The sequence below is a fragment of the Capra hircus genome, chromosome 18 (assembly GCF_001704415.2).
Source record: "Capra hircus breed San Clemente chromosome 18, ASM170441v1, whole genome shotgun sequence".
Lineage (NCBI taxonomy): Eukaryota > Metazoa > Chordata > Mammalia > Artiodactyla > Bovidae > Capra > Capra hircus.
In genome coordinates, this window is record NC_030825.1 from 35463316 (window position 1) to 35521217 (window position 57902).

Genomic DNA, 57902 nt, shown 5'->3' on the forward strand with positions numbered 1-57902 from the left:
AAAGAAATTCACTTGCATCACAGGGACCACAATAGTTTTCATCACAATCAGTTTTCTACTATTTCCAAAATAACAAAACAGCTCAGAGACCATGAAAGCTACAAACTCCTACAGAAACAGATAAACATGTGACGGGTTAACACCCAACAGTCAATGAGAAGGACATCTGGCAATCTTTTCTGCCTATTTCAAAGTGTCTCATCATCTGACCTAGCATGGCTTAACCAGGTGTGCATCTCTGGAAAACCACTTCATTTCAGAGGGCCTCAGTCTCCTCATCAGCAAAGTGGGATGAAAGCACAAACCCCTCCATGCTTTTAGCAGAGAACAGCTTCAGAAGGTCTTGCTGTAGGTTTAATAGATATTTCTCCACCTTCTGAGCTTCCTCCCTCTACTTCAGCACCGCCTCTGAGCCTGTTGGCCTTAGGAGGGCCCTGCCACTGTCCCCACACCTCAACAAGCATGAACCAAGGCCACTTTCTTCATCTCTCCTTAACATTACCAAGACATGTTCAGGGGATGGATGGGTAGATGGACTGGAAGACAGGAGTCAGGAGAGGTGGAACAGTGAGAGGGCAGATGGGCAAATGAGTGCATCAACAGATGACCGCAGGATGGGAGAAAGAACACATGAACTCACGGGAGGATAGATGAGTGGATGGATAGACGGATGAATCAATCAATTCTAATGCCTGCACATCTAAGTCCTTAGGGTATCTTTCCACCTGGACTCCCCTCAGAGTTCTGCTGCATGCCAGCAACTCCTGAAATTCAACATGTATAAAATCAAACTCATATTATTCTTCCCCAAACTTGATTCCCTTCCAGTGTTCCACTCCTAGTGAATCTATCTACCCCGCTGCACCAAACAGAAATCTAGGCATCATCCTGACTCCACCTGCTCCCTCAACCCCCACACCCAAGACAGCACCAAGCCTTACTGATTTTACCTTCCACATCTATCTCTCTCCACCTCCCGGGGCACCATCACTCCTCTCCTGGGATAGTGCGACCACCGCTTCTCAGCCTCCTTGCCTCCATTCTGGCTTGCCCTCAACCATCTCAGCACTATCAGCAAAACTCTTTTCAAACGCAGGTCTGATTATGCTACCACCACTCATCCAAGCAGAGACATCACTTCGCTGACAAAGGTCTGCCTAATAAAAGCTATGGTTTTTCCAGCAGTCATGTACAGATGTGAGAAAGCTGGACCATAAAAAACCCTGAGCGCCAAAGACTGACCTTTTTGAATTGTGGCACTAGAGAAGAATCTTGAGAGCCCCTCAGACTGCAAGGAGATCAAAACAGTCAGTCTTAAAGGAAATCATTAAATATTCATTAAAGGACTGATGCTGAAGCTGAAGCTTCAATACTTTGCCCACCTGATGCAAAGAGCCAACTCACTGGAAAAGATCTTTATGCTAGAAAAGACTGAGGGCGGGAGCAGAAGGGCCCAACATAGAATGAGATGGTTAGATGGCATCACCAACTCAATGGACATGAGTTTTAGCAAACTCCAGAATGCAGGGAAGGACAGAGAAGGGAAGCCTGGCATGCTACAGTCCACAGGGTCGCGAAGCGTCAGACACGATTTAGGGACTGAACAACCACAACAATAAGTCCAATGTTGTTTAAAACACTCTTATGCCCTCCACAGTTCTCAAGATCAAAAGCAGTCCTGGCCCCGGCCCACTTCTCCTGTCTCCTGACAAGGTCAGACCTCCTATAACACTCACTCACATGCTTCCCAAACTTGCGGCATGTCTCATCATGGCAAGTTTACATTTATCTGCCACTCCTTGGTTAATGTCTGACACCTCCTCTACACAGTGAGCCCCACAAAGGAGAGACCATGACTATTCTGGCTTTGTCTTGGGATCAAGCAGGACCATGTGTAAATCTGGGTTCTGCCTCTAATTAGCCATGTGACAATGAGCAAGTTATTCAGCCTCCATAAACTCCTTGCTGCACAAAGGAAAATGGAGAAAGTATCACCCCCTCTACAGGATGCCATGAGGATGGAAATAAACAATGCACGTAGAGTGGTTGACAGAGGCTCTGGTCACTGGGAGGACATGTCATGACTGGTTGGAGCAGAAAGGTTTGCATACAGACCCTGCTCACCTCTCAACCAGCTGACCCTGAAATAAGCCCTGTCCCAAATACAGATCTTCAAGCAGGCCCAGAAGTAGGCTCCCCGAGATAGGCCTCTAGGGACCTCTCCCAGGGTCCTGAAAGGGTGGGCTCCCTGCTAACAGGGGCCAGTGAGGGGCAGCTGGCCCCAGCCCTCCACCTGGGAGAAAGGGTGTGGGGGCCGGAAGGGTTTAGGACCCCTGAGGCTGGCCCTCTTAATGGGTCCATTTCATCAAGTCCCCTCCTCCCTCAAGAGTTACAGTGGCTCCCTGCTGCCTAGAGCATCAGAGGCAGCCTCCTTTACCCGGAATCTCATCTCCATTCTCCATCGGGCACCTGGCTCCCCAGAGCCCACCCTTCATCCAGAAAGGCCTCCTCACCAAGACTCCATACCCCTTCCCGACTGCAGGCCCTGCCGCCCTCCATTCTGGAAAGCCTTCAGTCTTTGGGTGTTCCTCTCTAAATCCTTGCCTACCCCTATACTCCCGTCCTCGGTCTTCCAGAAAGCCCTCTAGGACTCACCCAGCCTACACTAACCTCCTTCTCTTCTGAGGGCCTTGGGTCTGAAATCTCCAAAGAAAGGCTAAGCTCTGATGTAAAACAGACCCATCTGGATACAGTTGCAAGCTTACTACTGTTTGCATTTCTTCAAAAATAAAATCACGACTGTTATACAAATATAAAATGAACTGCACATGTCAAAGATTTCATTTTTAACTCATTAATAAATGAGGGAAAAATAAGACATTTTACACAATTTAAAGGAAAATCTGAAGCACAGCACAAGCATCTCTCTTAGCCTCCTCTCACAAGATCTCCATTGACCTCACCTGATAAAATGTATTTGCATCTCAAGAGACAGGAACAGTTTCCCATCAGAGTCAGGTTCCTACAACTTCCAAGTAATTAAACAGCTCAGAGACCATGAAAGCTACAAATTCCTATTGCTGTTTGTTGTTTAGTCGCTAAGTATTTGTGATCCCATGGACTAGCCCACCAGGCTCCTCTGTCCATGGGATTTTCCAGGGAAGAATACAGGAGCAGGTTGCCATTTCCTTCTCCAGGGGACCTTCCCAAGCCAGGGTCAAACCCACGTTTCCCCCTCAGCCGGCGGATTCTTCACCGCTGAGCCGCCAGGGAAGCCCTAGAGAGACAATCATGCGCCAGGTAACACCTAAGAGTCAATTAGAAGGACACCTGGTGATCTTTTCTGCTGTTTCAAAGTGTCTCATCATCTTACCTGGCACAGCTTAACCAAGTGTGCATCTCTGGAAAATCACTTACATTTGGTGGTTCTCAGTCTCCTCACCGGTAACGTGGGGTGTGAGCACAAAATCCTCCACACTCTCAGCAGAGAGCAGCTCCAGGGAGCGCTGCCTAGGGCTCCACAGATGTTTCTGTGCCCGTCTGCCCCACCCCAGCTTCCACCCTCTGCTTTAGCACTTCTGAGCTAGTCAGCCTTGGGGGCGCTGCACTCCTGGGTCCCATACCCCACCAAGCAAGAACGAAGCCCTCTTCTTTTCCTTCATCTCCCTTAACATGTTCAAGGAGACTATTAGCAAAATCAGAGGGAGAGAAAAAGGTCTTTTTAAAGCTGGTGGCAGGGGTGGCGGGGGAGGAGGCTGCTTCCCTAGTGGCTCAGTAGTAAAGAATCTGCCTGCCAATGCAAGAGACACGGGTTCCATCCATGATCCAGCAAGATCCCACATGCCTCGAAGCAACTAAGCCTGTGTGCCACAACTACTGAGCCTGTGACTTCGGGAGTTGGTGATGGACAGGGAGGCCTAGTGTGCTGCAGTCCACGGGGTTGCAAAGAGTTGGACGTGACTGAGGGGCTGAACTGAACTGACCCTTAGTACAAATATCAGAAGACTCCTCCCAACATTAGAATTGATAAGTTGACCAAACCTAGGAGTGACAGGGATAAGAGAGCACACCCTAAGGCAGGTCCCCACAGCCTGGCACTGGACTCTCGGGGCACCTCACTGTCCTGAGATGGAACTACATGACCCCTCCCAGCTCCTTCCTCCAGCCTTGCTACTCCGCCTTTGGTGTAACAGACACTGAACATCAGTGTGCTTCCCTGGTGTCCAGAAGATGTCCCTCCTATGACTCTGACCCCATACGGAAGAAAGCCTCAAGAATATATGGACATACCCACTGAAGTCAAGAATAATCACAGACTCTCACAAACTTACCCACAAGGATCTTCACTGCGGTGTTGCATGGAAGTGTGAAAATCTCAAAACTGAACACCAGCAGTAGAGAACTGATTAAATACTGGATTGGTACTTCCGTAACATCCTATAGGAAAACCCAAGTGAACCTTTTGGACAACCCAATAAAATACAGTAAAGCCATCTGACACAGCGCTAGGCAGCCATGGAAACCGTGATGTCGGACAAGAGGGTGAGCAAGCTCACTCCATTAAGGACACTTGTAGAGTTGTGAGATTAAAAAGGAAGAAAAAGAAACCTCAACATTAATAGTGATCAGTATTTGTGTTCTTTTTTCACTTTTTCGACTAATATGTGTGTGGATTGATACATAGGCAGATAAACATAAGCCTGAATCTAAACCCCAACACCACATGCCCAGTGGAAACCATTCTGCGTTCCAGCGCAAAGAACAAGTCAGATCTGTCAGTTCAGCAACGTTCAAATTGGGTGGAAAGGGGTGAACTCTTTTCCAGCTAGGGCCTTCCACAAGGACCCCACAAAATACACATAGACACAGTCTTGCCAACGGGAGAAAGAAATGACAACCCACTCCAGTATTCTTGCCTAGAGAATCCGTGGACAGAGGAGCCTGGTGGGCTGCTGTCCATAGGGTCGCACAAAGTCGGAAACAACTGAAGTGACTTAGCATGCATGCATGCATGCATACATTGGAAAAGGAAATGGCAACCCACTCCAGTATTCTTGCCTGGAGAATCCCAGGGACAGAGGAGCCTGGTGGGCTGCCATCTATGGGGTCGCACAGAATCGGACACGACTGAAGCGACTTAGCAGCAGCAGCAGCAGCACAGTCTCGCCAAAGGGGACAGATTAAAGGTAAAACCACTCAACAACCAGAATATCCATCCTGCATGGATCGGCAGGTGTCTGCTGAAGAAGGTCAAGGTCACCTTTAGCAGGGTGGTACAGGGGGCAGAGCCCTGGCCTGGGAACCCTAGAAAAACCAACCCTAACTGGTCTGTCCCCTCCTTTCTCTAGTCCTTTAATTGTTCATCCATAAAATAAATGTGTGAGCTTGGACAAAAGACCTCTCAGGTTCCATTTCTTAGGACTGGGAGATGTTTCCCTATATTCTGGCTCCATCCCCGACACAGTTCACGTGCCCCACCTCCCCAACAGTTCTGGATGGAGGTGGAATCCTCCAGCTGGGGTCCCTTCATCTCCTTCAGTCTTGGGCAATAAGGTAGACAGTGCAGGAGGCAGAGCCCAGAATAAACAGCTAGCAAAGAGAGCTGGGAAGAGCCTCACTCACCAAGGCTGTAGACCATGCAGGTCCCTCTGCCTCCACCCAGGGAAGCCCAAGATACAGTGACTGGCAGAGCTGGGGTGGACGGAGGTTTGTTTTCTCAACCAGAGCCTGCTCTGCCCCTACCCTCCACTCAGTGCCAATGGCTGCCTGGCCTCTCCTCCACCCCATCCCTCTGGCTCCTCTCCTTCCCCACATTTTATCATCAACATGTGCAGCTCCTTATCCTCATGTTTTATTTTTAGTAACATGACCATCAAGGAAATGGGGGTTAGGAGAACTGTCAATAAAGTATTTCATCAATTAATTCATCAAATCTAGAGTACATGCTCTGGGCAGGCCCCAAGGGTCTCCCTCCTGAGGCTCCCAGTTAACTGTATGAGTGCTGTCACTGCAGTCATGTCCAGGACTTTGCGACCCCATGGACTGTAGCCCACCAGGCTTTTGTGTCCATGGGATTCTACAGGCAAGAATACTGGGTTGCCATGCCCTCCTCCAGGGGATCTTCCTGACCCAAGGATCGAACCCGTATCTCCTGCATCTCCTGCACTGCAGGCAGGTTCTTTACCCACTGAACCACCTGGGAAGCCCTCCCAGCTAAGTAGAGGAGATTAAATGATTCCACAAATAACTGGGAAGCACCAAGACTAGCAGGGGTGCAATAATCAGGAGATCTATTGCAATAAAGAAAGGGAGGTCTGGCGGACACGGCTGGTCCACGGCCCCTAAGTAGAGTTGGGACAGAGCAGGAAAGACAGGAGCCGCTCCCTGAGTCAAGCACCAGGGCCCGGGTCAAGCTCTATGCCAAGGTTTGGGTACGGCGGAGTGAGAGGGCACAGGGTTGGGCGAGGGGAATAGGCAATAGGCAAGCTGGTCGCTAATGAGAGAAACGCTTCAGCCAGGCCTAGCCGACATTCCAGAACACCCAAGAATCACCGGCGGGCAGTTGGGAGCAGGCGGCTCTGCCAGGCTTGTCTGCTTCGCCCAGCGGCCATGACAGGGGTCCCCTTGCCCGGTGCCCAGGCCGGCCTCTGAGAAGCCTGTCTGATGTTCTCTGCTCATATTGGTTGTCTGCTCTCTTCTGCAGGTTTGTATGTCTGCGCCTCTGCTCCCGCCTGTCTGTATGTCACACTCTACACACGCCTGTCCGTCTGTCCTCACACGTCTGGCTGGCGCGCTGGCCTCCCAGCTTCTCTCGGCCTCCTGGCCGTGCGCCCCGCCTGCCGCTGTGTGGGTGTCGGGCTGGCAGTGCGCAGAGGGGCGCGGCTCGGCCCTCCCCCTCCGCCGCTTCCCGCCAGCTCAGGAATGACCCGGGCGGCGGCCAGGCGCTGTTGAGGCCCCGGAGTCGCGGCGCCGGGCGGCGGGAGCGGGCGGCCGTGGCGTGGGCGGCTGCGAGGGGCCGGCGGAGGGCCGGGCGGGGCTGCGGCAGGGCAGGGCCGGGCCGGCACCGGGAAGCCGCTGCCGCCGCCGCCGCCTCGGCCGGGGATCGCGGGCCCCGGGTCGGCTCGGCCGGGCCCCGCCCCGCCCCGCCCCTGCACGCCGAGCAGGCCGTGGCGGAAAGGAGCGCCCCCCGCGACGCCCGAGCCAGAGCGCAGCGGCATCCGAGCGGGAACCGGAACGCGAGCGGGAGCGGAGCCAGAGCGGGAACCCGAGCTGGAGCCGAAACTGGAGCCGGCAGTGCGGCGCACGGAGTGGAGCGAGGCAGCCAAGCCGAGTAAGGGGCGTGGGGCTGGGGGCGGCCCTGGGAGGGGCGGGGAGGGGGTCCCGGCCCCCTCCCCCGCGCTCTGCGGCGGCCCCAGCGCACGCACACACCCCGGGGGCGCTCAACGCTGTCCCGGGGCGGAACCGCAGCGCGCTTCGAACGGGATCCCCGCTCTCCCGCGGATCCCTGCCCCGACCCCCGCGCCCCCGGGCGGGCCACCGGGACCCGCGCGGACCGTGGCTGCCCCTAAACATGCCATAGGGCCCCGGGATGGAGAGCACTCCCCGATTCTTGCCTGACTGGAGTCCCACACGAATATCCACCCTATGTAGAGGGCATGTCCACGACCCCGCGCTCTTGGTTTCCCGGACCCCTAAACAACCCACCCAAGAAGGGGGAACCAGGACGCACTTATCGCTGGGGTGGAAGAGGAAAGGGGCCCCAGACTTGAAGAGTTTGAAGCTAGAAGCCACCCTCGACCCTCGAGCAGGGAAGTTTGACCCTCCAACGGGCGGGTCACCTGGGCCATGCCCCCGCTTCAGTGCCCGCCTGCCGCGCTGGTCTATCTCAGTACCATCGGTGGGAGAGGAGGTGTCCACACTGCACCTTCTCCAGCTCTGGGTCAGACTTTCCCTGGCGCGGTAAGTGAGGCTGAGTCCGAGGCGGCTGCTCTGGCCGGCTGCGCAGCGCCGAGCGGTATAGCCGCCCCTCCCCACGCGCCATCGGAAGTTGGTTAGTGCCCACCTGCTCCACGGCTGACTCGCACAGCCCTTCCCCTCTCCCCATCGGCCAGGCGGTCCTGAGGCTGGCTCGAAGAGGATCCAGGCTGCCCTCCTGATCCCACGCGCCGTGCCGAGGTGGGTGGGGGTGGGGATAGCCAGGCCCAGGCTGGGAAGGGGAGGGGGAGGGCACGAGTGACAGGTGTCAGCCGCGGGGGCTCCAGGAGCTTGGTCCTTGGTCTTGATTTCACACAGTCCCACAGGCGCCTGCATTTGAGGAAGCCCCTCCTGACTCTCCTCAAACATCCTGACTGCTCACTGGAACAAGTGGCTTCACTTCTTTGTGCCTCAGTTGCTACTACTGACACGTAGGTAGGATTCTGTTGTGAGCAACGTGTTAAAGGGCTTCGGAACCAGAGGGTGGGCTTGGCTGACTTTCTAGCTGCGCGGCGTTAGGCGAGATACTTAACAGCTCTGAGCCTCAGTTTCCCTATCTGAAACATGGGAAAGGTGGATGGGTTGGAGGGAATAAAATGAGGTGATGCCTGGGGACGGGGGCAGGGCTAGCCTGGTGCTTGGCACACAGCTAGCACTCAGTTCAGGCTGACTACAGGTGACATTCTGTGAAGTGTCCAGCACGAGTGGATGCTAAGGCAAAGCAAGGTCCTCTGAGGTGGGAGGGACCCCACCCCTTCTAAACCCCACTCTGAGGAAGTCTTGAATCCCCTAAGGTCTTGTTGACACATACTGCAATGGCTGAACCCTCTCCTTAGGGCCAGCCCTTTCTCTCTGTTCCCTCCTCCCTGGGCATTCTGCTTCCCAGCAGCGCTGGCCTCCCCCTACCTATCATCTCCATCCCCGTTGAGAAAGACTATCTAACCCACTCTTTCTTTGGCCCTAGATTGATGTCTGTTCCCCAGGCAGAGGGCTCCCCACATCCTTCTCACACTCTGTACAAGGGAATTCACACCTCCCTCCACTCCTGGGTTTGGGCCTAGGGAAGATTGCTTTCCCTGAGGAGCAATCAGTCAGTCAGGTGGCTTGGATGTTCCAGTGGTGACAGTTCAGACAGGCAGCGAAGAGCAGCAGAGGGAGCAGCTACTAGGGCAAGGAGACAGCAGAAAGTTGGAAGGGGTCCCAACCCTGAAGCTATGTGGACTGTATGTTCATCCAGGCGACTGAGCCACGAGGCACCAGAAATGATGAGTCTTGGGGAGGAAGTGGGGCCCGTGAATGACTTTGAGCGGTTAGAAGTTCAGAGCTGGAAGGTTCCCCAGGAAGAGATCTGCCCAGTCTGTGCAGTGGAGGCTTCAGACCCAGAGCAGAACCCAGGAGGGCCAGGAGCTAGGGGAGGATGTTGGAATCCTTGGGGTGGCATGGCAGCTTGAAGGTGTCCCAGGTGTTGGGAAGAAAACAAATTCCACCACTTGTGGACACCTGTATTAGTCCTACTCACCTGTGCCCCAGCTGCCACAACAGAAGGGAATGTTGGGGGTTGGGGGGCAGTCTGTCCACATGTTGCCTGGTGGGACACACAGAATGGGCTGCCTCCTCGAAGCTCTTTCTACACAGAAACCCCCTCTGTCCTCTTCTTCCTCTGCAGCCTACTTCCCTCCCCCATTCACCCACCAGGGTGTCACACCCTTGCATCTTCCATAACTCTCACCTCTTCTTCCCAAAGGAGTTAATCAGAAACTCATTAGGAGGTTTGTGTCTCCTAGTTCACACAGTATTTGGAGCACAGCCAGGCATCAATGTGATGGGGATACAGGCACCTCCTTCAGTCTTGGGGAATCGTTAGTTAGACACATTCAGACGCCTGTTACCTGAAGCCTGTGCCCTGGAAGTGCTCAGAGCACAAGGTGTGGGAAGGTGGCAGTTGGCTCTCAGCCTCCTAAAGGGAGAGGGCTTTCACCCTCCTGAAGCTTCCTGGAAACCAAAAGAGCTGTGTCAAGGGGCTTCAGAGCTGTGTCTGAGAGCACAGCTTCTTGCAGCTGGACTACCTGGGTTTATGGCATGTGATTCTAGGCAGGAGATTCACCCTTTAGAGCCTCCATTTCCTCTTGAAAATGGGAACAAATACTCCTCACCTCCCAGTATAGTTGTGAGGACTGAAGAAAAATATATAGGAATCACACAGCAGTGTCGAATAGACCCCTTGCAATGGCCTTGCTATGTCTGCATTAAGAACGTGCATTGAACACATGCTGTTTCCCAAGCATAAGTATTTTCTCTCTGGATTCTGACAATAGCCCTCTGATCTAGGTACTATAATTGTCCCTATTTTATAGATGAGAACACTGAGGCTTAGAAAGGTTAAAGACTAACTTTGCTAGCTTCAGGAAACTTCAAACATCACTGTGACTCATCATAATTTTATGAGTTTGTAAAATTGGTAATTAGCACACTGTATTTTAGATGATATGTAATTAGTTACTGGAATGTTTCCTCCATGGGTATCTCCAATCATTGGACATCTGTGTTAATTGCCCATGGGCAATTTTTTGAGACACCTTCATGTTTTTCTATTCAAACAGTATCAAACTGATTTAAAAGAGCAGCTTTCCCCATTTATTCCCTATCCTTCCTCTCCATTTTTCTCCATAGCCCTATCACCCCCAACATTTATATATCTTATTCATCTGTTTATTGTCTGCCCTCATCCATATAATGTAAACTCCCCAAAGGCAGGGACTTTTAACCATTTTGCTTACTCTTGTATCCCCAGAGACAAAAACAACAACCAGCACTTCATATGCTTTGCAAATTGTAAAGTGTTTTACAAACATAAGGTCTGTTATTGTTATTATTTTTGCCAAGTGTATAGCTTGCCTGAAAATAAAACCTTAAGGTTCATGGCAGAAACTTCCCTCAAAATTCTGGCAAATAGGACCTGCTCAAGTGCCAGGGAAACTGTGATGAAGGTTAAAACCAGTTGGAGATTACTTTCCTAACATGTTAATAAAGCTCCTTATCAGTTAAGTTGAAAGACAAGTTAATTTTTTTTTAATTTTTGCAACAACAAATGGCATGCTCAAAAGCAATTAAATTAGCATTTAAAATTTCCAATGAGTTAACTATCATTAATTTATTCACTTACTCTTTATTTTGTTACAGAAAATTTGTCAAAAAACAAAAGAACATAACAAGCCTCCTCAATCCCACCACTGCCCAGAGTGTGGATACCCACATGCCTGGATACTTCAGTCTATTGCCTTTTCATCTTTTTCTGTGTGTGAATATTTTCTCTCATTTTTTTCCTTAGAAAATAAGGGATCATGTTGTCAGCAGAGTTATATAACCAGCTTACTTGGTGACATCCCCCCACCATTGACATTAAAGTGAAAGTCTTTATATTATTAAAATTTCTTTAAAACATGACTCCATGGCTATATAATATTCCATTATAAGCATATGCCAAAATTTTCTCAGCCTGTCCTCTCTTATTGGACACTGGGATCTCTGCTGTAATGTTTTCTATATCCTTACTGGTGTTGTCTAGGCCTTGAATGAGTCTTCTCTACATCCTCAGTCATGACCTACTTGCTGGTTTGCAAATGGACTGGTTTATGTAGTTAGTAAATCCATTCTTAGAAGTTGGGTGCTGGTGGCAGTGGGGACAGCAGCTGATCTAACAGAGCGCTGCTTCCAAGTAAACTAAGGCAACGTGGAGACCCAGTAAGCTTCAGGCCATTTCCTGAACAACCCAGGATAGCACACATGTGGCCAGATGCTGCATGGGGGCAGAAGGCCTCTTTGCTGCTGGGGCTACCAAACAACCTGCATTCCTTTTCTAAAATCAGTACCAAGTTACTTGCTTGCAAATCTATGTGTCCTCTGCCAGCCTCTCTGCTATCATCCTCTCACTCTTTCTGTCCTCCGCTCATGAGTTCATCTGTTTCTTCATTTGATCACACGACAAATGTTTACAGGCACACCTTGTTTTATGGCTCTTCACAGATATTGCTTATTTTTACCAACTGAAGGTTTGGGACAGTCTTGAACCAAGCAAGTCTATCAGCGCCATTTTTCCAACTGCATTTGCTCACTTCATGTTTCTTGTGTCACATTATGGTAATTCTCACATTTCAAATTTTTTTTCTTATTGTTATATTTGCTATAGTGACCTGTGATCAGTGATTTTTGATGTTGCTATTGCAATAAGGGGCTTCCCAGGTGGCGCAGTGGTAAAGAATCTGTCGACCAACGCAGGAAACACAAGGGACATGGATTCGATCTCTGGGTGGGGAAGATGCCCTGGAGGAGGAAATGGCAACCCACTCCAGTATTCTTGCCTGGAAGATTCCATAGACAAAGGAGCCTGGCGAGCTACAATCCCTGTTGCAAACAGACAGACATCACTGAGTAAGTGAGCACACATCACAGTGAGATTCCTACTCACTGAAGGCTCAATGGATGGCTACCGCCGCTGAGCAATAAGGTATTTTTTAAGTAAGATATGTACACTGCATTTTACACAAACGGCTACTGCAGACTTCATAGAGTGCAGGATAATGTAAACCTAATTTTGATATGCACTAGAACACCAAGAAAATTGAATGACTCGCTTTACTGTGGTGGTCTGGAATCTCGCGGACCACCAAACCACTGTTATCTCTGAGGTATTACCTGTAATGACATCTATCTGCACTTGCCATGGGATTTTTTTCTCCATTAGAGGGACCATCAGCTGGTTCTCACACTTCAAGACCAGCCTCCCTCATTTCTGAGGCTCCCTTCTGTGTAAAATGGGGATTTGTTTTGAGATGCCGTGGTTTGAGCACGCATCGCAAAGACGTGGCCCATCCCCCAGGCCAGCCACTGTGCGGCCCTGCCCAGTTCGCCACGGACCCTGGTGAAGCGCAACCCTCCAGTATGGCTGCCTCTGCTGCGCATGCGCGAACCATCCCGTCTCGCGCAGTTACCCGGCTGCTTCTGCCCGGGATACGGAGCCGGTCCCCTTAACCACAAGCTCACTGATCGAGATCGGAGTGTCACGGTGAGCCACGGAGCGGAGGGATTCTGGGAGCAGGGACGCGAAGCGAAGTGGGAGTGACGTGGACTTACCGCCCACCATTCAGCCACTTCAGAACCTGGAAAACTGCAGTCTGCCGGCCGCCCGTCTGCCCGCGATCCAGTCGGAGATGAGTCACAGGGAGGGATGCGCCTCGCCTCAGATGCTGGGCGCTGAGTGAGACGGGCGTGAGGGAAGACGTGACCTGGGTGTCAGATCTGTGGTGTGGGGTGTCCCTGGCAGTAACCGCGAGGTAACAAGGTCCCTCTCTGCATTTCTCTCTCTCCATCTCTTTTCTGGGACTTTGGGTGGGTTATGTCATGAGCCTGTGAGTTTTTCTTATTTGCAATATGAAAATGTTACCTACTTCAGGAGACCTGTTGCTTTAATTTCGGTGATATTAACTGGCACATGGAGGTGCCTGGTGAACATGAGCCACCCTGAAAGCTGGAGTGCCCAGATTATCTCCATTTACAGAAATGTCTACTTGACCGGTGGCCAAACCTGCCAGCCCCTTGCCAATCTCCTAGCCACCTGGGAACTTACACAATCTCCACTACCCACCCAAACTGACCGTGGAAAACCATATGTAATGCAGGGATTCTCTGTGGCCCCTGCCCTGGGAGTTCATCTCCCACCTCCCCGTGCCCTGCGAAAACCCATCTTAATCTCAGAGTCACAATGCCCAGTGAGAGGAAAGAGGGGGTACAAGGGACCTCTAATAGTGTGACCTTGGGGACGATTCCTTGAAGCATTGGGGGTGGCCAGCACCCTTTGTGGCATCATATAGGGTAGCCATATAGGATGTATACATTCACTGTGCATTTACTAACTGCCTACTCTATGCCAGCTCACTAGAAAAGGAAATGGAGGCTGGACCTGTGGAGGTTGGGGCAGAAGCTTGGGCATTTTCCTGAGGGTACTGGGAGCTACCAAAGACATTTCAGCAGATGCCCTGATCCATTCTGCCTCTCTGGAAGTGGCACAAGAGATGGCCTGTCAGAGCACTGTATCCTCCTCCCAACTCACACGCAGCCACACTGCACACCCGCAGAAACGAACACAGACACACGTACACACATGTATTTTTAGAAAGCACAGATCCCAGGCCCTGAGATGCTCTGTGAATTTTCTGGTGTGAAATCACAGTTCCCCAAGCAGCCTGCCATGCCAGTTCTAGAGGCCTGGGGATCTACCTTCACTTCCCCCATCAGAACTCTTGACTTGGTTTCTATGGGGACTGGGAGTGGGTGTCAGGCCAGCATGGGGTTCACACCAGGACAGGCTGAGCTGGAAGAAGTCACCTGGAGAGGGATTCCGAGGTCAGCAGCAGTGATGGCCCCTCCCTTCCACCTGCCTCAGGCAGCAGAATGAACATTTTGCAGCCACATACCTCATGCCAGGGACTATCTGTACATAACCCCAGTCCTCATGGCAGGTAAAGTGTTCTTACTCTGCTTTCCCCAGGAAGACACTGAAGTTCAGAGAGGTGAAGTGCTTTGCCCAAAGCTACACTGCCAGGAAGTGGGAGAGTCAATATTAGCACTCAGGAACTGGATTTCTGAGCTTGGGCTCTCCAAAGATAGGTGTTTATTTACGAAGTAAAAAAAATGAATTCTTAGTGTAGTTTAGCCAATTGGCTCCATCAAAACATAGAACCCATTTAGAGGATATATACATATATATAATAAAAAGGATCCCTGGAGAAGACAAAAGTGGGAACCTTGGAACTGCCTCTTACGGAAAAGCTCTGTCCACAATGATATCATCCCCAGGATCAAGGAAGCCTGCTCCCCCTGGGATGTAGAGAGGCCAGGCGCTCTGCCCACTGGCTTGCGACTGGCAGCTTCCCCTTCAAATGCCTGCTGGGCTCCACATCCATCCAAAGGCACGGTTTGGTTTCTCCCAAGTAGAGTGACCACACTCCCTAGGAAATAAGAACCCTAACTCCCTAATATTCCCATGGCCTCCTATCACTTGGGGACCTACCAGGAGAGCCTGAATCAGCTCTGATCTCCAGCAGCATGAGAGGATGAATTACTTTCTGAAAATGTTTCCTCCATCGCAAACAGGTACTAGAGTGACGTGGCAGTCCTTTACTGCACAGACATCTTGACACCTTGATATTCACATAGGGGTGTGTGTGTGGGGAGGGGGGGTGTTGGTAAAGAGACAATTGTATTCTCTAGCTCTTTATTTCTGAATTGGTAACTTAATCTAGTAGGTACCTTCTAAGGAAGTGTACTGGCTGACAGTGTGGGCTTTGGAGTCACACAAACCTGGGTTCCAGTCCCAGCCTGTAATTAGAAGTTGTGTGACCCTGGAAAGCTTCATAACCTCTCTGAGCCTCAACTGCCTTATTTATAAAATGAGAATGAAAAAAGCATCTTTCTCTTAAAACTGTTGTGATGATAATGATGATAATAATAATGTTTGAGCTAGGCATCTATGAATACCCTTCCAGAGCCAGCTCTGGAACCCTGAACTAGCTTCTCGCTTTCTCCAGGTCTCAGTTTCCCCTGCTGTGAAATGAGGACATTGAGCTGATCTGTAAGGGTCTTTTCAGCCCTAACAGTTACAGGATTCTCAGAGGTCAACCCAGGAGAGATATTCGCCCCCTTCCACTGACCACTGAGATGCCAGCACACATTTGTGCTACCTCTGCCCTGGAACCCTCATATTCCACAGCCCAGAGGCCCCCAGCACTCCCTCCCCACGGACTAGGCACATGCCGTCAAAGTCACAGTCCTCTCCCCAGAGGTTGACAGCCCCAGGTACACAAGCCCCCAGCCAGCAGGGTCAGCAGGTGCCATGCGGGCGCCCCCATCACCTGCCTGTTTGTGTCTCTGCAGGTGAGCGGAGGGTCCTTCCCTGCGAGAAGTCAGAGCTCTACAAGTGGGCAGGCTGGCTCCACTGTTCTGCTCCAAGGATTACATGTCCTTCAAACGCCCCTGCCCCTGTAAGTCTCCTCCCCACCTCCTCCCATGGACCAGGGCCAGCATGGCAGAGTCAGGATGCAGAGAATGTTTTTAGGGTGTTTGGCCAAAGAGTTCCAGGGGTCTGACTGGGGTTCGATGTGATATGACGGATGGGGGAGGGCAACACAGAAGACCCCTGACCATCTGCAGGAGATGTCTCACCTTGCCAACCCCTCCATATCAGTACTTCCCAGACTGTGGGTCAGGGTTCTTCCAAGGGATATTAATGAGGTTACTTTTTTTTTTTTTAATTCCATAGTCAAATGAGTGTGGGAAATGAGGAGTGACACAAGTCAAGTCAGTTTTGCTGGACTCTTCAGAGCCGTTAAGGTGGTGCTGTGTAGTGAGGCTCCATAGGAAAGAGAAAGCCCAGGGCTCTACCCAAACTTAGCTGACAACAAGGAATGTCTCCTGAGATGGGTGCTTCATAGAACACACTCCTTGGGGTTCAGTGTCTGAGGAAACCCTTCCTAGAGCAGCCTCACCAGGCAGTCCCTTGTTTGCTATTAATAATTCATTTTTTCATCTAATGAAGCCACTAGATGATTTTGCCCGTAACATTCTTCTCATGGCTCCCTGATTGCCCACGCATCTAGACAATGAACTCAATCAGGTATTCCCTGGGGCTCAAGGCTGCAGCCCCTGTGGCTTATTCCCCTACTCATCGTCAACCCTGCCTTCACGACTCATGCTGTCACCCTGACCCCAGAGTTGCCTCTCTCCCTGGCAGCCACCTGCTTCCTCCCATGATGTCCCCTGAGCCCCCTCCAAGCCACCATCATTTGCTGCATTTTGGAAAGACGTGCATAACCTCCCCATCCCTTCTCCCTGGTGAGGTTGGGACTGTGAGTCTGTGTGAGATCGGGGCCCCCAGCTGAGGCTCCCTGTCTACCTGTCAACTCCCCTCACCCTGCTCACCAGTGTCTGCTCAAATCTGTACCACTGCTTAATGTTCTACATCCTGGGGTTGGGGAACCTCTCCTGCAGAGAGTCAAATCGCCAACTGTCAACTCTGCGAGCATCAAGGGGCTGCTGTAGCGGAGGTAAGGAGAGCTGGCCTATCCTGTCCGGGAGCGACCATCACCAGGCATGCCGGGGGAGTAAGGTGGCAGTGGTTCATTGTGCAGGGATTGGTTTTCAGGAGGTAGGGGAGCACAGCCTGGCTGCTGGCTGCCATGGGTACCGAGGAGGGCACAGGTCAAGAACAATGAGCTTTCTGATACTTAGGACAAGCTCAGTAAATTACTGCTACTGTTACCACCATGTCTGCTGTTGTGGACTGATCAGCTGTCAAAGCCTCAGGCCTGGGGAGAAGGCTACCATGGGAGCAGGTCAGCCCAGGGACAGCTGCCCCACAGAGGGTCAGGGTGGTTGTGTTGTCACCCCCAGGAGGAGCTGGCAGTGCAGAAGGCTGGGGTTGCTGAGTGTGGAGGATTTTCCAGAACCTTCCAGGGTTGAGCCAGGCCCTTTGGAGCCCTGCCGTCTGCACTAACAGGGGCCATCACCCCAGGACAGGCTCTGTGCGAGCAGCTCCTGAGGACTCCAGGGTGTGGTCACAGGTATCCTGGGCTGGTCAGGAGCAGTTACTGAGCTTCTCTGAATCCCCCTCTCCCCACACAGGCTCAGCGCCTGGCATGCAGTAGGCACTCAATAAATGTTTGCTGAATGAATAAATGCAGCCCACTGTGGATGAGGCCCTGGAGGTGGAGAAGCCGAAGTTCCTGACTCTGCCACCAGACTCTCTCCGTGGCTCTGGCCAGCCCATCCTCATCTCTGAAATGAAGCGGTTATCTGAGGCCAGTGCATTCCAGGAGCTCAGAGCAGCTGTGAGGCTCCTTGGAGGGTGAGGGGAGACCAGCTGGGCAGAACCCCAATGCCCCACCACCCTCTGCTTCAGCCAGAGCAGCTCTGTTTACATCTCTGGGTTGGGGGTCTGTTCAGATTTCGCTTAAAGAAAGACGTCCCAGGCAATGGTAGGCCAGGTCCCATGAGGGTATCCAGGCCCACTTCTTCCTCTATCATCTCGTCTCTTCTCTGCAGGATTCTTCTCTACTCCTCACAGTGTCCAGTCAGACTCTTTACCTTTTTTATTAGCTAAGAAGTGCTCACCATCCTCCCTTTCAGCACCCCTAGTCTGCTTCAACCTGGCTCCTGCACCCTCACCCCGATATGACATCAGTGGCTGTGTCACCAAGTCCATCCCAGAGTTTTCAGTTCTCAGCTGCATCTGACCCTGTTGGTCACATCAACCCTGCTGGTGGCTCCTCCACCGGGTTCTGGACTCTGAACCCTGGGGTTTTCCTCCAGCCCTTCTGGCTCTCTGGGCTCTGATCATCCATTCATGGTCTCCTTTAGTGCAAGAGGAGGGTGCGTTCTTCCCACACCCGCCCGGGTATGCCGGGTCCCCCAGGACTCCAACCCCACTGGCCTTCTTGCCCTGTACACCCCAGACCATTTCATCCTCACCCTTCTTTCAACTGCAACCTATAGGCCAGCAGTTCCCATGACTCTCTTCCACCCCTGTTTCTGCCTGAGCTGATTCCTTCTGCCTTCCACTGCCTGGCTCCCTGGGCAGCCCCACCTCCACTGCTCAAGTACAGCCCACTGCTCAAGTACTGAACTCCTTGCCCTCTCCTCCATGCCAGCTTGCTCGATTTTGCTGTCTTGGTTTAGGGTACCACCATCACCACCATCCAGTCCCACAGGCCAGAAATCTACAAGTGACCCTCAGTTTCCCTCCAACACCTGCATCACTACCAGATGCCCAGGGAGACCCTAGGGTCTCCAAAGTAGGTCAACAGATCTCTCTCCTGACTTCCCCCGCAGTCCAACCCCTCCTCAGACCCCATCCTGGAAATCACTGCCTCAGTAGATATTCATGGAACCAGACAACCAGACAAGTGAACAAACAGAGTGAAGCGGACTCCTCGCGGTTGGCCTCCTGGGCTCACAGACCAGAGGCCCTCAGGTGGTTTTCTAGGAGGGATGCAGAACCGCAAGAGCCCCCGATGCCCTGATTCACCTGGCCGGGGAACTCTGAGGGGCAAAGCCGGACGTCTCAGGCTTCATCATCCGGCCACAGACACACACCCTTTTTTAGCACCTCCTCTCCTGCTCTGTGAATTTAGACACCTAACAGGGAATCACTTGAACTGTCTTGGCTCACAAAGTTATCTTGCTTGGTACATGTGAAGATGCCAAAGCCCATTAAAATCTGGAAAACTTAGGACAGGAACCATAGCTTGTTCCTGTTTGGGTTTCCACACCCCTACATCCTGCCAATTGAGAGGGGCAAAGAGGAAAGTCCCCAGAAGGAAAAACAAACACCAAAGTTTCCCTAGCAAGACCTGGCTGCTAGGAGTTAAGAGTTCAGGGAAGTCAGGGTGAGTCAACAGGGAATGTGAACCTGGGGCAGGGCAGTGGGCACAGGTCTGGCTGGCATCCACAGCTCTGGACACCGGGTGAAGTGGGACCATCCACTGGCCTCTCAGGAGCTGGGCAGCCATGGATCAGACCACGCTGGGCCGACTTCTCCCAGGCCCTGCCCACTTCCTGGGCTCCCCCAACCCCTGTTACATGGCAAGGACCTTAGCTCATCTCAGCCTCTCACAGAGACAGCCCCAGTAAACCTCCATGTCCCTCCCTCTCAGTTAGGCAGATGAAAAAACTAAGGCAGGGAGAGGAGGCAAGAACAGGAGAGGGGAAGCCCTGAGGGATTTGGCTACAAGGCTGCAGGAGGGAAATCTGGTCTCCTCCCTGCAAGTGCAGACCTGTGAGCCATTTCCAGCCTTAAGCACTGAGCAAGAAGGACCAGCCCGGCTCCTCAGAGAGGCTGGACGCGTGGGAGCCTCCTCCATCTGGCCCCAGCTGGGCAGGGCAGCCCAGGATTCCCCCAGGATCCAGGCTTCAAGAACAGATGCTTCGTAACTACTTCTTCACCACGAGCACATGGCAGCTCCACAGAGCTTCCTCTGCTGTGAAGTGGGGGTGGCCTCAAGGGACAGACCTGGGGGAGGAGGGGCTTTGGGGCTCCAGGGGAGACTGAGGATGCAGCGAAGCAGGGCTAAGAGTAGAGGGCAGCAACCACTGGTCCACAGAGGAACTGGATGGGGCTTGTCTCTGCTAAGTGCACAGGCTGCCAGCAGGCCGGAAGGACTCATAGCCTGGAAAAGCCTCTGGGCTTGGGCCTCCCTCAGAGTGGTGTGATGTGGTCAACAAGGCTGGGGTTCAAGGACAACATAGCATTGACACTCGTCAGCTGTGAGATCTAGAGCAAGCTTCTTCACATCTAGAAACCTCAATCTGCTCATCTATAAAATGTAAGCAGTCATAATAGCCTTTTGGTTTGATGCCCAGATTTGACATGCCACAAGGAGAATCTAGGTTGGTGCCAGACACTGAGAAGATGCTTGAGAACTTGACAGTCATAGCCTTTTGACCACCCTCTCTCTACAATGCTTAACATGACCCAAGTCTTTGGCAACAGATTGGTGAAAATGGAGAGAGATTGGGACTCTGGAGATGAACCTGGGGTGTGGACCAGATACTATTGTTTTCTGCTCTGCTTACTGTATTACCTCTAAAGAGACTTCACTGTCAACAGAATGAAGAACTTGAGAGCCAGCTCCTGAACCCCCAGCCCTTGAATGGAGAGTCCACTCTGTGGCCCCATGAACATCCTGGCTACCCCTCCTCAGTTCTCTGGTTGATCCCAGAGTCTGACTGTAGCAATTGCTCAGCATCTGACAGCTAATCTCAGTTTTAAGTGCACAATCATTTTATATTAATATTAGAGTGGGCTTCCCTGGTGGTTCAGAGGTTAAAGCATCTGTCTAGAATGAGGGAGACCCAGGTTCAGTCCCTGGGTTGGGAAGACCCCCTGGAGAAGGAAACGGCAACCCACTCCAGTGCCGATTCTCTTGCCTGGAGGATCCCATGGAGGGAGGAGCCTGGTAGGCTACCGTCCACAGGGTCACAAAGAGTCAGACACGACTGAGCGACTTCACTTCACTTGACAAGAGGGCATCAGCCTCAGCTTGAGCTCTTTTTTTAATGTAGTACTGGTAACAGCAGCAGTACCCCAGCTTTTGCCAAGCACTCCCAGCTGGCAGAGTTTTTGTGTCTCCCCCTCCCCTCGCAGTGGGTTCTCAGGGTGACCTCATCCACCTCATGGTACTGAGACGTTTCCATACACTGTCAGTCCCCAAATTTATGTCTCCAGCTCCAGACTCTCCCTGAACTCCAGACTCATACATTCAACTGTCCACCCCATATCTTCACTCAGATGTCCACTCAGGTGTCTACACAGCATCTCAGATGGAACAAGTCAAAACCTTAAATCTTGACTTCTAGTGCCCCACCTAAGCTACCCATCATCTTCCCCATCTCAGTAAATGGCAGTTCAGTTCTTCCGTGTACTCAAGCCCCAAACTTTCTGAGTCTCTACTGCTCTCCTTTCTCATCTACCCCAAACCAATTAATCTGAAAATCCTAACAGTTTCACTTTGAAATCTGACTCCATCTTGCCATCTCCACCACTAAGCCCCAGGACCAAGGACACCACTGTCATTACCTGCACCACTGTTCTGGCCTCCTAACTGACCTCTCTGCCACCCTCTTGCCCCACTCCAGCCTATTCTGCCACAACCCTGGGAGTGTGGGAAAGGGAAAGATCTAGAGACTGAGCCTTCAGTTAGTTTCTGTATCTAGAAATCTTGCCAAGCAAGCATGATCCCTGGAGTTGTCACCCAAGGCGCCCCAAAGCCAAGTACACTGGGGAGGATTACCTCCAAACAGGAATGAGTAAGGACACTGCCATTTCTCTGCCAAGGACTATACTACATTAGCTATCCTCCTGTACCTGGAACCGTGCCTAGGGTGATTAGGAAAGGCTGGTCGTCCTCTGTGACATCACCACAGAAGTGTGCAGGACCGCGTGCTTCCCAGTCAGGAGAGAGAAGCCCCAGGAGCGAAGCCACATGCCCTGTGGGCCCAGGGACCACTAGAGGAGGTGGCAGCATCTAAAAGCAGAAACTTCCAGGCCCAAGCTCAGGGCACTGGCCACACTAGTCCCTCTGAGAGCCTGATACATTTTCACCTCCTAGAGTTCCTTCTATCTGCTTCTCTCTGCATTTGAAGTACCATGTCCTCTATTAGCTCTGGTATCAGCTGCTAAGGGCTGCTCCCTCTTCCCACCTGGACTCATATCTGTAGGTGACCTCCGGGCCTTGTTTGAAAAAAGAGTCATTCCAGAGCTTTCCTCTGCCCATCCACCAGGCCCTTCAGCCCCCGGATAATACTTGTCTCCCCTAGGAATGGGGCTAGGGCTAGAGATATAGCCGATTACAGTAAAAACAGGAAGAGCTGAATAACACAGGTTCAAAAACCATTGAAGCAAATGTATTTAAATCATCCAAGCCTCTGCTATTCAGCTATGAAATGGGATCATGAGACCCGCTTTCCAGGGTGACTGAGAGCGTAGTGAGCACACAGTCAGTCAGGAAGGCTGTGTTCTATTCTTCTCCTCTGGCTCCTCTATCCACAGTGAGAGGAGATCTTCCTGCAGGGTCCTCCCAAGACTGTTCCAAGGGGAGATCACATCTTCCCTCTCTGTTCCCAGCCGGGCATGCAGATGCAGCATGGCATACTGGGCCGTACTTCATCTGACAGGCTCTCATCAGGGGCTAGCCAGGTGCCAGCCTTTCATCAGACCCCATCACAGGCACATAACAAGGCAATGCAAGAAAATGGGTTCTCCCGACCTTCTAGACTGGATGTAAGAGATCCTCTGCTGACCGTATGGGACTTACCCAGGGACTCTACCCCAACTGCCTCTCACCAGAGATGCAGAGACTGAGATGCATACTGGGGACTGGACCAGGTCGCCTAGCATGTTTGCAGCTGAAACGCTGATGCTCCCAGCATGACTCCACATGAAGCGCTCTTTCCACGAGGAGCCTGCTCTCCTCTGTTCCCAGGGAAGACAAACAGCGTAACTATGATCCAAGCCATGTCTTTAAAAAAAAAAAAAAAATTAAGACCTTATTTCTACATGGGGAGGGAAATCCTGAGATGGAGCAGCTGTAGGGCTTTAGTTTCAGTGGTCAGAAATGAACATCACTCAGGACCCAGGTTCTTCCCATCTTCTTGCTCCACTGTAAAATGGCCATTGTAAGATGGCTCCATTGTAAGACTGCTGCATTGTAAGATGGCCAACACCAACCCAGGCAGTGACACAACTTTTCCCAGAAGTTCCCCAGCAGGAAGTTCCCAGAAGACCACCCTCATGTCTTACTGGCCAAAATTTAGTTGCATGTCCACCCCTAAGCCAATCACAGTTCAGTTCAGTTCAGTCGCTCAGTCGTGTCCAACTCTTTGCAACCCCATGAACTGCAGCACACCAGGCCTCCCTGTCCATCAGGGAATGGTAATACCAGGACTGGCTTACCAAGCTAGTCTTTAAAAGCACAAAGGTTGTTAGAACCTGGTCCCCCCTCAGTCTAAAATGGAGGCAATGGACAGTCAGGCCTACAAAACCTTCCCCTTTGGCCTGCTCAGTCCTTGTTCTCTGGGCCTCAAGTCTTCAGGCGGACCTCTAAATAACTGAAGTAAGAACTGAACTGAACTGAGGAGTCCCTTTTATGGGGATTCTCTAGGGTTAGTTTTGTTTGTTTGTGTAGTAGAGAAATACCAGCTCACAAGAGTGAGTAGCTAAATATTCAGGAGATTAATGACCCATTTAATCATTGGTAGCCAGCCTGAAATCCATCATGATGGGAGTTCTACACTGTAGAATTGGCAAACAACACTACAAATCAGGAATTTTTTTCTTTTTTTTTTTTCCTGCAAAGCTAGTTTGCCAGCACACCACTGTATAAAACACACATACAGAAATATGCACAGATCATTAGTGTGCAGCTGACTCTTCACAAATGCAGCACACTCAGATCGAGAAATACATCATGAGCTGCAGCCCACAGCTCCAGCCATGTGCTCTCCCAGCCCCTGCGCCATGCCCAGCTCAACCACTGTCTTGACACCTGTCACTATAAATTTTCTAGGTTTTGACCTTTATATGTTTGGAATCATACAGGATACTCTCTTTTGGTCTGGCTTTTTTTGCTCAATATTCTGTCATGAGATTCAATGACACTATTGTGTATAAATGTCGATCACTTATTCTCATCACATTGTGTATATTGACACAATGGAATGTATACTACTCCGTTGTGTCAATACACCACAAATAACTTATCCATTCTACTTTAGTGGACATCTGAGTACTCTTCAGGTTGAGGCGATGAATAGTGAACGTTCTAGTAGAATGCTGCCCAACAGAGCTTTCTGCAATAATGAAAATGTTCTATATCTTCACTGCCCAGTATGATAACCACTAGCCACTTGCAGCCACTGAGCCCTTGAAATGTGACTAGTGCAACTGAAGACTAAATTTTTTAACTGAAGTACAGCTGATTTACAATACAGGTAGTTTCAGGTGTACAGCGTACTGATTCAGCATTTTTGCGGTTTACACTCCATTATAGGTTATTACAAGATAATGGATACAATTGCCTGTGTTATACAGTATATCCTTGTTGCTGATCTATCTTGTGTATGGTAGTTTGTATCTATTAATCCCACATCCCTAATTAGTTCCTTCCTCCTCCCCTTTGGTAACCACAAGTTTGTTCTCTATATCTGTGAGTCTATTTCTATTTTGTATATACGTTCATTTGTATCATTTTTAAGATTCTACATATAAGTGACTTCATATAGTATTTGCCTTCCTTGTCTTATTTCACTAAGAATAATATTCTCTAGGTCCCACCCATGTTGCTACAAGTGGCATTATTTCATTCCTTTTAATAGCAGAACAGTATTCCATTCCATACCCTCTTTAATCCAATTGTCTGTTGATGGACACTTGCGTTGCTTCCAAATCTTGGTAATAGTGAATAGTGCTGCTATGAACACTGGGGAGCTTCCCTGATAGCTCACTTGGTAAAGAAGCTGCTTGCAATGCAGAAGACCCCAGTTCGAGACCCCTGAGTTGGGAAGATCCACTGGAGAAAGGATAGGCTACCCACCCCAGTATTCTTGGGCTTCCCTTGTGGCTCAGCTGGTAAAGAATTTGCCTGCAATGTGGGAGACCTGGGTTCAATACCTGGGTTGGGAAGATCCCCTGGAGAAGGGAAAGGCTATTCTGGCCTAGAGAAATCCATGGAGTGTATAGTCCATGGGGTCTTTGTGGTGCACGTATCTCTTATAATTAGTGTTTTCATTTTCGTCAGATAAATACCTAGAAGTGGAATCATATGGTAGTTTCATTCGTAGTTTCTTAAGGACTCTCCATACTGTTTTCCACAGTGCCTGCACCAATTGACATGCCCACCAGCACTGAACTAGAGTTCCCTTTTCTCCAAATCCTCTCCAACATTAGTTATTTGAGTTTCCTTTTGATGACAGCCATTCTGACAAGTGTGAAGTGATACCTCATTGTGGTTTTGATTTGCATTTCTCTAATAATTAGCAATGTGGAGCATCTCTTCATGTGCCTGTTAGCCATCTGTATGTCTTCTTTGGATCAATGTCTATTCAAGTCTTCTGACCATTTTTCTATTGTTTTTTTAATTGAACAGTATGAGCTGTTTATATATTTTGAACATTAATCTCTTTTGGGGGCTCATCATTTGCAAATGTTTTCTCCCATTCTGTAGGCTGTTTTTTCGTTTTGTTGATGGTTCCTTTTGCTGTATAAAAGCTTTTAAGTTTAATTAGGTCCCATTTGTTTATTTTTGCTTTTATTTATTTTGTTTTAGGAGACTAAGCCAAGGAAATATTGCTACAATTTATGTCAAAAAGTGTTCTGCCTATATTCTCTTCCAGGAGTTTTATGGTTTCGGGTCTTACCTTTAGATCTTTAAACTCTTTTAAAGTTTATTTTTGTATATAGTGTGAAGGAATGTTCTAATCTCATTGTTTTACAAGAAACTGTCCAGTTCTCCCAGCACCACTTGTTGAAGAGACTGTCTCTTCTCCTTTGTATATTCTTGCCTCCTTTGTCGTGGATTAACTGACCATAGGTGTGGGGGTTTATTTCCAGGTTCTCTATTCTGTTTCATGGATCTATGTATCTGTTTGTGTCCCAATACCATACTACTTTGCTTACTGTAACTTTGTAGGATAGTCTGAATTTGGCAGAGTTATACTTACAGCTTTGTTCTTTTTTTATTTATTGGAGTATAGTTGATTTACAATGTTCTGTTAGTTTCAGGTGTACAGTAAAGTGATTCAATTATACATACACATTCATTCTTTTTCAGATTCTTTTCTCATCTGGATTATCCCAGAACGCTCAGTAGAGTTCCCTGTGCTATACAGAAGGTCCTTTTCAGTTATCTGTCTTATCTGTGTGTACTGCCAGCTTTGTTCTTTTTCCTCAGGACTGTTTTGGCAATTTAGGGTCTTTTGTGGTTCCATATAAATATTAGGATTATTTGTTCTAGTTCTAAAAAAAGTATCATGGCTATTTTGGTATGGAATACACTAAATCTGCAGATTGCTTTGGATACTACGGCATTTTAATAATATTATTTATTCTAATCTAGGAGCATGGGACATCTTTCAGTTTCTTTGAATCATCTCCAATTTTGAGGAATTGAATTTTTAATTTAATTTTCATTAATTTAAGCAGCTACATGTGGTTAGTGACTACCATATTGGACAGCACTGTTCTAGTATGTGAACATATTGATGCATTTCTGTTGGAGGATTCATTCTGCCCAGGAATGGAATTTCTGCATTATGGGACATCCATAGGTTTGGCTTTAATAGATAAGGCTAAACACTTTTCCAGAAGGGCAGTACCAGTCCACTCTCCTGTCATCAATATATGAGTTCTAGTTGCCCTCCATCTTCACCAGTGCTTGCTCTGAATTTTTTCACTTCAGCCATTCTGGAAAATAGTAGAAATATCACCTTGTGGTTTTCCTTTGAATTTCTCTAGTTATTAAGTACAGTGTACTAGCACCCTGGATATCCTCTTTTGTGAAGTGATTATTTAAGCCTTTTGCCCACTTTTTTTTAATTGGGTCTTTTTAGTATTAATTTTTAGGTGGTCTTTATATATTCTGAATACCAGACCTGTGTTGGATATATTATTGCAAAAATCTTCTTCCTCTTTGTGGACTGCTTTTTTAAGATTTTTTTAAATCTGTTCCTATATTACTTCTGTTTTATGTTTAGTGTTTTTGGCTGAGAAGCACGTGGGATCTTAGCTGCCCAAACAGGGATCAAACCCGCACCCCCAGCATTGGAAGGCAAAGTCCACTGGACTGCCAGGGACGACCCTGGAAGACTTTTTGACTCTTATAACCATGTCTTTGCATTCAAAGATATTCTCAAATTTTTATATAGAGAGTATATATCAAGTCTTACATATAACTGTTTGCTTTATTCATATATAACTTTAAAATTTATAGAAAATAAAATGATATAGAGCATACAGTTAGGGGATACCCTCTTGGACTTCTTAGGAGCAGAGGATCCTGCTGATGCACTTCAAAGAATACATCTTTATAAATGTGAAAGCCAAGGTGGGCACCTTTTAAGTTGGATGGCAGATAGTAATAATGAGTTTTTGTCTATTATTGAAATTTTAGGTGTTAGGTTAAATGAAATTTAAAGAGACTGCTTGTGAAATAACTTAAACTTTTAAATTTTTTCCTTATTTCTTCCAAGATACAAAAGTACCTCTAACACTAAAATAATGACGGTGAGCCCAACAGTTTAAGGACAATTACAGTACACGCGGCTATATACTTGCACAGCAAGTCACCAACACTCTCTAAACAATAAGAACAGTCACGCTGGGGCACGGCTCTCACATTTTCCTTGCCAGAAAGCACAATGATCAATTACACCTGAGCGATGCTAGCACACTGCCATATCTACCAAGCGTAAAATCCAATTATCTAGGACAACACGACTATCAAATTCCCAGCCAGTATGGAATTTCTGAGTCCGTATATTCAGAAACCTATGGCGTCTTCCTTAAATTCTTGTAAAATAGGAATTATACTGAGCATTAAAAACACTGAACTAAATAGTCCAACCACCACAGTGGCTGAAATTCAGTGTCTGATTTAACAAATGTTTACCTACCATTTCAAAATCAATTTCTGCCCAATCCTAGCACAGCCAGCACTTCTCCTGCAGTGGCATTTATGTTTAATTGTTCAAGAATGAAAGGCCCAGCTATATACCATAGTCTTATTACAAGAGCCACAGGGAGGGCGCGCCCATGGAGCACACACAAGAGGAGAAAGACATGCCCACCATCATCCCTTTGTTCAACACTGGCTTTGATTTAGAGGAGAGGAGAATGCAAAAACATATCATAAAAACTGAATGAAGATCATGTTTAGTAGGTAAGAAACTAAACTGTTTCCAAGTTTAGTAGGTAATCAAGAGTTATACTTCCGCTGCAAAAATCTTTACAGGATTGAAAGTACTAAAGTGACACTAATACTGAAACATAGGTAATCAGAGGTAGCACAGGCTCTGGCGACATGAGTCACCATCAAAAGACAGCCCGGGTAAATAACCGCACATTTCCTGTCAGCTGCTGCGAAGACTTGCATTTTTCGAACTGAAAAGGAATCCTGTGGGGCTTTTTACTTCTCACTGACTTGAAGAAAGGCTGTTTTGTTTTAGGTCCCCTCATTGAACATGAGACCAAGGTTTCCAAATGAGTTTTCCTCTATCATCACAAGATGCATTATACTCAGTTACTACTGTTTGACACTGAACTCCTGTAAGTGGCAGTGTGGCTACTCTCTTGAGTATGCCACAAAGAACTATTAGAGTGAAAGAGCTAATTGTGCAAAAATGGAGGATCCCATAAGAATGTGAAGGAGGAGCTTTCTATGTCTTGGGATCTATTATGTGGTTCCAGGCACCTGTACAGACAGGTTCCTCCCTGAGAAGCATTCACCAGTGTCCCAGGGCAGGTTACAAATTATTTAGAAACTCTTTCAAAATCTTCCCCTTGCTCTAGCTATGTCTTTGATCCTGTTCACATCTCAGTCCCCATGCCCCTTGCCCACCTTGAAGCCCAAACTCCCACCAAAGATCTTTATTTTAATATAGTACAATTTACCCATTGTTTCACAGTCAATATTAATACCTCTGTCCTGTTTAAGAAATCCAAGGTCATAAAGATATTCTACAGTGTCTTCCTATTGAAGCTTTACTGTTTTGCCTTTCATATTTAGCACTATGTCTAGGGAATGTTTTGTTTCAGATTTTAAGGTTTAATTGTCATATACTGAGCACCTACTGTGTTCCAAGCATCCTGCTAAGCAGTGTGCTTTAATTAGCTCAAAGAAATTGCTGTTCCCATTTGGCAATTGAAGTGCTAGAACCTCAGAGGGGTAAACTGCCCAGAGACCACCTGCAAGAGGGAGGGCCAAGATCTGAACCCAGGACTCTGTGACTTGGCAAGATCCAAGGACCAGATGCATGTCAGCTTTGGTGGCGGAGCTCTGGGGTTTCCCCCCACACCACCACTGCCCTGAGGAAGAAGGCTGAGGAGTGACCCTTCTCCCAGAGGACACTAAGGCCATTCACCTCAGACAGTGAATGCTGGTGAATAAAAGGCATTAGGACCGGGGCTGGGGTGCCCCAGCTCAGGGCTGCAAAGCAACCTTGGGGACTGGGGGGATTCAGGACTTCTCCACAAACACTCCATGTTTTTAGAAATCTACGTTCCATGAGCCACAGGCTGAGAAACTGCTCCAAAGCTCCACAGTTCAGTGTGATGCTGTCAGCCATTTGAGATCATTCGTATTTACTGTGGCCAAGAAGTATGTATCTTTGCCTGGTCTAGTAGTTTTTCTCATTCTACCTACTGAAGTGACATGTTACATTAATAGATTTCGTGGTCTTAAACCATTCTTGCATTCCTGGAATAGGTCCTTTCTCCTCATAATGTATTATTTTTAGTACACCGCTGCCCTGGTGGCTTCCCACATGCCCTTGTAAATTCTAGGAGTTGAGGGAACTACTGCGGAGCAGGGGACAAAGTCCTGTGATATGTTCCAGAATCAGAACCCTCAAAAGGCCAGAACAAAACCAAGGATGATAGTACTTGGGGTGGGGGCTCAGCCATTTTGGCCCAAGAACACTTCTCTAGGTTGGCCCAGCCTGGGGGACAGTTGATGATAATTTGAAGCAGTCATGAATTTAACATTTATATATCAATTATTCATGAACTTTCTGGAAAGACCACATTGTAGTAAATCGTCATTTTCTGAAGCCACAATTTTGAGGCTCATAATCCAAATGAGGGAGAGGAAAATGGCAACCCACTCCAGTACTCTTGCCTGGAGAATCCCACGGAGAGAGGAGCCTGGTGGGCTACAGTCCATGGGGTCGCAAAGAGTCGGACACGACTGAGCACAGCACGATGCAAATGGGGATGTGACAGCTAATTCCCTAGCTGATGGGTGGGCCACGCCAGCCCCCAGCTCCCATCCAGCTGCTTCTCCACACAGTTCCCCAATTTCCTACACATCAAGCAAGCACAGTGACTGCCAGTGTTATTAAAGCCTGTGTCCTCCATGGAAAACAGCCGAAAAGCCAATTGTAGGTGATGATGGAAGAGTAGAGATAATGAGTTCAAGGCCACTGATGACTCTAGCAAGAAAATGGGAGACTGGTGGTGTGGGTTCAAGTTGAAAGTCTCATTCTGCTGTGGTTTGAATTTGTAATGTCAGCCAGTTCACCACTTCCTCTGCAGAAACAGGGAAAAGTGGTCTGTGATACTGTTTCAGGGAGTTTTCCAGCCAACAAATAAATTGTTCATCAAACTGGAGATAAAACTTTAGTGAATGATGACAGGATGGTAAGCTATGGAGTTTGGATACGTAGAAGTACATGTGAGTTAATTTTGGCGAGTTTATTGAAGTGGCAGAATCTATCTTAATAGTGGAATAAATCATTTTCATCTTATATTTATAGAATCATGAACGGCCTGTGGGTGGTCACTTTTATTTTTCCAGTTATATTTTAATGCAGTGGCTAAAAATCTTCTACTTGGCAGTGGAGCACTCTCCTGTTAACTCTGATGTATAAACAGAGGGAAGCAGGGCTAGGGCTACTCCGCATAACATGAGAGCAGAGAACTCCATGATCTACCAAGACTTTCCCCCTGAGCACTGGGGTTATTTGTGCTTTCTACAGTTTGAGAGGTTCATTTTAGCTGATTCACATAATGTTCCCAGTGCCTAGCGTGTATCCAAGCAGAGAAGCACTTAGTGAGTACTGGTGGGTGGATGGATGGACGGGTGGATGGATGACTGAATATATGGATGGATGCATGGATGATCAAGTGGATCCTGAGTAGATGCCTAGATACATAAATACATGGGAGGGTGGATAAACGGTTGGTTGAGTGAATTAATGGAGGGGTGGATGACTTCACATTCTAATCCTCAGTTTCCACTATAACCTGCCCCACTTGTAATGCCTCAAACAGCCAAGTGAAACATGTCAGGGCCTTGACATCTTGCAGAGATACATTTCCGTTGTAAGAAGAATCCTGAACGCCAAGCAGCCATTTCCCCAGCCTCATAATGCCGGTGTTCATGTGGCAGCCCGCAGCCTCACCCCAGGAGCACCTCCTCCTTCCCTGAGCTCTTCTGCGACCTCACCCTTCTGTACTCCTGCCCAGGCCCCTTCCTCCCTCCCCTGCTCTCGTTCTGCTGGTTCATCCTGCAAGACCCAGCCCCTGTGTGGATGTTCCTGACCTGCCCCCAGTGCCCTAATCTCTCTCCATCACAGTCTCCTGGTGACAAGAGGATAGGTATCTCCAAGTGGGCTGAGAAGTTGCCCAAAAAAAAGAAGGGGATAGGACTCAGAAGCGCCCACGTATAGTGAGCCTGCCCTGCCGTGTCCCCCTACCCTAGCTGGGAGGCTGGGACCAGCCATTGGTGAGCAAAGAAAAGACAGCGCCTGAATCCTCTTCCCCAGATTCTCTCCAATGACTTCACAGCCTCACCCTGGTGGCTTCAGCAGTGGAGAAGAAGTGCACTTCTGAGGCCAGACTTAGGGAAGGGGACCCATGACAAATGTGTTCAGAATTTTCTGTGACGGGGACTATCAGTCAGAACTCTGTCCGCAGCCCCCTTCTTCCTCCAGCCAGCATCTCCGAAGATATGGGCAGGACTGGAGAACTAAAGACGGTGGCTCAGCACCTTCGGTGCCTCGGTGCCCTTCCTTTGCCAGTGGTCCTAGGTGGCTTCAGACTGCAAGAGCAATCTTCTGATCTCACTGCCTCCCCCATTGCGTTCACTGGGCTCCCACCTCCTCCCTACCCCTTTACTTCACCCTTCAGGAAGAACAATTCAAGATCCAAGAATAAACATCTTTCAGACAAACAGTGAGCAGGTCCAGAGAGAGCAGAGAACATGCCCAAGGTCACACAGAGGGTAACTGGCTGAACCAGGAATGTAGCCCAGTTCTCCCAGCTCTGCCACAAAAGCAGGTGGACAAACTTCAGCCCACCAAGATTCAGTGTCCTGTAAATGGGAGTGGCCATGATTTCACACAGAGAGGAGGCAAGCGCCAGACTCGGCCCCAACCCCAGGCCGGGGTCACTGAGGGCCTGACTCACCAGTGGTTCCCAGTCGCAGCCTGGAGCAGGAGTCCGGAGGCGCAAGCGCTGGCTTCTGCCTGGCCCGGCGGTGGCCCACGGACCCAGGCACCATCCCAGCCCCGACAGGAGCCTCAGGACCCCATGCGCAGAGTCGGGAGAGCACCAGGGCTGTTTCTGCAGCGTGCTCACAGTACTTCAGCTTGGCGCGCGGAGGAACTCTCTCAGGAACAGCTCACCGTCAAGAGCTTTCAGTTGAGCCTGGCTCCACTCAGAGCCCGGGAGTCTGGGCTTCAACCTCCTCCACGCTCCACCCACGCTCCACGCACGCCCCACGCTCCATCTACACGCCACGCACGCCCCACGCTCCACGCACGCCCCACGCTCGCCCACTCACGTTCCATGCTCCACGCATGCCCTTTGCTCTACACACCGCTCCACCCTCTCTCCACGCTCACTTGGAGCCTGGCAGCAGCCTTCTTGTGTTTATGACATATCCCTTTCTTGGGAAGATTCCTTGGAGAAGGAAATGGCAACCCACTCCAGTGCTCTTTCCTGGAGAATTCCATGGACAGAGGTGGCAAAGAGCCACGATTGAGCGACAAACATACACATACACTATCCCTTTCTTCAGCCAGAGGGCGCCCCTAAAACACTTGGACCTCGGCCCCTGGACGTCTCCTCTTTGCCCTGGAGATAAAGGACAGCCTTTTCCCCTAATTTAGTTCCGCTTGGTCTTAGTTGCCGCACATGGAATCTCCAGCTGTTATCTAGTTCCTGACCAGGGATGGATTCTGGGCCCCCGCATTGGGAGCATGGAGTCTTAACTACTGGACATCAGGGAAAACCCAAGAATGGTCTTTTGACTTTCTAGATCCTCTAATAGTGGACCCCTGCCAGCCCCTCAAAACTTAGCAATATTTGTGCTCAGTCGTGTCTGACTCTGCGGCACCATGAACTATAGCCTGCCAGGCTTCCCTGTCCATGGGATTTTCCAGGCAAGAATACTGGAGTGGGTTGCCATTTCCTTCTCCAGGGAATCTTCCTGACCCAGGGATGTTTAGCTATTTAAAGGCTTAGTTTAGCTAACCATGACATGCAATGTTTAGCTGTTGATATACTTTCACCCTGAATAAGACTTAGGTTATGGTCTACCTTGCTACATATAAGGTGGCCAGGAGGAAGCAAAGCTCAATTTTAGGGAGAGGAAATTTTCACTTTAGCAAAATCCCGAAAACATGAGTTCTGTCTCACAGTGCCTGTTAGCCACAGACTAGCATCTTGCCTAAGAGCACAGGGCTTTGGCTGCCCACTGACTTGGGTCCCTCTGTGTGGGCTGTGTGACACTGGACAAATCACTTAACCTCTCTGAGGTCCAGTTTCTCTACCTGTTAATTGGAGTTCCCATCATGGGCCATCATAAGAAATAAATGAACTAGTACATGAAAAGTACCAAGCATGGTGTAGGACACACAGTAAGTGTTCAGCAGAAGTTAGCTAGTCATGCTGGTGTGTGGAGGAAGGGCCACATCTCAGGGTACAATTTCCTCTTGGTCATCAGCACCTTTGTAGAGGCTACTTGGGAAGAAAATCTAGGCTAGAGGCAAAGCTTGCCTCATTCTCTGTCCTGTTGCAGCTGGTATGGGGGACAGAGAGGCAGAGGGGTGGGAAGGGGTGTTAGCATCATGTCATTTTTCTGCAGTCATTTTTATCTTGTTGATGAAGTGGACCCTGCATTTGGAAATTGGAAGAATTTCCCTCATAATTTAAAGCAGCACCTACCTCTGCTGGTCACAGTAACTGGAAGATTAATTTCTCACCAGCCATACAGGCGGATGCCTGCCCAAACTGGCTTCATGCAGGTGCAGGTGTTGCCATCTCCACGCCTGGCTGGTAATGAGCCCAGCACTGCCAGGAGGGTGAGGCTTCCCTTAGCAGCTGAAGCAGGTGGCAGCAAGTCGTCTTCAAGGTGACCCCATGGGACTGGCACCTCGGCAGAAGGCACTGCATGCTGAGCAGGGCAGGCATGCACGCACACACATCCTGCCCTAGGTTTTTATTCTGGGCACCCACAACCTTACCTTGGCCAGCTTTCTAGTAGCCCATCTGCCTTGGATCATGGGGTGGCCAGCATGTCCCAAGCCATCGAAGCAGCTGGGACATACTGAACCAGTCGAGCGTGGACTCCATACGCTCCTATGCTCCCCAAGGAGGACTGCCTGTCTGACATTCCCAAGTCCTGCCATTGGCTTCTAAGGGGGAGAGGCCACATGGTAGATGGGAAGATGGTGACATTAGTTGGATGGCCAATTGGCTTGTGCTTTATTAGAGAGAATATGGTAACAGAGTGGCCACTGGTTCAGACCTAGTCCAAGCCAAAGCCTGATCATTGGCTCAGCAGTGGCAGCACTGTGGACTAGATGAGAGGTGGCCACAAGCTTCGCTTCATGACCAGGGTAAGCACTGTGTGAAGTGCTATGTTGGAAAGGATGTTTTAAAAAAGGAAAGGATGCTGAGGCTGGCTCCTGGGCCAAACAAAAAGAGAATGGTTATTAATTAGCCCTATACTGGCTATATGATTGCGTGGGTCATTTAATATTTTTGAGCCTCAGGATCCTCACCTCCAAAATGGGGAGAACATAGCTTCAGGGATGAAGTAAGCTCTTTAAACAGACCCTACACATAGCAGGGGCTCTCAAAACAGTGGTGTGTGTTTGGCCCCCAGAGAATCCCAGAAATTCACATACCCTGACATTCTCATATCACGGGGTCAAGAAGCACACATGCCCAGCCAAAGCCAAGGGTCTCTCCCTCTCCCCAGTGAATGCACCTGCAGGGGAGCAGCTTACAATGAACTTCAGCAGGCAAAGGCTGCTGAAAGTAAGGCTTTCAAGCCAGCCCCTCCTAATGAATGTCAGTAGGTTTCAAGAGCTACCAGCATGGGCAGAACTGCTGGCCGGGCATCTTCACAGCGCAGGCAGCAACCCCGAGTTCCTGCTTCACCTACCTCTCCCTGCCATAGGCTAAATGTGGGAGAGGCTTTTGGAAATGGTGCTGGAAAGGGATAAGAAGGGACAGATGGCCACAGCTGAACTTCCAGCTTCTGATTTGCCTAAGTCCAGGCTCTCACCTGGGAACAAAGCCCTCCTAACAGCATCCTCAGTACAGTATCCTCAAACACCCAAGACAGAGACCTCATTCCCCTGAGGGAGCTCAGGGCCTCCCTGCCCCTTCTTTGTCTGGTCTCAAGGCTGGAGCCACCCATTCAATACATGCCTTGGGCACCTTTGGGACCCAGGGCTGAGCTTGAGGATACAGAGGGCACTCAGACACAAGCCCTGGTAACCGTGCATGATCATACATGCATGATCATACACAACAGATGCAGAACAGGGCCTGGGACCTTGGCTCTGGGAGGGCAGACAGAAGGACCCCTTTCAGAACAGGGCCCAGGAATGCTTGCCCTGCCCCTGTGGCTCACCGAGTGTCTGCAGCTCACTCCCTCTGGGGAGGTGGGACCAGCATGCCAGGGACAGGGACACACAGGGCAGTGAGCTCTGGACTTCGAAGTTGGGGCCTGAGTTCTTGCTTGACTTGACCACAGAGTAACAGAATGACCGTGGGCTGGTCACTTACCAGTCCTGAGCATCAGTCCACGCATCTGTAAAAGAGGAAATCCACACCCCAACCCAGCTGAGTGGGAGGGAATTAAGGGGCAGTCTCAGAGACTCACTAATGAGGTGCTTGTTTCTCCCTGGGCAGAGGCCCGTGGATGCTCTTGGCTGACTCTAGCCCCTCCCTGGAGCTCCAGCCCTCGGGGCTCCATCATCTTATCCAGCGGGAGGACAACGCCATCACGGCTCCCAGAAGCCCCCTCTAGTAGCGCTCTCAGGGACCCAGCTGTTGGCCCTAGAGAAGGTTCTTTCATCGTCTATACTCCACCATGTCACACCCCTTCCTAGAAGCCCCTTCTTACCTCTCTGCACCTTTGCCCTTGCTCTTCCCCTGCCTGGAATACCTCCAGAATTCTCCGAGAAGTCCTCCCTGATCAGATCCAGCCCCCTGACTTGTCTGGGTCGGTTACTTCCCACAGGCCCAGGCCCGCCTGATTTCCCTGGTGTCCCATGGGTAGGATTCACCCCCAAAGCAGGAGACCAGTATGGTTTGTCCTCAAACTCCAATGCCTGAGTATCCTCCATCCCTTCCCAAGACCTTGGCAAAGTCACACTGACCTTCCAAACTTGTGCCTTGTTGGAGGAGAGTCCTGGTCTAGCACTGGATCTTGGGTTCAAGCCTCAGCTCTGCCACTAATTTGCTGTGTGACCTTGAGCAAGTCCACTGCCCTCTCTGAGCTTCCTTTTTCCTGTCTGTGAGTTGGCTGAGCTCCCAGGGCAGAGGCTTCAGGGGAGAGGAGAAGAGGTCAACTCTCACTAGTAGAGGCTCCTGTAGATGTAGAGGGGCAGGATGTGGGCAAGGTGCTGCTCCCTTCCTCCCTGGCAGAAGCAGTCAGGATAAAGTCCATGGGCCACAATAGCCTCCATTTACCTAGGGATGAGGGCTTCCCAGGCGGCGCTAGAGGTAAAAAGCCTGCCTGCCAATGCAGGAGACTCAAGAGACACAGGTTTGGTCCCTGGGTCAGGAAGATCTCGTGGAGGAAGGCACAGCCACCCACTCCACTTTCCTGCCTGGAGAATCCCACAGACAGAGGAGCCTGGTGGGCTATGGTGCATAGGGTCGCAAAGCGTTGAACACGACTGGAGTCACTTAACACGCACACCGAGGGAGGGATAACTCGCAGGGCAGCAGGGAGGCAGGAGGAAGGTGTGGGGCAGGATGTTTGTTCAGTGTCTCTCTCTGTTCACAGTAGCTCGGTACAACCGCACCAGTTACTTCTACCCCACGTTCTCGGAGAGCTCCGAGCACAGCCACCTGCTCGTGTCCCCCGTGCTGGTGGCAAGCGCAGTCATAGGCGTGGTCATCATCCTCTCCTGCATCACCATCATCGTGGGCAGCATCCGCAGGGACAGGCAAGCCCGGCTCCAGCGCCGCCACCACCGCCACCGCCGCCACCACCATCGCCACCACCGCCGCCGCCGCCGCCGCCATCGAGAGTACGAGCAGGGCTACGGTGAGCTGCTGCCCGTCCCCGGGCACCCCCAGGCCCCCTGCCCGATTGTCGCCCAGGTGGCAGCAGGGAGGTGGCGGCTCTGCCATGGGCGGGACAGGGTGGTCAGGCTGCATCCTGGAGGTCCTGAGTGGTCAAGAAGAGCCCAGAGGCACTCACCATAATGCCTCAGTGGCGTGGGAAGCCCAGCTGTCTGCCAAGGGTGAGGCTGAAGGTCAAAGCGTGGTATAGGGCTTCTCCTCAGCCCTGGCCACCGTGAGACCAGGCCTGCCTGTTCCTGCCCTTGAAGCACCAGCCTGACCCTTGAGGAGCACAAGGCTCCTGCCCAGAGCGTGCCCACCTCCACCAAGGAGCCCAGTACCACCCTCGGCCTCTCCCACCCCAGGACGGAGCCAGCCAGGCCCAGGATGGCCAGCCTGCCCACCTCACAGAGCCCGACCCTTGCCCTCTACTCTTCCTGCTCACCCACCCAAGACGCCTCCTTCCTCTGTATGCCTCTGCATGCGCTCTTCCCTGTGCCTAGAATGCCATTCCCCGCCACCTGCCCATCTGACAGAAGCCTGCTTGTCCTTCCAGAGCTGGCACAAATGCCTCCTCCTTTCAGAGCCTCTCTGCCCCTCCTCACGCCCTCCCCTCAGGCAGGGGTGGTCCCCACTCCCAGGGCTTCCTGAGCCCTGCACCCACCCCCAGCAGTGCCCTGACGCTGGGCAGCTGTAGCTCTCCTCACACCGAGCTCACAGCCCAGCATGGGCCTAGCCCAGAGGGACCTACTCCACAGCAGAGGAAGTCACCTCCCCATCGCATTTTCCCAGCAAAATTTGTGGTAGCCCATTTTAAAGACCAAGAGCTAGAGGGACTTGTTGAGTGGCTCGAATGTGCCTGAGCCTAAGCCTGGGACTTAGAGCTCAGGAGAGAGGGCCAGGGGAATTTCCAAGACTGAGTGGAGAGGTCGACCTTGGCCTTGAAAGAGAGAGGCCTTGGGGCAGCTAGTCCATCCTGAGTGCGTGGTGGGGCCATGGGGCCAGTGTCACATGAGCAAGTCCCCGGCCCTGACTTCAGAGCAGGTGGGGTGACTGCAGGCCGCCGCCAGGCTGCTCTGGGCTCAGGCCTTTGCTGCCTGATGCTGACTTACTGCAGCCCCACGGCCCTGTCTCCGTGGAGACCCTGCTGCGGGATTCCCGCCTCCCCGCCCTCTCCTCTGTTCTCAGCTCTGGCTTTGGCATCTCCTTGGGGCCTCAGCAGGAGACCTGGAGGTGCTGATGCCCTGATGCCATCCCCTGGCCTTCAGGGGGTACACCAGGGACTGCCAGGAGGCTTGGAAAGAAGCCAGGGGGGAGGGGACACAAGACCCACGACGCTCTGACGAGCAGCAGCCTCCTGGCCGTGGGGGACCCTCTGTCCTTCAGATGCCCTCCCTGGCTCCGGTGATTCAGCCTCTCCAGGTTCTCTCCCATCGCTCTGGTGGCTTCTTCTCAGACTTGCTGGTAGATTCCTGAGAAGAGGAATCTCAAGGTTCCTCAGAGCCCCACCCTGGGCCCTGGGTCCTGAGAGAGGACCCACCCCTGCTCCATCTCACACACCCTCCAGCTCCAGGCCCCACCCATCCTCCTCACCCGATGCCCCAAGGCTCTTACGTCTCAGAGGCACCTCAGACCCAGGGTCCACAGCAGCCTTCATCTCTACTTCTTACCAAGCAGCCTCAGGAAAGTCACTCAGCTCTGTGAGTCATCTATACAATGGGTACATGGGGACCCGCCCCAAAGTTATTGTCAGGTCTAAAATAGCACAGCGCCTGGTTTATGAGTACGTGCCCAGTTCATGTTAACTATTTTCATTCTCTCTCCCCCTTGAGACAACCTGCTTCGGGGTCATGTCACTAATGCTGCAGCCCCCACAGCTGCCAGCAGGTGGCCTGGTGCCTCCAAGGCCCTCTCCATGGGACAAGCACCACGATTGAACTGTGACCTCTGCTCAGTGCCATGCAGCGGCTCCCCGTTGCCCTTGGGGCAAAGTCAGTCCTCCCCTGCCTGTCCACAGGGCCCTTCTGCAGGCTGGCCAGGTGCAGAGAGAGGCGCCAGTGAATGTCTGAGAATGAATGAAGGAGTGAGTGAATGAAGGAATGAGGCAGAGAGCCTGGGGAAGAAAGGAGGGAGGAAAGAAGGAAGAAGAGGGAGAGGAAGAGAGAAAGAAATTTGTTCTCTTTCCGTAAGATGGAAAGATCCTGAGTTTGAGCTTTAGGAGATGGATCTGGCCCTCTCTCACTTGCTGGAGGTTTAGAGCAAGTGACTTCACGTCTCTGTTTCTTCATCTGCAAGAAGGAGGCACCCACTGTGTCCCTCTTCCAAATCCCTGTGAGGGTGAATAAGATCCTGAGGCTACTGCACAGTGAAGCTTATGGATGCAAGTTCCTCCTCCCTGCTCTCTGGAGCCTGTGTAAGGCTGCTAACCTTGGACTGGGGCTGAATAATGAAAAGAGGTATACCTTAACTTGGGTAAATAAGGGGAGAGAGAGATTTGGGTCTCCCTGGACTATCTGGGTGCGTGCTGATGAGGAGAACACAAAGGAGGATAAAGGAGAAAGGAATTTGGGGAGTTCAGGTTGGGGGAGTGGAGTTTCTTTCCAGCTGTTCCTTGAGAGCTCTGCCCACCTGGATGTCTGGGGCTGACCTGGGTCATCGCAGGACTGGGGTCTGGGCTAGGTGAATGCCTCAGGGTGACCTCAGTTTCCCTAAGATGCTCAGCCTGTGGGGGGCCCAAGGAAAGTTACCCCAGGGAGACAGAGGTGAAGAGCAGCATGGTTCAACCCCGTCGGCCCTCAGGCGTGCCCACCAGGAAACAGCCTCAGCTTTCCCGAGGTCCAGACAGCCCTGGCTGCCCCCCGCCCCAGCACACAGTGGATAGGGCCCTGCCCGCCAACTCTGGTGGGACTGGGACCCAGCACCGGAGCCCAGTGGCCAGCCACTGTGCCACTTCTCTTCTCACCCAGTTATTTCATGCTCTCCTCTCTCCTCAGTTTCTTCCCCAACTCCTTCCCCAAATTCTCATTCTTCAGCTTGTGACCTGAAAGGAAACAAATCTCATTTCAGCATCTTCTCAGCATGTTATTGGAGTCCTTTTTCCTAGTAGAAGCGTAATGTGTGATCACTGCAGAAAACCTTTAAAATACAGCAAACATAAAAAATGAAGGGTTCTGTTCCTGTCCTCCAAGCAGAGCCACTGTTTGGAAAGTTTTCTTCTGAGAGCTTTCGTGATGTCTGTAGATAATCCTGGGATTGTACCCGCAGATGGAGTTTTGTATCCAGATTTTTCCACTCACCATTGTGTCAAGAGTGGAAAGAGAGTTTGCAGAATGCAAGGAGCAGTCTTTGGGGTTGCACAGACTATGCATGAATTCCAGCTGCACACTCTACCAGCCACAGGACCCTGAGCTCTTGGCTATAGAATGGGAAGGGGAACCCAACCGTGGTGTTGACCTCAAAGAAAGGTCGCAACTCCCTCCCAAAGGAGACAAGCCCCGCCTACTTCAGGCCCCACCCTCTGAGGGGAGGAGCTACCTGGGAGGCCAGGGCGGTCTGGAGACCTCACATCTCAGCCATCTTTGCAGCTCCCACTGTCATCCAGCCTCTGCCAGACCTATTGGAAACTGGGAGGTGGAGAGCTTCTAGGGTTAGAAGCCAGGACATCCAGTCACCCTCTGGCCCTACCGATAATTTGCCGTGTGGCCTCTGTCAAGTCACTGACCCTCTCTGAACCCCAGCTGTAGAATGAGAAGACTGTACTCCGCTGGCATTTCCTAAGCAGTGTTACTAGGTCTAAGAAAATAAGATTCTGTTGGTAGCTGCTGCACAAGCACAGTTAAATATGTTTCTCAGCTTCAGGACATTTCAAGAGTCTTTGATGTACTTGTGCGATAAAAACAACAACAGAAGACAGTGTCGTCTGTCAAGTCGCCAGGATTCATCATAGAAGCCCCGTTTTCTCCCTGGGAAACCTAAAGGGAGGGAGACCTAACCCCAGAGACCTCTGCAGTCCTCATTCCCCGACACTTCCTCCCCGTTTGTCATGCCCCAGCCCTTCTCCACAGCTCAAAGCATCCTGTTCACACTACAGTCTTCTTTCTCATCTCCCCGCACCCCCACCGCCTTTGACCTCAGCTGTTCTGTTCCCTCCTCCAGGCTTGCCCCGTCCTCCTGGCTAATTTCTAGACAAGATTCAGTTCGGAGAGCCTTTCCTCCAGGAAGCCCTCCCTGACCTCCAGGCTGGGTCGGGCCCTTCTCTGCTCCCACAGCCCTAGTACGACACCTATCAAAGCTCATGATGTGCTGCTCACGACTTGGCTATCCCCAGGACAGGCTGCTCGGCACCCTGGGAGCCCCACCAGGCCCGGGCCAGCTCTGCTTCCTCTCTGTGACCACTGCCAACACACACCCAGCAGAGCACTGGCATTCATATTCTGGGGCTCGCTGAGGGGATGAAGGCAGCTGTTCATGGTGAGGGAGGGGCAGGATAGTGAGCTGGAGAGAACAGAATCTCAGGCAGACTCCCTGGCGCCGGCCTGAGACCCAGGCCGAATGTCCGTCCATTCCCTGCAGTGTCCGACGGACACACGTACGGCCGCCCGAGCCACAGGATGCGCTACGCCTGCAGCCCTGCCGAGGACTGGCCTCCGCCTTTGGACCTTAGCTCTGATGGGGACGTGGATGCCATGGTGCTCCGAGAGCTGTACCCAGACTCTCCACCCGGGTAAGGAGGCCACGCAGGGGCGGCAGGAGGGCCTGAGAGGGCGGGGCTCAGGACAGGAAGCCCCGCCCCCAAGGGGACTGGCAACACCCCAGATGGTACAAATGCAGAACACATCTGCTCAGTGGGCGTGGCCATCTCCTCACCCTCCTGAGCGAGTGAGGTGGGGCGTGACTCAGCAGATGTCACCGAGGGCCACTCCAAAAGGCGAAAAGAAGGAAAGTTCAGTTGCTCCAGGATGAGTGAGGAGCTGAGGTGGAGGGTCCAGCCCAAGCCCCTTGGTTGCTGCTCAGTTGCCCAGTCCTGTCCGATTCTTTGCGACCCCGTGGACTACAGCACACCCTACAGCGCACCCAGCTTCCCTGTCCTTCACCATCTCCCAGAGTTTGCTGAAATTCATGTGCACTGCACTGGCGACACCACCCAGCCATCTCTTCCTCTGTCACCCTCAATATGAGCCCCTGAAGTCCTGATCACACCCACTGGGACAGGCGTCACTGTCTCCAGTTGCGCTCATGGCCCACCAGGTGGCCCTGTCCTGGGGGGATTCTCTTCTGGGTCCTGTCCTGGCAGCCACTCTCAGGCACCTCACCCACCACTTGCTGCTGCTAAGTCACTTCAGTCGTGTCTGACTCTGTGCGGCCCCATAGATGGCACCCCACCCGGCTCCCCCATCCCTGGGATTCTCCAGGCAAGAATACTGGAGTGGGATGCCATTGCCTTCTCCAATGCGTGAAAGTGAAAAGCAAAAGTGAAGTCGCTCAGTCGTGTCTGACTCTTTGTGACCCCATGGACTGCAGCCTACCAGGCTCCTCCGTCCATGGGATTTTGCAGGCAAGAGTACTGGAGTGGGGTGCCATTGCCACCCACCACTTAGGACCTGGAAAGAGCACTTCCCATCCAGGGGACCCCCTTGCGCCCTGCACACAGCCCCATCCTCCCCATCACCTTTTTACTCTTTACCACCACTGCCCCCCCCCACCCCAGGGTCACTGGGAGGGATGGACTTTCCCAGAGGATGGGTGATTTTCTGCCCTGCAGCTTCAGGTTCAGAGGGCCCCCAGGAAGTCCTCCCTAACCCTTGAAGGAGCACTTTGGGGTGACCTGAGACCAAGGAGTGTCTGGCTGCCCCCACCAGCACTCCCCACACTGGGAGCCCCACCTGGAGATGCCTCGGCAGTGGCAGCTGCTGTTCTAAGAGATCTGGGACCCAGCATTTGGTGACTCACTCACTTGTGTTCACAGGGACACCAGGCCTGAGTCAGGGCCAGAATCCAGGTCTCAATGTGCTTGGTGCCCCTCCCCAGGGTGTGGAGGGGTCTCACTGGAGTCAGTGGGACCAAGGCCTGGCCTGCTTCACTCCAGGGCAGCCTGTCACTGTGGCTAGGCCTCTAGCCCTGGGGGGAGAGAACCCACTACCTGCCACTGATGCCAGCTCACACAGGGCCTGAGGGAGCTTCTTCTCTTGCAGTTACGAGGAGTGTGTGGGACCGGGCGCCACTCAGCTGTACATCCCCACGGATGCCCCGCCCCCCTACTCACTGACCGACTCCTGCCCCGAGCTGGACGGCGCCCTGGATGCGGGCAGTGGCCACAGCCCTGGCCGACACCAGCAGGCGCAGAGGCCGCAGGGCCAGAGTGGCCTCCGCACTGTCTCCATGGACACCCTGCCCCCTTACGAGGCTGTGTGTGGGGCCAGCCCCCCATCAGGCCGGCTGCCACTGCCTGGACCACAACCAGGCCTGCAGAGCTCCCAGGGTTCTCCTGCCCCAACCCAGGCCCCGGCCTTGGGCCCAGAGCGGATCATGTGAGCAACCTGGTGGTCAGCTCCTGCCGGCCCCTCAGGGCTGAGTCACATCTTTCAGGCACACAGAGGCGTGTATATACACACACACACACACACACACGGATGCTCACATTGCACCCCCACATGCACACATATACACACAACTTGGACAGACACACACTGACACACCCATGTGCACGCACACATCCAGACATGTCCCTCACGTGTGCAGGCGTGCACACACACACAGGTCTCCCCCGCCAGATACACAATCCCACCTGTGAAGGTTTCATTGCAGATGAAGCTCTCCTGACCTCCAGTCTCCTCCCCAGCCTGCCAGTGACGCCCCTGGAGCCAGTGCTGAGAGAAAGGGGGCAGAGAAGGGGCTGGGGTTCACTCTGCCTTCTCCCCAGGCCATCTGCCCTGCCCTCGCTGGGCAGGCTGGGCCCCAACACTGACTCTGCCCCCCAGAAGCTGCTCAGCCATCCCAGGTCAGCTGCCTGCCCAAACTCACCCCCCCCCCGCCCCCAGGAGGCAGCTGGTCCTCCCAGTTGGAGGGACAGGCCTCAGTGAGGCTCAGCTCCACGCTGTCTCTATGTCCCCACCCCAGGCCAGAAGAGCCACAACACCTGCCACTTATAGGGTGAGGGACACGGGACTGGGGGCCCAGGCACAACCTGGAGACCCTCGCCTCACCCTGCCCCATTCCTAGCCCAGCACCCTCCGTCTGGTGGTGCTAGCGGAGTTATCTCCAAAGCCCCCACTCCAAGCCACAAGTGATGGACAGGGCCCTCAGTGGGCATGCGGTGGTGGGGGGAGGGGTGGTAGTGGGTCACGGCTGTGTCCATGTCCGTCCAACCACTGCCCGGGACTGAGGGTCTTCAAAGAAGATGGGGTGGGGCCTGCCTGGGGACAGGCGCTGAGGCAGAGGAGCAGCCCCTCGCTAGGTGCATGCCCTGCCGACCATTCATGGCCTAAGCTCAAGTGGGCTGGAGACGGCCCCCAGGAGCAGTGCTGGCTCTCTGGGTGGGGGCTCAGGGTTGGGAGTTGGGAGCCAGCACCTTCTGGTCTGCCCTCCACAGTGCTGGTGCAAATAAAATCAAAGGGATGTGGGCCCCACTGTGCCACCGCAAGAGGACCAGTGGTTGCATCTCAGCCTTGCTGCTGGGGCTACCGCAGAAAGGAGTACATGGGCCTGATTGTAAACAGACTTAGACCTTGGCCCCTGAATCCCAGCAATTTCCATCAGAGACCACACAGGTAACAGAGCCGATGCCTGCAGACCCAGCCTGCACGAGGGTGGCAGCCCTGCGCCCGTGAAGAGTGTCCCCGCCGGCACCACCAGCGGCAGCCCCCCAACCCGCCCCACCTCCCGCCCCACCCGCTCCTTACACTGCAGCACCCCCAACCAGCCTCCCCCCCACATTTCCATTCCTCCAATAAAGGGCTAAGACAATTTAGTAATCCCTTTCTTAAGAAGAGAGGTGGCGAGGAAGGCAATCGTGAATCTTATTTTCTGTAGAAATAGCGTTGCTTCTGGTGCAGAACTGAAAGGAACCCACCAGAGGTTCTGTAGCCTCCTGGCGCCCCTAACTCTGCCCGGGGAAGGGACCTTGTTTACACGCCACCTTTGTGGTGTACTGTTCTGTCCACCTTTGTGGTGTACTGTTTTCTAGGCAAAAAAATAATCTCTTGTCTGTTGTACTGTATAGCCTTTAAAATGCACTCCAGGGCTGAGGTTCTTTTAAGAAACACACCTTGCTTCTGCAACCCTAGAGAGTGCCAGTGTTGCGGGGGAGACAAAAACCCCCACATGCTCATCAGTGTTGAAGGGATGGAGCCCAGCAGCTTTTCTTGTCCCTGGATTAAGCGCTAAATAAGCAACAGTGTATCTTTTCTGTGTTCAAAATAAATATATCAATAAAAAATGTTGTAAGAAGTAACCTGAATAAGGAGCCCATGGTGGGGTTGGCATCATCTGACACTTGTAAGGAAAGGGTTAAATCAGCACACTGAAAATATGTTACTTTTCTCAAAATCAGCAGTCACTGAAACCTTTTTATTCTTCTAGGACAGCGATATTTGGGTAGTCGGTGATTTACACCAGTTAATTTGTTGTTGTTTAGTGGTTAAGTTGTATCTGACTCCTGGCAACCCCGTGGACCAGCAGCCTGCCAAGCCCCTCTGTCCGTGGGATTTTCCAGAAAGGAATCCTGGAGTGGGTTGCCATATCTTCCTCCAGGGGAACTTCCCTGAACCAAGGATTGAATCCACGTTTCCTGCTTGGCAACTGGATTCTTAGTGGATTCTTTAAAAAGCCGTCATTTCTTTTAAACCTCTCTAAAACATGGCATCGATTCTCCAAGACTTGGCCAGTGTAACTGCCGCCAAGACAAGCCATAAACTTGCAGGACTTGGCTCCAGGAACACCAGAAGACTGGCATTTCACTCCACAGTCTGACAGCTTTGACTATCAGGAAGCGGTGGGGAAGGTGTGGGGGACGAAATTAGGCTGAAGTGACTGAAATGTCATTTTCTCCCCCTCTCAGAAATTTTGTCTCTGCTTTCTATAAGACTTTGCTCTTGGTTGTTGATCCGTTGTCTGACAGGTTCCCTTTCTCTGTCACTCTTCCCTCCTACTCGAATTCAGGTAGAGTCCATTAGCATAGTCCTAAACCCTCAAGTGCCCTGAAAGTGGGGTGCGATCCTGAAGGACGGTACAGCCCTGTCCTGGGTCCCACTGCAAGCCCACACTGCCACCTGCTGGCTGCCTGCCGCCACTGTGCAAAGCCAGTGAGCCAGCCCCTGAAAGACGCAAATTCCCTTCTCCCAGTTTCTAACCCACTGCCTGCGGACACTCGGACACTGGACACTCGTAGTTGTAACAGAACTTGTTTTGGTCCTGGGCTTTTCCTCCACCCTCTGGATATTCCATAGGTTTAAACCGTTCAAGCATTCCATTTACAGGAATCAATCCTGCCGGCTCCCCCACCCCCACCCCGCAGCATCTCTCTGCTACTGCTGCTGCTGCTGCTAAGTTGCTTCAGTCGTGTCCAACTCTGTGCGACCCCATAGAGGGCAGCCCACCAGGCTCTGCCGTCCCTGGGATTCTCCAGGCAAGAATGCTGGAGTAGGTTGCCATTTCCTTCTCCAATGCACGAAAGTGAAAAGTGAAAGTGAAGTCGCTCAGTCGTGTCCGACTCTTCCAGACCCCATGGACTGCAGCCTTCCAGGCTCCTCCGTCAGCATCTCTCTAGGCACAGCCAGATAGCTCAGCACCTCTCACGGTGTGCAAAATAACCACTCCCCTGTCCTAAACACCATGCTGCACAGCTCAGGGGCCACCTCTGTACCCTGAGGCCCCTTCTGGGAATAAATGTGGCAGCCTTCATGGTGGTGCTGTCCAGCTCACCTGGTACCCATGGCAATCCCAACCAGAACAACCCCACACCTACACGCAGTTCCAAAAGCAAACAAACTCAGGATCCCACAGCCCCCCAGGGGCTATCAAGCTCAGTGTTCTCCACCTCCTCCATTCACAGCATGCCTTGTGTCCACTCTGACACACTATGGCACCACATCCAAGTTCCTCACACTGCTAGGAGGAGACTGGATGCCTCTCTCTGCCAGGGGGCCCTGAGGGGTTGGGCCCACATGAGCACTGGGCAGTGGGGCTCATCAGGGCCCCAAGAAGATGGAAGTGAAGCTAAATTCCCAGGACGGTGGGGACAGGAAGAAGGGCAGGACCAGCCCTGGGACAGGATGGGGATGCAAGGGGTTGATGAGGAAGGTGACCCCAGAAACAGCACCAGGGAGTGGGAAGTGAAACTGGGAAGGGTGGAAAGTCCAGGCAGGGTGTTGTCGAGCTGGTCGCCGCTGTGGGCAACTGCACTCCGTCCCCCTGGCAACTCCGAGAGCCAGAGTGGAGCTTGTCTCAGGGTTAGTCGGCCAATGGAGAGAGAGGTGGATTAATCACACACGGCTCTCAGATTCTCAAGGATCATTGTCTGAGGCTGCCCTTCAGCCAAGCTGCTCCACCTTGTGCAGCTGAGCAGCTCCTCTGGCTCAGGTCTTCAGACCGGAGACCTCAGCTAAGGCCATCACCCTGGTCTGTGTGGGCTGCCACCGGGCCATCAAGCATGGGCACAGTGCCCTCCATGGCCTCCGGGAGCAGCAGGAATCCCTCGAGAGAGGGAGGAACAGGGTGGATACCAAGCACGGCTGACCACAGCAGCCCCTTGGGACACTACTGGCTTGCACAAGCCAAGCCCACCCATATATGCACACACAGGGGTCTCTCATATCAACTTCCTAGAGACTCTCACACACTCGTGTGCAGCATCACTCAGTTCATGCTACCTGCAGCACACACAGCTCACACACACACACACACACACACACACTGTGCCCCTCACACTCAGAGCTCACACACCCAGAGGTCCCACCCCAAGGCCACCCACACTCATGCTCGGGTATCATCGTCAGTGTCCCCCAAAGACTGACCAGGCTTGGGGCACAAGCGGTGGAAGGACCCACAGCGTCATCACCCAAGACAGCAAATGCCCCATCCGGGGTTTGGCTCTGCTGACCTCACAGCGCTCCTCCCCAAGCCCAGGTCAGCTCTCTCAACTGGGACCAATTGCCTGGGGCAGGCCTGGTGTCTCTGGGCAGGGGGGCTGGGCACAAGGGTTGCAGCCCACATGTGCCCGTTCAGCGTCTCTTCAAGGACTCCCAGGTCTGCAGGCCTGAGGCCCCGAGGTCACAGCCTCAGCCAGACCACAACAAGGCATCCATCCAGCCTGCCTCCTGGGACCTTGAGCCAGTCCCCATCCCTCTCTCAGTCTCAGGGCCCATGCCCCACCAGCCTACCCTAAGTCAAAGCAGGATGCCAAACATCCACCAGCACTCTCCCATCCATGCTGACCTATGTCTCCTACCCAGAAGGGTGATCAGATGTGGCCTGGGCCAGTTACCTAATCTTGCCAAGGTTCAGGATCAGGTGAACTAATGTGTGTCAGAGACTAGCATCCCTACCAGTGGACCTCAGATGATGGATTCAGACTAGCCTCAAGACCCATTCCCAAGCAGCCAAGTAAGTTCCCAGTGGGAGGGGTAGGAACGCTCTGGCCACTGAGCTCAGAAAAGGTGGCAGGAGAGTCAGGGGCTGGGAGCAATGAGACCCTGGGTGCGGCCAGCCCAGGTCTGAGGCTGCTCCGAGGCCAAGCACCTGGCAGATCAGATGCCCTTCTGGTGACTGGAGGGGCAGGAGGCCAGCAGAGCCTCCTAGAAAGCCAATGATGGTCAAGAACCAGATCTACCTCGGCTGTGTGACTGCCAGGTCACAGCCAGCTCGTGCATAGCCACCATACCTTCCAACAGGCTCTCCAGACAGCGAGCCACTGAGGCCAGGCTCCCATCTGCCTCGGAAGTGTGGAAGGACATGGGCCTCCAGCGGAACTACCCCAAGCACCAGGAGAGAGCCTTGGAAGAACCCAGGGCCTGAGAAGTCAGGAAACAGCACACAGGTTGCCCCTCCTAGGAACTCACACCCCTTAGGAAAGGTCCTAATGCCAAGAAGCCGGGGGATCTTCTTTAATTCAGCAGTCCCCAAATGCATTTGGCCACAGGAAATTTTCACTCATGGGAGATTAAGAGCCCCCAGACAAGTGCTCTTCGGTGGAGCACACTTTGAGAAATGCAGACCCATGTGGAAGGAAGGAGTGAGGACCAAATGAATGAATGAGTGAATCATCACTGAATTAGGTAGTGGGCGAAGGAGGGAAGGAAGGAAAAAAAGGGGAGGGAAGGAGAGAGGAGAAGGAAGGAGGCAAGGGATGAAGGCTAGATGAGAGTGCACAGGTGATTGGTCCATCTCAACCCCCTCAAAAACCTGTGCCTGATTCAACCTCTGGATCTAAGCAGTTTATGTGGGAGGTGATCCCAGGAAGCACAGTGAAGGAACCGGGAACTAAGACAAGGGAGGGAACTGAATCAACAGAGACGAACTTATGAGCAGGTTGTTGCTGTGAACAACTGGGTGGTCCCACGGGGGACCCTCTCAGACACAGGGTAGAACACAACCTCAGAACAATCCCACCCGTGGCAGGATGCCGGGGTTTGCACCCACAAAGCCTCCTTGCTTGGCCGCAGCCCTGGCCGGCTCCAGGATGAGGAGTAGCAACAGCCCAGACAAGGCCCTGCTTTCTCTTTTGCTGACACAACTTCCTCCTGGGCTTCCTGATTGAGCCATAGGGCGGGACAGAGGCGGGCCGGCCTAGGCGGCCACGGGAGTCTGCATCCAACCCCTCACAGCCGCCATGAGCTGGCCCCAGGCACTGGGCCCCAAAGAGGATGCTCTTGAGACCCTCCTCGAAGACCTCATCAGTTTCTACCTGGACGAGGCAGGAGAGGGCCGGCTCGGGGTCTGCAGGCAAGCCGCTCTCACCAGCAGGGCCCAGCAGCTCCTGGACACAGGGCCCCCTCTTCAACTCTACCTGCCTGAGGAGGTGGCCCCTGACTCGGGGGCTCCCCGCTCCGCCCAGCATATCGACCACAAACTGGTGCGGGCACTGGAGTTCCTGGAATTGGTCTCTATCCACCTGCTCCTGTTTCCCTGGAGGAAGGAAATCAGGTCCCTGAAGGTAGGTGTCACCACTACCCTGGGAGAGAGGGTCTCGGGGAGTGGCCAGGGCCCTGCCTCAGGGTGGGGGAGGAAATAATGTGTCTGTCATGCCCACTGACATTGGTCCCATTTTACAGTTGAGGAAACTGAGGGCTAAAGAGTTTAATGCAACTGATCTGTAGTCTGAGTCACTTCAGTTGTCACCAACTCTTTTCCATCCTACCGCCCTGAGCCCACCAGCCTTCTCTGTCCATGGGATTCTCCAGGCAAGGATACTGGAGTCGGTTGCCCTTTCCTTCTCCAGGGGACCTTCCCAACCCAGGGACCGAACCGGAGTCTCTGATGTTTCCCGCATTGGCAGGAAGGTTCTTAGCACTAGCGCCACCTGGAAATTGCTCTGCGGTCACCAGCTAATGCGCAGCCCAGACAGGACTCAGACTCAGACAGTGCCACTCCAAACCACCAGGCTCTCCTGCTTCTCTAAAGAACAGGCGACAAGGAGGCCACAGGAAACAAGGGAAAGACCTGGGCTGTGGAAAGCCACTGGAAAGCTTCCATCGCTTCTGGCTCCAGGCCAGGGCACCGGCTGGCTCCTTCTTCTGCTGTGTGACTTGAGACAAAAGTCCTGCCTCTGGGCCTCAGTGTGTCCTTCTGTAAAATGGGACAGGGGTGACGTGCCTGTGGGCCAGGTTTCCTTAAGGCCCCATGCCCTGGCCCTCCTGCTTCTCAGGAGCCTCCGTGCCAGTCTTTGATCCTTCCCCTCACAGCCACTCTGCTCTTGAGTGTCCCACCCTAACGAGCACCCCTGTTTGTTTCAGACGTACACGGGGAGCTTTGCCTACTGGGTGCGGCCTGTTCTTTCAGAACACACCCTGCACACCTTCCTGGGCCGGCTGGGCTATATGGCCACCTCTGAGGTTGAGTTTTCCCTGGTCCAGGCTATCAGCGAGGAGGACACCAAACAGATGGTGTTTGAGATCTTTCTGACAAGAGTCGCGTGTGAGGCCGTTCTCAGGACCCGGGGCAGGCAGCTCCTCGGGCCGGGCAGAGAGAGAGTGGCGGGGTCCCACCATAGGCCTGGCTCAGAGACAGGACTGCAGGAGGCCCTGTGGGAGGCCCAGCCCGGGCCGGATCCCTCAGCAGGAGTGAGAGCCGAGAGCGCCCTGGCTGAACGCCCTGATGCTCACTGCTCTCTGCCTGTGGCCTTGAACTTGCCTGAGGTCTCGACAGCCCCCCTCGGACTCCTGACTGGCCCCCTGGTCCCCTTGGGCTCCCTGCGCCGTGCCAGCACATGCTCTGACAGTGAGGAGTTCCTGACCTGCTACAGTGACCTCACGCTGCACCGGACACCCTTGCTCCCCTGGGACCAGCCCTGGAGCAGCCTGGAAGAGAAGCAACTCCAGGGCCCAGGCCCTGGGCCCAGCCCTGCTCCAGCGGAGATGGCCGCCTCTGGTAGCAGTGGTGAGCAGCCCCAGGTCCCTGACAGGGCTTCTGAGTGTAAAGGAGCCACAGTCCCCAGCCAGCTCCGCCAGAGGCCCGGGTCCTGTCTGTCAGAGAACTCCTTGGCCCCAAAGCCAGATGCTCTGCCAGATCCAGCTGCCCTTGGCACGGACGCTGAGCCTCCAAGTGCTTCCTCGGAGATGGAAGAGCTCTGTGAGCACTTCACCCACCTCCTCAGAACCTCAACTCCAGCAAGCTGTCTGGGGGACACCCCTTGCCCCAGAGTTGAGGAGGAGAGACAATCAGAGCTTCTTGTGGGGCCAGAGCCAGCCAGCGAAGGCTGCAGCCCAGACGGTAAAGTTGCTCTGCTCTGGAGGTCTCCGCAGTCCTCCACTTCATGTACAAGAGGCCCCAGTGCTCACTACGTCCCCCTTAAGGGGCTCGAGGAACCAGTTCCCACACGGGGATCCTACACGAGCCACAGATGAGCATGTCACTCCAAGGGAACGGGGCGGACTCCCTAAGCCAACCACTCTTCTTCCAGGAAGAGGACACTTGAAGAAATGATGGGTCTGGAACCACAGTGGGGGGACACCAGCCAAATCCCCAGCATGTCAGCCACGGGGACCAGCCTGCTTATCCCAGCTGGCCTCAGGACCCAGCCCTGCCACCTACAGACTGTGTGACTCTGGGCCACCCCCCACACCTCTCTGAACCATGCTTCCTTGTCTGCAAAGTGGGGGTGATGTCAGATCCACCTTACAGGGAGCTGAGACAGGTTAGGAGGTGTGTGCACACCGCCAGCCGCACGAGTAGGGGCGCTTCCTGTGCCCTTCACATCCCAGCTCAGCGTGTGACCTTGGGAGCACCATCACCCTGCATCTCTGACCGGCAGCCTCCCTTGGCATCCTTCAGGCACCTGTCACAGGGCAGATCACATGACAGCTGTATAGACAAGCAGATGTGTAATCCGCCCTCCATCTGTTCAGGGTCGTCGGTCAGCCTCCCTCTTCTCTCAGCTAACTTCTGGTTGACAGAGAGCAAGGCCACAGTCGGGAGCCCAGGATGAGCTCACAGGCCTGCTCTGCACCCAGGGTTGGGGGCTCCATCACCCAGGCTGCGTGGAGTGGGGGTGCCCCTCCACCAGCCTTTCCTGCCCCCACATATGCACGCATTCATGCACACAAGCGGGTGCAACCAGGGACGTGTACACGCATGCACGCGGGCATTCCCCACGGTGGCCCAAGAGAGAGTGGTCTCCCTCTCCAGCTGAGAGCCTCTCTATGGAGGGGCAGGTGGCACCCGCCCGGGACCTGCCCCTCAGCTTTGCTTCTGTCCAGTGGTGGTGAACAGGAAAGTTTATAATAAAGGGGGTGGTAAAGGCCCCTTCTGGGGCTCCCCAAGTGGCTCAGTGGTAAAGAATCTGCCTGCCAACGCAGGAAATTTGAGTTCGATCCCTGGATCAGGGAGATCCCCTGGAGGAGGGCATGCCAACCGCTCCAGTATTCTTGTCTGGAGAATCTTATGGACAGAGGAGCCTGGCGGGCTACAGTCCATGGGGATCACGTAGAGTCGAACACAACTAAGTGACTGGCCATACATGCAAAGGCCCCTTCTGGGTATACAGCAGGTGCTTAATAAATGTTGGTGCCTGCCTTGTTGTCCCCAATGCCAAGCATATGACTCTACCATTTTCAGCCCCCAGATCAAGGGGGACCACAGGAGGGAAGGATTTAAGGAACACTGGCCCCACCTCCCTCCCAACCCGACAACTGGTCAGGCCCTACACAGACGTTGAGACAAATTGGAAAGCAGTCTCTGGGGAGAGAGAGGCATACTAGTCAGGCATCCATCCATCCCTCTTTCCTCCAAGCTACTCGTGCCAATTACTCCGCATAGCACCCAGCCATCAACAACCAAACGGTGAGCTGTCAGTGTCTGGAGCCAGTGGAGGTGAAAGTGGTGGTTTTGGAGCAGACCCCAGCCATAAGCCTCCATCCTAGGGAAGAACATCAGGACCAGGCTGGGAACAGGCTGGAAACAGGCTGGACTGGGCACAAAGAGGGTCAGGAACCTCAGGAGAAGGGATGAGGTGAGAGCAGGGCCTGGGAACCACAGCCACCAGGGCACCTAGTCCTGGGTCTGAGTCACAGCCCCTCTCCATTCTCCACTCATTATTTTCTGATTATTAACATAATAAATAGGCTCAGTCCCAAACCACAACAGAACTTTTTCTCTCTCCGCAGGCTCCTGCCCCCAGCATTCCCCACTTACTGGAAAGCTGAAGCCCAAAGTAGACATCCTTCTTGACTTCTTTCTCACATCCTTCATCCAACGATAGTTCTGTCACAAGAACCAAATCTGACCCCGTCCCTCCTCCTTCCACAGAAGGCTGAGCCCCTGACTGAGCTGCCAAGGCCTCCCACTCAGATCCCTGGAGGACACCAGTCCCCTCCCTGGTCTCCCAGCCTCCACCCTCACCCCTGGCAGTCAGCTCCATCCAGCTGCTGAGGATTCTGTTAAAACCTAGATTCCATCATGACTCAGGTGTTCCACTCCTTCCTGGGGCTCCCAAGGCCATACCAAGCCCCATAGGCAGGGCATGTCCTACCCTTCTGACATCCCCTCATGCCCCCTTCCCCACAAAACCCCTGCAGCCGAGCTACCCAGACTTCTTCTGGGCTCTTGAACAAGCTAAATCCACCCCTACCTCATAGCCTCTGTGAAGACTGTTCCCTCTGCCCTCTCCCCACTGCACGCTCCTCCCCACTTCTTTCTTGTTAGTCACGTCTCACCTTATACATCACCTTCTCATGGAGGCCTTCCCTGGCCACCAATCACACCAGCCTCGCTCAGCTTTCTGCACAAAGGTATCTTCAATGTATTTATTCATCTTCCTTTTCATGCACTAGGATATAAACTCCATGAGGGAGACGCTTGTCTCATTCACCAGTGTTTCCAAGTCTCCAACAAATGAAACCATCAATGGGTAGGAAACGCAGAGAAGACAGGTGAAAGTGAAAACAAAAGCAAAAATGTCCATCATCCCCACCGTTTGGAGATGCCCAGTGTTATGCTGTGGACGCAGTTCTTTTCAGTCTGTTTTCCTACACAGATGTATATTAAAACTGGGGGATTATAATGTTTATAGTACTGTTCTGTTTTCATTTCCCATGAAAGGAGTCATTTTAAGGTAACTTTAGACTTAGAAAAAAGTTGCAAAATAGCACAAAGAATTTCCTTCTCTCCCTCACCTGGCTGCCCCTGAAACTGTCATTGTACATAACCACAGTATGGTCATCAAGAACAGGAAACTGATATTGATACAATTATTATCAAACTATGCTGTTTTTTGGTTGGTAAGTCATGTCCAACTCTTTTGCAACTCCCTGGACTATAGACAGCCAGGCTCCTCTCTCCATGGATTTTCTAGGCAAGAATACTGGACTGAGTCCCATTTCCTTCTCCAGGGGATCTTCCCAACTGAGGAACTGAACCCACGTCTCCTGCATTGGCAGGTGGATTCTTTACCACTGAGCCAAACTCTATTTAAATTACACCAGTTTTTCCATTAATTTCCTTCTCTATTCCAGGATCCTCTCCAGGATCCCACATTACCTTTGTGAGTTTTCATCCCTTCCAATCTGTAATAGTTTCTTTTTCTTGTCTTTGATGATTTTATGCTTTTGATCAGAACTGAATACCATTCAGTTCTTTTGTTGAATGTCCCTCAGTTTGAGTCTGTCTGGTGTGTTTTTATGGGTGGAATGAGGTTAGATATTTTGGGCAGGAATACCACCATTTAAAAAAAAAAAGGATACTCTGTCCTCAGTGCATCTTATCAAAGGATGTATGGTGTCCATGGGTCTTGTTACTGGTGATATTTACCTGCTCATCCCTGGAATAAACCACTAGGATCTCTGGTTCCTTGTATTAGAGAATAATGTTTAGAGACCAAGATCTAAGTGCCAGGGCTACACATTGTTACTGGGTGTCACTGCTTCTAAGCCCACTCACGGGACAGAGTTAGGAAACATATGTTTATATACTAACCCATGCATACGCACACATAGCTCTATTTCCATATCTAGCTATTATGTAATTTTAAAATCATGAGTTCACACTGAGACCACGATTCTAATCTGGTACCACAGGGTTTATTCTACCCTTCCTCTTGTTTATAGACATAGCTTTCTAACAGCTCTGAGAAACACAGCTCTCAGAATCTGCAGATTATTTAGTCTGTTGAGTCTACTAAATTGATTCTAGTACAGTTTCAGAACTGCTAAATATATCCCTATGAGAAATACTTTGAATAACTGTATTTCAGCACTTAACGTGGAGTGACTTTTACCTCTACTCCTCTTGTGTCCAATCTAGATACAGTTTTCCAGGGTTACTTCAGTTAGCTCTTCCCAGCACCTTCACTGTGGTCATTACTCGCTCGGTGCTTGATCGGTGTTTTCATTCCATCTTCCGTTCCCCCTCCATCCTAGCCAACTGTTTATTTGGGGCGGGGTGGTATGTGAGACATTACTATGGTTCTAAAAGTCAAGTTACCCAAAATGATTTATTCACTGAGTACATTCCCCTCTCATCCCAGCAACCCTGAACCCATTCAATTTTCTTTCTTTCCAGCCTTTTCCTACCAACCTGCATATTTTCTGGATTATCTTTCCTGTCTGCCCTATACATCAGTGTATTTTCCTTAGGCTAGCATACTCCAGTACTCTTGCCTGGAAAATCCCATGGACAGAGGAGCCTGGTGAGCTACAGTCCATGGGGTCGCGAAGAGTCGGACACAGCTGAGCAGCTTCACTTTCACTTTTCACTTTGATGCATTGGAGAAGGAAATGGCAACCCACTCCAGTGTTCCTGCCTGGAGAATCCCAGGGATGGCGAAGCCTGGTGGGCTGCTGTCTATGGGACTGCACAGAATCGGACACGACTGATGCGACTTAGCAGCAGCATACTCTAGAAACTCATTTGGACACTACTTTCTTCCCTGAACAGCATGTCCTGGAAATCTGTATCACATCTGTTCGGAGAGCACCTTCTCATTCTACCTCACAGCTGCATGCTGCTCCACTGTATGGATGTACCATGGTTTATTAAGCCACTCTCTGATATATGAGCCTTTCGGCTGTCTTCAATATTCTGCAGTTACAAGCAATGCTGCAGTAAACAACCTTGTGCATATATATTTTCGCATCCTAGAAGCAGGGTTGCTGGATCAAGATGTATGTACATACGTAGTTTGTCAGGTGTGGTCAAAATTTCCCTCTAGAGGTGTTGTACAAACTTGCATACTCACCAGTAATGTATGAGTGTTTCCCCACAGCTGCAACAACAGAACGTGTTGAGATGTGTGTATTTCTTTTTTCTGCCAGTCTAGTAAGTATCTCGGTATTCTTTTAATTGCTGTCTTAGTCTGTTCAGGCTGCTATAACAGAATACCAAAGGCTGAGGGCTTTATAAACAAGACATTCAAATCTCAGGGTTCTGG

General features: G+C 51.8%; 2 protein-coding genes across 6 annotated transcripts; both read left to right on the forward strand.

Annotated features, from left to right (window-relative positions):
* On the forward strand, window positions 7097–46268 carry BEAN1 (brain expressed, associated with NEDD4, 1). Of its 5 annotated transcripts, XM_018062083.1 has the most exons (5): window positions 7097–7330; window positions 15904–16010; window positions 37548–37811; window positions 42401–42551; window positions 44020–46268. In XM_018062083.1, exons 2-5 carry the CDS (start codon window positions 15986–15988, stop codon window positions 44357–44359), a joined length of 780 nt encoding a protein of 259 aa, XP_017917572.1. In that variant the 5' UTR covers window positions 7097–7330; window positions 15904–15985; the 3' UTR covers window positions 44360–46268. The 5 variants fall into 5 exon arrangements, 1 of the variants encoding a protein (XP_017917572.1); XR_001919462.1 differs by lacking the exons at window positions 15904–16010; window positions 37548–37811; window positions 42401–42551; window positions 44020–46268 and adding exons at window positions 8112–8175; window positions 8293–8409; window positions 11155–12214; XR_001919463.1 differs by lacking the exons at window positions 15904–16010; window positions 37548–37811; window positions 42401–42551; window positions 44020–46268 and adding exons at window positions 8112–8175; window positions 8301–8409; window positions 11155–12214.
* On the forward strand, window positions 50618–53853 carry LOC102173495 (spermatogenesis-associated protein 2-like protein). The gene is made up of 2 exons (XM_013971245.2): window positions 50618–50975; window positions 51775–53853. The coding sequence occupies exons 1-2, from the start codon at window positions 50652–50654 to the stop codon at window positions 52882–52884; spliced, it is 1434 nt and encodes a 477-aa protein (XP_013826699.2). The 5' UTR covers window positions 50618–50651; the 3' UTR covers window positions 52885–53853.

Bases quoted from the DNA above. Each gene is read 5' to 3' on its own strand.
- LOC102173495 (XM_013971245.2), top strand. From the start codon at position 50,652: ATGAGCTGGCCCCAGGCACTGGGCCCCAAAGAGGATGCTCTTGAGACC. The intron at 50,976-51,774 runs GTAGGTGTCACC...TGTTTGTTTCAG, and splicing joins AGGAAATCAGGTCCCTGAAG to ACGTACACGGGGAGCTTTGC.
- BEAN1 (XM_018062083.1), top strand. From the start codon at position 15,986: ATGTCCTTCAAACGCCCCTGCCCCT. The intron at 37,812-42,400 runs GTGAGCTGCTGC...CATTCCCTGCAG, and splicing joins AGAGTACGAGCAGGGCTACG to TGTCCGACGGACACACGTAC. The intron at 42,552-44,019 runs GTAAGGAGGCCA...CTTCTCTTGCAG, and splicing joins TACCCAGACTCTCCACCCGG to TTACGAGGAGTGTGTGGGAC.